Genomic DNA, 72,089 nt, shown 5'->3' on the forward strand with positions numbered 1-72,089 from the left:
TCTGTTACTGTGACGGGGTACATATGTGCACTGTATTATTATTATTATTATTATTATTATTATTATTATTATTATTATTATTATTATTGTTGTTACCTTTTTGTGTATTTATTTGCATTATGCATTATTATTTTGAATTGTGTATTGTGGCAAGGATAGGGTGAATTCTCCATCCATAAAAACCTTGAGAAGAATGTAGCTGGAGCCTTAATGAGGGAATTGCTTGAACTGATGGGTAGTTAAGGCTCCAGCCACAGTATATAAGGACCCACTCTGGTCTCTAAGGGGGTGGTTGGAGCAGGAGAGAGACTCTCAGCGACAGAGCGCCAAACAGATGATTGCTGCTAACTTTTGTGAAGTTGTTACAAAGGTACTAGTTTAATTAGACTTTTTGTATTTGGTTTTGTGACCCTTTTATTTTGGCCGTGTGCCCTTTTGTTTTGAGCGTGTGCCCTTCTGTTTTGTGTTTACAACAGTGTTTTATTTAGTTTGAAAAGTCTTTTGTTTTTATTTAATAAACATACTGCTGCAGCAGTGTTCAGCCCCTCATTTCAGAGTTTTGTGTACTGCTTCCTGGTCTTGTCACACACTACACGGCAGACAGTTACTAATGTTTCTTTCTGTTCCATATTACAGATTTTTACATTTAAAATGACCTGTGATTTTACTGTTGATGCAATCTACTTTTTTGAATTCACAGTTATTTTGTACTGACGTGAAGTAAAAATGACTATGTACAAAAATTTTAAAAGTGCTCATTTTCTGAGCACCTGCTCTCAGATCTCAGATGCAGGTGTTCAAAGTGCTGCTCGATTCTTTGTTTTTTAACACATGCTGTGGTTGGCAATCTGTTCTTTGGAATTTCTGTTTAGCTTCTCTGATGGGATGCTAAGTTATTTCTAGGTGCAGGAAGCGTCTATCACAAAAGTCCACCATTAAAAAAATAATAAATAAAGTGCTGCAAACTTAATCAGAGACAATAAGCAAAAAGGCACTTTTTTCCTCATTTGATAGAAACAAAAACACAACCAATAAAGTTACCAAACTGCAAATAAATAACAGTGTTGAGTCTGTTATCTCACACACATTACATATTTGCTTCTTTTCATCAGGGCACACTGTAACCACCAAATGACATGTTGTGTGTTGATGGCCTCTTAACATTTCTATTTTAAATCCTGTGGTTTGCTGAAGCAGTGTTTTAAGCTCCTTTCTAAGCTTGCTAAAATGAACTCTGTACACGTCTCGCACAGCCAGGCTATGAGCAGCACTGGCTCATGCGCTTGAAGAGTCCCAGCCCCTGGGTTCTGATGGGTTTCCATGCGATATGCTTAGCTGCACACAGAGCATGGACTGCCCTGTTGTTATGTCTGCTATGTTATCTCAAGCTTTCCAGCTGCCCCTTACACACTGTCTCACAAACTATGTCTCTGGCACAGCTAACATCAGAGGATTAGGATTGATTTGTAAATTGTGAAACTGTATTAAATGTATTACATATTAAATGCTAATGTTTAATAATCCCTTATAAATGCTTTTAAATAAATAAAACTTTATTTGTATTCCTGTTGGTATTTCTTGTAGTTTTCAAAGCTTTTGTTTCAATGATTTATAATAAGTGAAGGTGAATATCCACGGTTTACCCTTTCACTGCTGTTATGCAATTTCTTTACTTTGAATTAAGTTTGGGGAGGAATCAAATTTAGGCATAAGCTCATAAATAACTGTTTACTGGCTGCCACAGTGTTAGTGCTGGAGCTCAGCCTGCATGCTGACTGTTGATTTATTACACAGTGTTAGTGCTGGAGCTCAGCCTGTATGCTGACTGTTGATTTATTACACAGTGTTAGTGCTGGAGCTCAGCCTGCGTGCTGACTGTTGATTTATTACACAGTGTTAGTGCTGGAGCTCAGCCTGCATGCTGACTGTTGATTTATTACACAGTGTAAGTGCTGGAGCTCAGCCTGCGTGCTGACTGTTCATTTATTACACAGTGTTAGTGTTGGAGCTCAGCCTGCATGCTGACTGTTGATTTATTACACAGTGTTAGTGCTGGAGCTCAGCCTGCGTGCTGACTGTTCATTTATTACACAGTGATAGAGCTGGAGCTCAGCCTGCATGCTGACTGTTCATTTATTACACAGCGTTAGTGCTGGAGCTCAGCCTGCATGCTGACTGTTGACTTATTACACAGTGTTAGTGCTGGAGCTCAGCCTGCATGCTGACTGTTCATTTATTACACAGTGTTAGTGCTGGAGCTCAGCCTGCATTCTGACTGTTGATTTATTACACAGTGTTAGTGCTGGAGCTCAGCCTGCATGCTGACTGTTGATTTATTACACAGTGTTAGTGCTGGAGCTCAGCCTGCAAGCTGACTGTTGATTTATTACACAGTCTTAGTGCTGGAGCTCAGCATGCATGCTGACTGTTGATTTATTACACAGTGTTAGTGCTGGAGCTCAGCCTGCATGCTGACTGTTGATTTATTACACAGTGTTAGTGCTGGAGCTCAGCCTGCATGCTGACTGTTGATTTATTACACAGCGTTAGTGCTGGAGCTCAGCCTGCATGCTGACTGTTGATTTATTACACAGTGCTGCACTTGCATGAAAAGCCTCTATCCTGTTTTCCCGGCTACATAGAATGGTTGTGTCTTGGTCTCATTAAAGAAAAGGATCTTGGCTAAAATAATCAGCTGTGGATCTCAATGTCACCACCATTTAAATAATTAAAAATATGAATCTTACACATTTAAATATTTCTACAAACATTATAAGAACTAAAGACACTAACATGCACTGTTGCCCTTTATTCATTTTTTGAAAGTGGTGGTATTTAAATCCATTGCTGTCCCGATCAGTTGAATATTCTCCATAGTCTCTTAAAGTCGTTCTGCTTAATCAAAATCGATACTTACTGTAAACCAATATTCTTAATCCCTCTCTTATAGAGGCCAATGGACAATAAACCGGCCCATCCTTCAACGCTGTCCTTTGATCTGCAGTGCAGGTGTAACACATCTTGTAATACGACACAAACAACTCACACGTTACAAAGAAATATCCTGCGAGGAAAAGGAGAGAGCTACAAAAGGCACCACTTTGTGAAAGCAAAGTAAAAGTGTTGCTATCTTGTGTTCTCTGATAGCATGTACAAGCTTATTGTAAGGCTGCATGACATTTAGTTGTTTTTTAACAAGTTTCTGAATTCAACATTGCTGATTGTATAAAGTGTTAATGAACACCCTGCAGTGTTTACTAGAAACCCAATACTTTGCTTTTGCTGTGTCTGTTTTTCATTCTTCAATTTATTTGTGTTTTTTTCACACATCATGGAAATACATTTCTCTGGAGTGTTTTTTCAGGAGAAGATCCATTCTCTAAAAACATCACAGTGTATCCAGATCAGGCTCCAGCTTGTAACAAAGCTGGTGCTCTGAATGAGTGGTGAGTTGTGGGAACAGGAAATTAGCAATGTTACAAGAGGGAGCATGAACTTGATACACTGCAGGGTGATTCATAATTCACACAACAATGTCAGAGATGTATTCTGGTTTCCATCTTGCACACTGAACTTACAGCACAGAGCTGTAGAGTGCTGCTGACATTGCAGGGTTACTGTTAGCTTCATTAAGAAGAAAGTTTACAAACGAGAGGAGGCCATTCAGCCCATCTTGCTTGTTTGGTTGTTAGTAGCTTATTGATCCCAGAATCTCATCAAGCAGCTTCTTGAAGGATCCCAGGGTGTCCGCTTCAACAACATTACTGGGGAGTTGGTTCCAGACCCTCACAATTCTCTGTGTAAAAAAGTGCCTCCTATTTGCTGTTCTGAATGCCCCTTTATCTAATCTCCATTTATGACCCCTGGTCCTTGTTTCTTTTTTCAAGTCAAAAAAGTCCCCCGGGTTGACATTGTCTATACCTTTTAGGATTTTGAATGTTTGAATCAGATCGCCGCGTAGTCTTCTTTGTTCAAGACTGAATAGATTCAATTCTTTTAGCCTGTCTGCATACGACATGCCTTTTAAACCCGGGATAATTCTGGTTACTCTTCTTTGCACTCTTTCTAGAGCAGCAATATCCTTTTTGTAACGAGGTGACCAGAACTGAACACAATATTCTAGGTGAGGTCTTACTAATGCATTGTAGAGTTTTAACATTACTTCCCTTGATTTAAATTCAACACTTCTCACAATATATCCAAGCATCTTGTTAGCCTTTTTTATAGCTTCCCCACATTGTCTAGATGAAGACATTTCTGAGTCAACATAAACTCCTAGGTCTTTTTCATAGTTCCCTTCTTCAATTTCACTATCTCCCATATGATATTTATAATGAACATTTTTATTTCCTGCATGCAATACTTTACACTTTTCTCTATTAAATTTCATTTGCCATGTGTCTGCCCAATTTTGAATGCGGTCTAGATCATTTTGAATGACCTTTGCTGCTTCAACAGTGTCTGCCACTCCTCCTATTTTTGTGTCGTCTGCAAATTTAACGAGTTTGCTTACTATACCAGAGTCTAAATCATTAATGTAGATTAGGAATAGCAGAGGACCTAATACTGATCCCTGTGGTACACCACTGGTTACCTCACTCCATTTCGAGGTTTCTCCTCTAATCAGTACTTTCTGTTTTCTACATGTTAACCACTCCCTAATCCATGTGCATGCATTTCCTTGAATCCCTACTGCGTTCATTGATCAAACACGCTTTTTATTATTTACCACAGAGATGAAAGGGCTTTTCTTTTGGTTGTGTTTTTTAAAATTGTTTTGCATAATAAAATATTTTGATCTAAGTTGTCTGATTTATTATTATTTCTACTTGTCCAGTCTGCCTATACCACTGTTTTACACCTTGTGACAGGGTATCGTCATGGCCAAGCTAGGTAGAGAGACTCAGAGACACAGAAGCTGCAGTTTCAAGCGTTAATGCACACTTTTAATAAACAAACAAACAGTACAAAAACACATTTAACAAACAAAATGGCACAAGGGCCAAAACAAAAAGTCAACACAGCGACGCGGCAACACATAACTCCACCTCAATCACCAACTTTAATTCTATTATTAGCACCCTTTTTATACACCTGTGGCTGGAGCCTAATTAATCATCCCAAATTCCCACGTGTTTTGACAGGGAATAATTTAACCCCTTCCCTGCTGAACCAATATTCCACACACACATTTCACACCGGCAGGGCTTTCAGAATTGTTTTCCCTCACATACTACATAAAGGCACTAAGGTTCATGATCTGAATCTGTACTACTTTGATACACCTGCAAACTCTAAGGGCCCTACTTCAATTACAGCTGTACCATAACCTGAAATAAGGTACTTTTGCATGTTGTGAAAAACAGACTCTAAGAGTGTGGAATTTGTGCTGGAGCTCAGCCTGCATGCTGACTGTTGACTTATTACACAGTGTTAGTGCTGGAGCTCAGCCTGCATGCTGACTGTTCATTTATTACACAGTGTTAGTGCTGGAGCTCAGCCTTAATTCTGACTGTTGATTTATTACACAGTGTTAGTGCTGGAGCTCAGCCTGCATGCTGACTGTTGATTTATTACACAGTGTTAGTGCTGGAGCTCAGCCTGCATGCTGACTGTTGATTTATTACACAGTCTTAGTGCTGGAGCTCAGCATGCATGCTGACTGTTGATTTATTACACAGTGTTAGTGCTGGAGCTCAGCCTGCATGCTGACTGTTGATTTATTACACAGTGTTAGTGCTGGAGCTCAGCCTGCATGCTGACTGTTGATTTATTACACAGCGTTAGTGCTGGAGCTCAGCCTGCATGCTGACTGTTGATTTATTACACAGTGCTGCACTTGCATGAAAAGCCTCTATCCTGTTTTCCCGGCTACATAGAATGGTTGTGTCTTGGTCTCATTAAAGAAAAGGATCTTGGCTAAAATAATCAGCTGTGGATCTCAATGTCACCACCATTTAAATAATTAAAAATATGAATCTTACACATTTAAATATTTCTACAAACATTATAAGAACTAAAGACACTAACATGCACTGTTGCCCTTTATTCATTTTTTGAAAGTGGTGGTATTTAAATCCATTGCTGTCCCGATCAGTTGAATATTCTCCATAGTCTGTTAAAGTCGTTCTGCTTAATCAAAATCGATACTTACTGTAAACCAATATTCTTAATCCCTCTCTTATAGACTCCAATGGACAATAAACCGGCCCATCCTTCAACGCTGTCCTTTGATCTGCAGTGCAGGTGTAACACATCTTGTAATACGACACAAACAGCTCACAAGTTACAAAGAAATATCCTGCGAGGAAAAGGAGAGATCTACAAAAAGCACCACTTTGTGAAAGCAAAGTAAAAGTGTTGCTATCTTGTGTTCTCTGATAGCATGTACAAGCTTATTGTAAGACTGCATGACATTTAGTTGTTTTTTAACAAGTTTCTGAATTCAACATTGCTGATTGTATAAAGTGTTAATGAACACCCTGCAGTGTTTACTAGAAACACAATACTTTGCTTTTGCTGTGTCTGTTTTTCATACCTTCTTCAATTTATTTGTGTTTTTTTCACACATCATGGAAATACATTTCTCTGGAGTGTTTTTTCAGGAGAAGATCCATTCTCTAAAAACATCACAGTGTATCCAGATCAGGCTCCAGCTTGTAACAAAGCTGGTGCTCTGAATGAGTGGTGAGTTGTGGGAACAGGAAATTAGCATTGTGACAAGATGGAGCATGAACTTGATACACTACAGGGTGATTCATAATTCACACAACAATGTCAGAGATGTATTATGATTTCCATCTTGCACACTGAACTTACAGCACAGAGCTGCAGAGTGCTGCTGACATTGCAGGGTTACTGTTAGCTTCATTGATCAAACACGCTTTTTATTATTTACCACAGAGATGAAAGGGCTTTTCTTTTGGTTGTGTTTTTTAAAATTGTTTTACATAATAAAATATTTTGATCTAAGTTGTCTGATTTATTATTATTTCTACTTGTCCAGTCTGCCTATACCACTGTTTTACACCCTGTGACAGGGTATCGTCATGGCCAAGCTGTTACCGGCAGGTAGAGAGACTCAGAGACACAGAAGCTGCAGTTTCAAGCGTTAATGCACACTTTTAATAAACAAACAAACAGTACAAAAACACATTTAACAAACAAAATGGCACAAGGGCCAAAACAAAAAGTCAACACAGCGACGTGGCAACACATACCTCCTCCTCGATCATCAACTTTAATTCTATTATTAGCACCCTTTTTATACACCTGTGGCTGGAGCCTAATTAATCATCCCACATTCCCACGTGTTTTGACAGGGAATAATTTAACCCCCTCCCTGCTAAACCAATATTCCACACACACATTTCACACCGGCAGGGCTTTCAGAATTGTTTTCCCATACATATTACATAAAGGCACTAAGGTTCATGATCTGAATCTGTACTACTTTGATACACCTGCAAACTCTAAGGGCCCTACTTCAATTACAGCTGTACCATAACCTGAAATAAGGTACTTTTGCATGTTGTGAAAAACAGACTCTAAGAGTGTGGAATTTTTGCTTGTACAAGTATGTAAATGTAAAATGCCAGCGAGAGTCCTCTATAAACTACTGAAACTAAAACTACATCTACTGTCACTTAAATCTGTTGAATGTACAAAAATGGCCCAGTTAGCATAAAGGGTTCAACCATGGGAAATCTACAAAAATGACTGAGTTATAAACCAAAAAGGATTAGCCCTGTAAAGATGTGCAGTAATGTAAAAAAGATACAATTAGGCAAACATAACCTCACTTGTTATTCATGACGCTACTAGTTCCTACCTTAATAACAATGAGGGCCAAGTTTGCACCAGTTGTTTCTTGTTTAAATTTTAAATTACATATCTACAGGGCTGCCCTTTCTGATAACTTGACTGTTTTTAGTACTTGTGTTGCACCTCCACTCAGGACCAGATCAAAATGTGCTACTAGTGAGTTTCATTAAACAAATAAAATGGAGCCCACTACTTTCCTATATAATTGATTTTAATAATGAACTTATTAAATATTATCTACATTCCCTCTAGAAACAAACACAGTAGCTTCTGTATAGTGCATCAATATGTTAGTTTGATCATTATGTATTTATTTATTTGTTTATGAGCACTTTTCCTCCTAGGAGACTGTCGTGTGGGGAGAGTCCTGTCCTTCCATCCGTGTGCTCATCAAACCACCTTCTTAAAAATATTTTTAGGCCTGTGGTCCTTGTAGTATACATCTCTTGTTAGTTAGTAAAGAAAATACTGTACTTCAAAATCTCATCTTTTCTGTTTGTTATCTTTGTGTGACATAAAGAACCCTTTGTCTACGTTTGGCAGGGCCAAACCTTCATGAACGTATCCTTCTTCCTTCATTTATTTGAAAGGGGACTGTAAGCGGGGCAGAGCAGTTATAACCATTTTATTTACCACTGGAGTTCCCCCTTCTCCTTACAAAACCAGTTGGTGAAGTGGTTGAAGAGTTGTTTGCCCTGGTGTTTAAGGGTGTATTTTAGCCAGGGGTCACATATAGAATTGATCTTAATCATTCACTTACTAAATAATGTCTGCATTCCCTCTAGAAACATACACAGCAGCTTCTGTGGAGCACATTCATTAAAAATACATACTACTAAGTATCAAACTATGTCTAAACTTAGCAAGAGTCAGAAAGTTGAATTATTTTGCTCTACAGACCTTTGTGGCCATATAAGATTATAGTGCCGCAATAGTTGTGGTTTCAACCTTGTTTCGATGATAAACTCTGATTTTCAACCATGAATATCTCAGTAATGGTGAGGGGTATAGTGATATCCTTTGGAACATGAACACTTTGTGACATTGTCTCTAAATATTTAAACACTCTTTCAATAGGATTTGTATTTTAAAAGATAAAAGGGGTAAAACATTAACATTTCCAATGTACAATCTGAATAATGCCCTCTTTCAGCAGATCTGAAGGAAAAACTTATAATAGCTACAGCTATAGTACTCAGCAACGAGATAGCAGTCTCTACTGACTTAACTCCCGATGGTGATTCAAACTTGACTGGATTTGTAGCTTTACAGTTATTTGGATTTAAATGTTGTTTTTTGTGGCGTGCACATTTGAGCGTTTGGGAGGTGGCAGTTTTTCCATCAGGTCCGCTCAGAAAGACACACGCCCTTCATAACACAAGGCACTGTGTGAGAATACTGCCGCTCGACAGGGATATTTGTATCTGAGTTTACTGATCCTGTTTACACACCATTGCTGCCTAACCCTAACCCTAACCCTATAACACAAGACACAGTTTGAGAATGCTGCCCTCTCGATGAGGATATCAGTATCTTAGTTAACTGATCCTGTTTACACACCATTGCTGCCTAACCATAACCCTAACCCTAACCCTAACCCTAACCCTATAATACAAGGCACTGTGTGAGAATGCTGCCCTCTCGATGGGGATATCAGTATCTGAGTTAACTGATCCTGTTTACACACTGTTGCTGCCTAACCCTATCCCTATAACACAAGGCACTATGTGAGAATGCTGCCCTCTCGATGAGGATGTCAGTATCTGAGTTTACTGATCCTGTTTACACACCGTTGCTGCCTAACCCTAACCCTAACCCTAACCCTAACCCTATAACACAAGGCACTGTGTGCTGCCTAACCCTAACCCTATAACACAAGTCACTGTGTGCTAATATTCCGCTCCATGGTGGATATCATCTGTCTTTGGCTGACCTCCTGGAACTCATTCCGGGCAACAGGCCTCCCGGTGCAGACTTCCATCCCTATTCATTTCTAGGGCTGTGCTGATACTCGTACTCGGGATTGTTTTTAAGAAGTATTTATCAGCAGGTATTCAATAAACCCATTCATTAACGTGTTGATTTCACAACAAGAAAACCTGCCCTTCACTCACGTTTACAATTGGGTACCAATCAATGAGAATGAACTTCTGCATTGCTTGTTTTAAAAGCTGATTGGAAGATTATTTTCCTCTGATCCGGGATGCTGACATTTTTACTGCAGTACTGGCGAACCAACTGATGCCACTTCAAAACCGCCTTCAATTATCAGTGTATATTATGCGCTAGATATTGTGTATCTGAGTTTTCTGATCCTGTTATACAGTGATTGCACATGTGTAGGCTTTTTATTAAGACATGAAAAATATTCAGTGTGTGCATGAGCAATATTTTTAGTTGCAGTGTTTAGATGACACCAATGAGAGAGTGTGAAAGGCTCAAACTATTTGTTTATCTCTCTTGATCGTCTGTTACCACGTTGGTATTCGTCTGATTATGCCAGAAATATACTTGCGTAACGGAAACACACATTTCTATTGCGCATGAGTTTCCATTGCTGTATTATAATCTGATAGTGTGCACTGTTACATTTAGTTGTGTTACCAATTGAGGAACTGTACAGTGTTTGTTTCAGAGATTAAGTGAACAGCATTCTAATATGCCTTGAATGTTAAATTTGTCATGCTATGTAAGTATTTCTTTAACCTTTCTATGTCAGTAAATGTGACATGTTAATTTTCTTATTTGTAAAATGATTTTTCAGTTTTTGCACTTGGAGACGTGCTGCTGGTTTTGACAGGTATGTGTGTCTCTGACACTTTACATAATAAGATACAATGGTTTAATGCTTGATTACAATAGAAATGAATAACATTTAGAGTGAAATTCACAAATACATTTACTCTGGTGTCTTCAGCACCATTATTCTTGTTAGAATAAACACACACTATGAAGTTACTCAACCTGAAATAATCAACTCAGGAATTCTTAGATATTCTTATTTTGTTTATTTCTAGTTTTCTACCATGAATGGTTGTCTCTCTTTTTAGAAGAAGTGGTGCCCATGATATTTTATAGTAAATGGCTTTGTAAATTGCACCCTTGTGTTTTTCTTCCAAATAACATCACCGTTACTATTCCAAAATGCTTTACCTAGGGTCATTTTCAAATAACTACATGCCATAAACATGTGTTTATAAAATGAATGAAAAATGTATTAATATTTACGAAGGTAGCTTTTTCTTGTATTGTCAAAATGATAAATCTGTATTTTCAGTGGCCCTAGTTTAACCAGTTTTAAAAAGAGACAGATTAATTGAAACTTTGTCTTGGATTATTTAACAAATATATACCTCATATACCTCTGGGCACATTTTAAAAGCAGTTTCAGCAACTGCATCGGTCAACACTACAGCAGCACAACACATTCATCTGAAGAACTGGCAAACATTTCATGTCGATTTATTTCATGTGTTTTGAAGACCTCGACATCTATACCATTCTTTACACTTCTTTATCCTTCGTAACATAAATGTACATAACCATAACCACACATAACCATAACACAAAAGAATACAAAAATCTATCTAAACCTTTTTCCTGCTTACATTTTTGCTTAATTGTACAGATCACTTTTATAATACCTTTATTGAAACAGCTATGCTTGAAATCGTGAGTTGAGAATTAACAATACACATTTAGTTAACATGCTCGCTATTGTCACTTTATTACCGAAAACAGTTGATTTCTTTATCAATCTGTGCTGTTAATAAACTGTAATTTGTAATTTGTAAGTAATTCAGCTTTCAAAACTAAAGTACAGTTTTCAAAAAAATAATAATATTAAACCCAGAAAAGTGGCATTTTCAGAAATCAAATGGTCTTATTTAATTTCCTGAAAACTGCATGTTTCAAACAGATGTGTATGCACTGAACGTCCAAGTGTATATGAAACATCCGTTAACATGTGTAGTGGGTTTTTTTGTAAGAATTCGTCACAGGAAGCTTGGAACAGTGGTCTTATAATCTTTAATACGATGCGCAAAGGAAGCCAGCAAATGCATTCAAAACACAATTCTGACTTGACTATCAGCCGAATACAGAGAGATTTATATGTACATTGACGTCATATAGGATGAACAGAGACTTTCCTTAAAAGGAGTTGTTTTTCATAGTTTTTGTCATTGTATGTTCATTCCTGCACGTATTCTTGCGGTTTAGGCCTTGTTCTTTATTCTAGTTTCTGTTGTCTAACCTTTTGCTGCTGGAGCATGCCACGATTTTGCAGAAGTAGAAACACATCTTACAGACACATTTAAGCGGAACTGCGCCCTGAGTCCTAAGCCGAAGCAATATTCTATATATGGAATAAAATGAAAACTTATAAGCAAATACTTAATTAATAAAAACACATTTATTTATACACAAACATCATGGGCCTCCCATCTTCTTGTTCAATATCCAGTCGTTGAGGTGATCACCCTGTTAGCTCACACCTTACCCGCACATACAAACTTACTTCCACCTCTCTTTGTATCTAAACTAGGCACATGTCACTTCTGGCTATCTGCCCAGACATCTTATTGCGCCTCCTGAGTCTGTGTCAGGATGAAGATGTCTGTTTCACTTCTGTTAGGAAAACCACAAATGTTCCATCTGACATTTGCTCAGCTAGAAACCTGCAAATGCAAACTTATACTATCAACGCAAATGCTCCCTGCAGATTAAGCATTAAATGTTAGATATACAAATATTTAGAAAATATAAATTCCCTCCACTCATGTTATTAAGGTGTTGTTGATTATTATCAAGGTAATATAGTTTATTACCATTTCTAGTGATACTGCTTGTGGAAAGCTGTGTGGTTTCATGTTATGCCTCAGGATACATGTTTTACAAAACTGTATTTCTATATTTCTACTGCTTGATATTATTAGTATTATTACTTACCACCTATAGTATAATATAAATGAAGTTGATGTGCTACAGTTGTAATTAGTGGTTAAACACATACTTCAATAAGTGTCCATATGTCCATATCTTCCTACTTGCTAAACAGATTGTTCTCTTTCATGGTAATTTTTACATTTTTTTATTTTTTATTTCATTTTTATAGAGCCAGTTCGCACAGCAATAATTCAAATTGTGAAAGCATCTGTAGTGGAAGGGGTAAAGGTTGAATTCAAATGTGTAACATCAGCTGTGCATGGAGAACAACCAGAGAACAAGGAGAATTGGTTCCATTTATATAAAAACAGAGAGAAGATCAGCTCACTGCCAGAGCCCAGAGGAATGGGAGCTGTCACATTTATAAAACAAGACATCAGAAAGAATGATGCTGGAAACTATACCTGCATGTATGGAAATAATAATCCCAGAGATGTGAAAAACAATCAGACATGGTTCTTCAGTTTATCTCAGTGTACACGGTAAGTACAGCACCAAACAATGAAGAAACACATGAATTTTTGTAAAATACATTAACTGATTTTAATATAAAAAATAACAGAAACACATTTGTAAATACTTAGCTTTGTTCTTTACTAAATACTTTTAGACCCTAAATCATTCAACTGATGTTATTTTCCAAATGTGTAGCATATATAAATAGTAGACTACTCCTTCAGTCACTTGGTGATTTAAAATAAAAAATCCTGAAATTGTATTAAAAATATTTAAATTAAATTTCCTATACACTAGACTCCCACTAATCTGAATCTTGCTGTGCTAATTAAATGCTTACTGATATCAGCTGAAGAAAGTTAAATCTTATAATTATGTAGAATGTATAAAATAGCTGTCTCTGAATGTTTTATTCAAATGGTTATTACTGATTTATCATCAACTATAACAAAAAAAATATCAAACATGTTTGATAAGATGTTTCTGATATGGTACAGATTATGATCAGACCACTAATCTGAAGAGAATTTGGATTAGTAAACCTCTACTGTTTGTTATTGCATATATTTAGGTACATTTTGAAGGCATGTTTTTAACAAGTTAAAATGCATTTTTAGAGTCTCGCTATCAGCTCATACTTCAGCTGGACAAACACAACCAAATGGAAGCAATGGATGTATCATTTAAATGTTTGATACTATCTGAACTCAGAGATGCAACAGGAAAAGAGGGTTTTTTCCATCTATATAAAAATGGAAGCCTTGTCAATTCACAACCCGATCCCAAACACTTACCAGGTGTAACGTTTGCCATTAAAAAAGTTAAGATGAATGATACTGGAAACTACACCTGTGTGTATGGAAAAGAGAAGCTTGTGAACTCAGCAAACAGCAAACGCAGTCTCCCAGTCTACCTTCATGTGACAGGTAAGGACTGAGCTGAATACTTTGTGACACAGTGGGGTCAACTCAATTGATCTAAACTCTGGCATATACAGCCTCCATCTTTCAATCATCAGATGAGGGGACTGTGAAAAGCAACATCGGTAATGGGGTTTGTGTGACTTCTTTACAGTAATTTACAGTAATTCTGAGAAAGATTAAACACGAAATGTCCCAGGTGGGGCTATACTACAATTGTAAAGATTAAATTGAGAAAAGAAAATGGGCCATATGGTCTAGTAAGCAAAATAGCACAGCAATCTTAAAAAAAAAAAAAAAAACATAAATAAGCCTTTTCATATTACTCATTACTGTAATTTACAATTTTTTGTATGTATTTACTTGTTTCAATATTTACTGTACCGCACTGAAAAGACCATCATTAAATAGTCTATGATATATTCTAAAGGTGGTATGGGGGTAGAAGATGGAACTGAATCTCCTTTAATGTTTGTCTGCTTGATGACATGTATATGTTCTTCAAATGAAACCGTTTTGACAGGACTCACCATGAAGTACAGTCCCCACAAGATGAGGTTTATACAGACGTGCTCAAATTTGTTGGTACCCCTCCACAAAAAACAAAGAATGCACAATTTTCTCTGAAATAACTTGAAACTGACAAAAGTAATTGGCATCCACCATTGTTTATTCCATATTTAATAGAAATCAGACTTTGCTTTTGATTTTTTATTCAACATAATATTGTAAATAATAAAACAAATGAAAATGGCATGGACAAAAATGATGGGACCGCTAACCTAATATTTTGTTGCACAACCTTTATAGGCAATCACTGCAATCAAACGTTTTCTGTAGCTCTCAATGAGACTTCTGCACCTGTTAACAGGTAGTTTGGCCCACTCTTCCTGAGCAAACTGCTCCATCTCTCTCAGGTTTGATGGGTGCCTTCTCCAGACTGCAAGTTTCAGCTCTTTGCAGTGTGGAGTAGCGGTTAGGGCTCTGGACTCTTGACCGGAGGGTTGTGGGTTCAATCCCTGGTGGGTGACACTGCTGTTGTACCCTTGAGCAAGGTACTTTACCTAGATTGCTCCAGTAACAAAAAAAAAAAAAAAAAAAAAAAAAACTGATAAATGGGTAATTGTATGTAAAAATAATGTAATTATATGTAAAAATAATGCAATATCTTGTAACAATTGTAAGTCGCCCTGGATAAGGGCGTCTGCTAAGAAATAAATAATAATAATAATAATAATAGATGTTCGATAGGATTCAGATCAGGACTCATAGAAGGCCACTTCAGAATAGTCCAATGTTTTGTTCTTATCCATTCTTGGGTGCTTTTAGCTGTGTGTTTTGGGTCATTGTCCTGTTGGAGGATCCATGACCTGCGACTGAGACAGAGCTTTCTGACACTGGGCAATACGTTTCGCTCCAGAATGCCTTGATAGTCTTAAGATTTAATTGTGCCCTGCACAGATTCAAGGCACTCTGTGCCAGGCGCAGCAAAGCAGCCCCAAAACATAACCGAGCCTCCTCCATGTTTCACTGTAGGTATGGTGTTCTTTTCTTTGAAAGCTTCATTTTTTCGTCTGTGAACATAGAGCTGATGTGACTTGCCAAAAAGCTCCAGTTTTGACTCATCTGTCCAAAGGACATTCTCCCAGAAGGATTGTGGCTTGACAATATGCATTTTAGCAAATTCCAGTCTGGCTTTTTTATGTTTTTCTTTCAAAAGTGGAGTCCTCCTGGGTCTTCTTCCATGGAGCCCACTTTCGCTCAAAAAGCGACGGATGGTGCGATCAGAAACTGACGTACCTTCACCATGGAGTTCAGCTTGTATCTCTTTGGCAGTTATCCTTGGTTCTTTTTCTACCATTCGCACTATCCTTCTGTTCAATCTGGAGTCGATTTTCCTCTTGCGGCCGTGCCCAGGGAGGTTGGCTACAGTTCCATGGACCTTAAACTTCTTAATAATATTTGCAACTGTTGTCACAGGAACATCAAGCTGCTTGGAGATGGTCTTGTAGCCTTTACCTTTACCATGCTTGTCTATTATTTTCTTTCTGATATCCTCAGACAACTCTCTCCTTTGCTTTCTCTGGTCCATGTTCAGTGTGGTGCACACAATGATACCAAATAGCACAGTGACTACTTTTCTCCATTTAAATAGGCTGAATGACTGATTACAAGATTGGAGACATGTGTGATACTAATTAAAGAAACTAATTAGTTTGAAATATCACTATAATCCAATTATTTATTATCTTTTCTAAGGGGTACCAACAAATGTGTCCAGGCCATTTTAGAATATCTTTGTAGAATAAGCAATAATTCATCTCTTTTCACAGCTTCTTTGCTTTATTCTATGACATACCAAAGGCATGCAAGTATACATGATAAAATAGCTTTTAATTTCATCACTTTTCAGGAGGAATGAAGCATTATTTCAATGAGCTGTAAGGGTACCAACAAATTTGAGCACGTCTGTATATTATAGGGGCGGTATTGAAATCTCCCACTATTCACAGCATTAAAGAGAACACATCATCATCACATTAATGTTGGTCTGAATTATTAAAATTATTAAACAGCTGGCTACCTTTTTAGCCTAATGGTGATACTTTTTTACACGTTGTTGCTTATGTTCCCACAGGAGATATGACAACTCCAAACACATCTATCAAGATCCAACACACAAATGGGATAGGCAAGTGTGAATAACTATATTTTTTATAAGTTAAACTATCACTTATTTTAAATTAGTCCGAGTTTTAGAGAGAAAAGTAAATTTAATGTGTCAATATTCAAGGCAGTAAATAACTAACATATCAGATATTATAATTCAATCAGAATGGTCACAGCTCTGATTATTGCTGGACAATTTCATACCAGATTAAACCAACCCCAAAAACTAGACTTTATGGAAAACATGATTATTGTGTGTTTGGTGTACCTGCTCAAAAACCAACAATGTATGACTTCACTGTGGAGCATACTGTATGTACCCTATTCACATACTGCAAGATCAAGGCACTGTAAAAACAGGATTGGATTACATTTGTTTTCAACACATCTTGATCGTGCTTTTATGTTAATAGGTTATTAGTGAATTATATAATTTGTTTATTGAATTATATAACATTTTGACACATGTTAACATATAGATGAGAAGCTCAGGTGGGTCTAGTTTGGCTCACAGTAAAACTTCATAATCCCTGTCTTGTGTCCCCACACAGCCTGTATAACCAACCACTGATTCTGTTTTCTCCTCAATGCAGAGTCGTACGGGCTGGGGAATGACATCAGAATCTTCCTATCCCTGGGGATCCTTCTTGTGCTCTCAGTTATTGTGGGGGAACACTTCAGGAGCAGACAGAGGAAGCACCATGGGGATGGTAAGGAAGCTTCTCTTATGGATTAAATATGATTGCCTGATTGATCACGAATCATTCATATATACACACAGAAAGAAGTCATACTGGACGACTATAGTCCGACATCATCAAAAAGACATAAAAACAGGTCTCTAGTCGTTTTTTCTCCAGAAAAAGCAGAGAAAACCATTAAATGGTCGAGTGAGACCATTAGGAGCCGATAGAAGCCGAAAAAAAGGGGCGTATCTCATGAATACAGATAGCCCCGCCACATTGAAAACATGGACATAAACAAACAAGATAGCTGCTTCTGCATCCAGCACTCAAAGAATATCACAAACGTTTGCAGACTTTTTTTTAGATATTATAGTAATAAAATAATGACTTGGATCGCATTATTAAGGAGTTTGGTGATAAAACGAGTGATGAGGAGATGATTTATCGGTATGCACTACTATGTAGATGTATGTGAAAAATACAGCGAACAAGGGGTGGGGCGGGGCTGGAGATGCAGTACTGAGTGTCCTGTTGATATGCAGTGCCTTTTAAACCTGTTTTACTGTGAAAAAAATATTTTTAAACAGTGCGTCTAAAATAAACTGCGCGTGTAAAAATAAATTGGACCTGACACGCCTGAGACACGCTGAATAAATGGACCGCTAAGGGCTAATCTTGTGGAGAGTCACAAAGTTGGATTCTGTTGCTCTACAGCCCCTAGTGGCCATGTGGTTTCAACATCATTTCTTTTTTAAACTCCAATATTCAACCATTAGTATATTGACATTGGTAGAGGGTAGAGTGGCATCCTTTCAAACATGAACACTTTGTGACATTGTCTCTTTAAATCTTTAAAAACTCTTTCAATAGTATTCAAAAGATAAGAGAGGGGTTAAAACGTTAATATGTCCAATGTACAATCTGAATTATAATGTCATTTTTCAGCAGATCTGGAGGAAAAACTGTACTAGCTACAGCTATAGTACTCAGCACTGAGACAGCAGGGTCTGCTGACTTCATTCCCTATGGTGGTTAGAATTTGACTGGATTTGTGGCTTTACAGTTATCTTGATTTTCATGTTGGTTTTTGTGGCGTGCACATTTGAGTGTTCGGGAGGTGGCTTGTATCAGATACTCGTACTCGGAATTGCTTTTAAGAAGTATTTATCAGCCGGTATTCAATAAACCCATTCATTAACGTGTTGATTTCAAAACAAGAAAACCTGCCCTTCACTCACGTTTACAATTGGGTAATAATAATAATATCTTTATATAGCGCATTTCATAGTGGACCACCATCACAAAGCGCTTTACAGAGGTAGGCTGTGAAATGTGCATTGTATGCAGAGTCACTTAGACTTAAAAATAGTCAAATATAAAAAAGGTTTAAATTACATCAGTTCCTTGATTTAAGAGCAATCACCCTCACATTGTGTAAATCCAGGTCTACATGTTATACATTGATTGCCACATGTGTGGGCTTACAGTGTGTGCAATGGAATAGTTTCACGCCTTTTATTAAGACAGGAACAATATTTTTAGTTGCCGTGTTTAGATGATGGCAATGAGAGCGTGTGAAGGACTCAAACTATTTGTTTATCTCTCTTGATCGTCTGTTGCCACATTGGTATTCGTCTGATTATGCCAGAAATATACATGCATAACGAAAACACACATTTCTATTGCGCATGAGTTTCCATTGCTGTATTATAGTCTCATAGTGTGCACTGTTACATTCAGGGAACTACATTTGAGGAACTGTACATGTGAGGAACTGTACAGTGTTAGCTTCAGAGATTAAGTTAACAGCATTCTAATATGCCTTGGAATATAAACGTTGTCATGCTATGTAAGTATTATTTATTTGATAACTTTTTTATGTCAGTAAATTTAACTTGTTCATTTTCTTATTTATAAAATGGTTAATTTGTTTTTCAGTTTTTGCACTTGGAGACATGCTGCTGGTTTTGACAGGTATGTGTGTCTCTGACACAATAAGATATAATGATTGATTTATTTTTTTTTATTTCTTAGCAGACGCCCTTATCCAGGGCAACTTACAATTGTTAAAAGATATCACATTATTTTTACATACAATTACATTATTTCTTACACATTATTTTTACATAGAATTACCCATTTATACAGTTGGGTTTTACTGGAGCAATCTAGGTAAAGTACCTTGCTCAAGGGTACAGCTGCAGTGTCCTCCACCTGGGATTGAACCCATGACCCTCTGGTCAAGAGTCCAGAGCCCTAACCACTACTCCAAACTGCTGCCATAAGCCTATTTAATGCTTGAAACGAATAACATTTAGGGTGAAATTCACAAGGTCGTTTGAAGTGTTTTCAGCACCATTATTTCTGAAAGAACAAACACAGTGTATATGAAACATCTATTAACATGTTATTGAGGTGTTGATGATTATTATCGAGGCATTATAGTTTATTACCATTTCTAGTGATACTGCTCATGGAAAGCTGTGTGGTTTCATGTTATGCCTCAGGATACATGTTTTACAAAGCTGTATTTGTAGTGTTTGATATTATTGGTAGTATTACCACATACAGTATAATGTAAATGCAGTTGATATTCTACAGTTGTAATTAGTGGTTAAACACACACTTCAATAAGTGTCCATATGTTCCTATTTGCTTAACAGATTGTTCTCTTTCGTGGTATTTTTTAAATATTTTTTTTTTATTTCATTTTTATAGAGCCAGTTCACACAGCAATAATTCAAATTGGGAAAGCATCTGTAGTGGAAGGGGAGAAGGTTGAATTCAAATGTGTAATGGCAGTTTTTCCATCAGGTCCGCTCAGAAAGACACACACTCATATTACAAGGCACTGTGTGAGAATGTGCCACTCGATGGGGGATATCAGCTCTCTATAGCCGACCTCCTGGAACTCATTCCCGGCCGCAGGCCTCCCGGTGCAGACTTCCATCCCTATTCATTTCTAGGGCTGTGCTGATACTCGTACTCAGAATTGTTTTTAAGAAGTATTTATCAGCAGGTATTCAATAAACCCATTCATTAACGTGTTGACTTCAAAACAAGAAAACCTGCCCTTCACTCACGTTTACAATTGGGTAATAATAATAATATCTTTATATAGCGTATTTCATAGTGGACCACCATCACAAAGCGCTTTACAGAGGTAGGCTGTGAAATGTGCATTGTATGCAGAGTCACTTAGACTTAAAAATAGTCAAATATAAAAAAGGTTTAAATTACATCAGTTCCTTGATTTAAGAGCAATCACCCTCACATTGTGTAAATCCAGGTCTACATGTTATACATTGATTGCCACATGTGTGGTCTTACAGTGTGTGCAATGGAATAGTTTCACGCCTTTTATTAAGACAGGAACAATATTTTTAGTTGCCGTGTTTAGATGATGGCAATGAGAGAGTGTGAAGGACTCAAACTATTTGTTTATCTCTCTTGATCGTCTGTTGCCACATTGGTATTCGTCTGATTATGCCAGAAATATACATGCATAACGAAAACACACATTTCTATTCCGCATGAGTTTCCATTGCTGTATTATAGTCTCATAGTGTGCACTGTTACATTTAGGGAACTACATTTGAGGAACTGTACATGTGAGGAACTGTACAGTGTTAGCTTCAGAGATTAAGTTAACAGCATTCTAATATGCCTTGGAATATAAACGTTGTCATGCTATGTAAGTATTATTTATTTGATAACTTTTTTATGTCAGTAAATTTGACTTGTTCATTTTCTTATTTGTAAAATGGTTAATTTCTTTTTCAGTTTTTGCACTTGGAGACGTGCTGCTGGTTTCGACAGGTATGTGTGTCTCTGACACAATAAGATATAATGATTGATTTATTTTTTATTTCTTAGCAGATGCCCTTATCCAGGGCGACTTACAATTGTTACCAGATATCACATTATTTTTACATACAATTACCCATTTATACAGTTGGGTTTTACTGGAGCAATCTAGGTAAAGTACCTTGCTCAAGGGTACAGTTGCAGTGTCCCCCACCTGGGATTGAACCCATGTCCCTCCGGTCAAAGGTCCAGAGCCATAACCATTACTCCACACTGCTGCCATAAGCCTATTTAATGCTTGAAACAAATAACATTTAGGGTGAAATTCACAAGGTCGTTTACTCTGAAGTGTTTTCAGCACCATTATTTCTGAAAGAACAAACACAGTGTATATGAAACATCTATTAACATGTTATTGAGGTGTTGATGATTATTATCGAGGCATTATAGTTTATTACCATTTCTAGTGAGACTGCTTGTGGAAAGCTGTGTGCTTTCATGTTATGCCTGAGGATACATGTTTTACAAAGCTGTATTTCTACTGCTTGATATTATTAGTATTATTACAGTATTTTCCACCTGCAGTATAGCTAATATAAATGCAGCTGATATGCTAAAACTGTGATTGGTGGTTAATCACATACGCCAATAAGACCATTTTCATATGTTCTTATTTACTTAACAAATTGTTATTTTTTCATTTTTTAATAAATGATCACAGAGCCACTTCACACAGCAATGATTCAAATTGGGAAAACATCTGTAGTGGAAGGGGAGAAGTTTGAATTCAAATGTTTAAAATCAGCTGTGCATGAAGAACAACCAGAGAACAAGGAGAATTGGTTCCATTTATATAAAAACAAAGAGAAGATCAGCTCACTGCCAAAGCCCGGAGGAATGGGAGCTGTCACATTTATAAAACAAGACATCAGAAAGAATGACACTGGAATCTATACCTGCATGTATGGAAATGAGAATCCTGGAGACCTGACAAACATCAGCCATGGTTCTTCAGTTTATCTCAACGTACAAGGTAAGTACAGCACCAAACAACGAGGAAACACCAGAATTTTTGTAAAATACATTAACTGATTTTAATATAAAAAAATAACAGAAACACATTTGAAAATACTTAGCTTTGTTCTTTACTAACTACTTTTAGACCCTGAATCATTCAACTGATGTTATTTTCCAAATGTTTAGCGTATATAAATAATATACTACCCCTTCAGTCACTTGGTGATTTAAAATAAAAAATCCTGAAATTGTATTAAAAATATTTAAAATTAATTTCCCATACACTAGACTCCCACTAATCTGAATCATGCTATGGTAATTAAATGCTTACTGATATCAGCTGAAGAAAGTTAAATCTTATAATTATGTGAGAATGTATAAAATAGCTGTCTCTGAATGTTTTATTCAAATGGTTAATACTGATTTATCATCAACTATAACAAAAAATATCAAACATAGGACGTGATAAGATGTTTCTAATATGGTACAAATTATAATCAGACCACTAATCTGAACAGAATTTGGATTAGTAAACCTCTACTGTTTGTTATTGCATATATTTAGGTTCATTCTGAAGGCATGTTTTTAACAAGTTAAAATGTATTTTCAGAGTCTCGCTATCAGCTCACACTTCAGCTGGACAAACACAACCAAATGGAAGGAATGAATGTATCATTTAAATGTATGATACCAGCTGAACTCAGAGATGCAATAGGAAAAGAGGGTTTTTTCCATCTGTATAAAAATGGAAGCCTTGTCGATTCACAACCCGATCCCAAACACTTACCAGGTGTCACATTTTCCATTAAAAATGTTACAAGGAATGATACTGGAAACTACACCTGTATCTATGGAAAAGAGAAGCTTGTAAACTCGACAAACAGCAAACGCAGTCGCCCAGTCGACCTTCATGTGACAGGTAAGGACTGAGCTGAATACTTTGTGACACAGTGGGGTCAACTAAATTGATCTAAACTCTGGCACATACAGCCTCCATCTTCCAATCATCAGATGAGGGGACAGTGAAAAACAACATCTGTAATGGGGTTTGTGTGACTTCTTTACAGTAATTTACAGTAATTATGAGAAAGATTAAACACGAAATGTCCCAGGTGGGGCTATACTACAATTGTAAAGATTAAAAAAAAAAAAAAATGGGCCAAATGGTCTAGTAAGCAAAATAGCACAGCAATCTTAAAAAAAAAAAAAAAAACATAAATAAGCCTTTTCATATTACTCATTACTGTAATTTACAATTTTTTTATGTATTTACTTGTTTCAATATTTACTGTACTGCACTGAAAAGACCATCATTAAATAGTCTATGATATATTCTAAAGGTGGTATGGGGGTAGAAGATGGAACTGAATCTCCTTTAATGTTTGTCTGCTTGATGACATGTTAACTATTGTTCTTCAAATGAAACCGTTTTGACAGGACTCACCATGAAGTACAGTCCCCACAAGATGAGGTTTATATATTATAGGGGCGGTATTGAAATCTCCCACTATTCACAGCATTAAAGAGAACACATCATCATCACATTAATATTGATGTGAATTATTAAAATTATTTAACAGCTGGCTACCTTTTTAGCATAATGGTGATACTTTTCTACACGTTTTTGCTTATGTTTCCACAGTAGATATGACAACTCCAAACACATCTATCAAGACCCAACAGACAAATGAGACAGGCAAGTGGGGCCAGCACTTTCAGCTCCAAAACGAGGGCATGAGCTTCGTTTATCCTTAGAATGGAAGAAATAAGCTTGAGTGAAGAGCTCTCCTCAGTCTCAGTGGAGAGCCATCCTCGCTGAGGTGCCAGCGCTGTCTGACCTCCAAGGCTGGGGAATGAACTTCATTTACCCCCAGAGGAGAAACTGAGGGAAAGGGAGTGTGTGATTGTGCTTGTGACTGAACATACCAGTGTGTGATTGTGCTTGTAACTGAACATACCAGTGTCTGATTGTGATTATGACTGAACATACCAGTGTCTGATTGTGCTTATGACTGAACATATCAGTGTCTGATTGCGCTTGTCACTGAACATACCAGTTCGTCAGAACGCCCCCCCCCCCCCCCTCCTGTCTCAGTGGAGAGCAGTCCTCAGCTGAAGGGAGTCTGAAGTTGCAGGAGCTCTAAGTCTGGGTAGTGAGCTTCACTTGTCCACAGATAGAACACAGTTGCAGAGGTGGCGTGACTAAGAGGAGGAAACAAGGGGGGTGAACAGGGTTTAAATGGCTAGCTGCTTGACAGTGAGAGGAGGAAACAAGGGGGGTGAACAGGGTTTAAGCAAATAGGTGCTTGACAGTGGGAGGAGTCCGTGTTCCTGATCCTGCCCCTGAACCACAACAAGACTACAACAGAAGGGCAACACATAGCAATGAATAGAAATGCAGACATCTTCAAGACAGATGGTGGTGCATTTTTATTCATGTAAACACTCAAAATGACTCCCTCTGATGTTTCCCCCAGATTGATTCATTGAAACCCTTTTTAACATGACTACAGATAATCAGTGGAATGAGGTCTGCACAAGATCATTAAAATTATTAAACAGCTGGCCACCTTTTTAGCCTAATGGTGATACTTTTCTACATGTTGTTGTTCGTGTTTCCACAGGAGATATGACAACTCCAACCACATCTAACAAGACCCAACAGACAAATGATATAGGCAAGTGTGAATAACTATATTTTTTATAAGTAAACCTATCACTTATTTTAAAGTAGTCCGAGTTTTACAGAGAAAAGTAAATTATTAAGGTGTCAATATTGAAGGCAGTATATAACTAATTATCATATCAGAAACTATAATTGAATCAGAATGGTCACAGCTCTGATTATTGCCTGTACACGTGGACAATTTCATAGCCGGATTAAACCAACCCCAAAAACTAGACTTTATGGAAAACATGATTATTGTGTGTTTGGTGTACCTGCTCAAAAAACAACAATGTATGACTTCACTGTGGAGCATACTTTATGTACCCTATTCACATACTGCAAGATCAAGGCACTGTAAAAACAGGATTGGATTACATTTGTTTTGAACACATCTTGATCAGGCTTTTATGTCAATAGGTTATTAGTGAATTATAGAATCTGTTTACACATATTTAACTGGATCTTACAATGAATCCCATTTGTATGTGGATCCCCCCAGGATCTGTTCCAGTTCTGTACCTGGGTGCAGGGGTAGGATGTGGGGTCCTTGTGCTGCTGTTACTGCTGATAGGAGGAGTGCTGAAGTGTCTGCAATCCAAACGAGGTAGGGTACATGTGGCAATGTGCTCCGCCCCTGTGTGCATTTCTGTGTTGTATGTTGCGTGTGCTGTGTTAATGTTGGTGTATAGGCATTGGTACACAGGATATAAATGGGTCTGTGTTTCACGTGTGATTTAAAATGCAGATTTGTATTTAGGCACGAGGATGGCACATCACTTCACGTGCATTTAAAGTATATAATATGTGAGCACAAGGTTACACATAATTAATTCACGTGCTGGGATTAATTAAATAATGAATAATTAATAGTGAATAATTAATTAGTAATTGAATCCCAGCACAACAGTATTTATAGGTGCACGTTTCACTCACTCGGGGTTGTGTGTTCGGTGAGTGGAGAACGGGTGTGGAGAAGGAGAAAGTAAAACTAAGGAAAAAGTAAATGTTTATTTACTCACCGTGTTTGTGTGTCTGTCCGTCCACCGTTTGTTAATGTTAGTCCGTTTTGTTTGTCTATTTATTTTGGCGCAAGTGCCGTGTCCTGTCTTCTGTTTGTTTAAACCTTTTATTTTTAATAAACCGTGCAACAGCGCTTTCATCATTTCACCTCATCTGTCCTGTGTGTATTCATTTCCTGGATCTGACGTCACCACTCAGCCAGCCGTGTGACAGTACAGCATTCTCCACCACAATGGATACCAATGAAGTATGTTTAAATGATGGGAACTTCTTCACATGTCAATTTATTGTGACCCTCAATCATGTTGAATTCTGTATTAAAAGCATGATTCTTGGGTGAGTGTTTACTGCAGTGTTCCATTGTTCAGCCTTTGGTGCAAAAATATATCTTAATGTTTCTGATGCATAGTGTGTCATTAGCTGTTTACATCCCATTCAAAGTAGGAAACTAATCTATTTGATACAATGCCATTCCAGACCCTACTGTCCAGATTGAACCTGTATACACCACGGTGGTAAGTCCTATATGTTACATGTCTCTCAAACAATTTCCTTGTACATATCCAGGTTCTTTCTTATTTAAATGGATACAGTTCAATTATTTATCATTTTAATCAAGCAAAATATACTGCTGGAGACACGTGAAACTTGACCACTAAATTCTGCCAGCCGGTCTGACTGATACATGTTATTTCAGTATTTACCATCGCTGTGTGAACAATATAGGTTTATAAGATCATGCAAAGTTATAAAAACACACATAAAACATTGGATATACAGAATCTCTGATAATAATCCAGGTACTGTTATTATTACTGTTTTGTAAAGTTCATTTAGACCTTATGTAATGAGTTGAGCGATTTGAATTTGCTCCAGTAAAGGGTATTTTGACATCTTTGGGTTCCATTGACTAATGGCTACATTTCCCCTGTAAATAGGCTGTAGGTGAAAACTCTTAGTTGAGGAGTGTATGAATTGTGTTGGAACCTTACAGCAGGTATGGAGTAGAGGAACGTTGAGAGTGTCTAATGCCTCATTCACACAACTGAAATAATGCATGATAATCACATGCTGAAAACACGACTGTGAACAAAATGAATGATAATGACATGGTTTCAACACATTACACATTGTTTAGGTGTTGTTTTAAGTATTGTGAATAGGGTATAACAGGAAGATATTGTGCAGCTACGGGTATATATTTACAGATGAATAAAAAGCCCTTTTCTTTTATTAGGTTGTATCTCTTTGTTTGGACATTTTGTTTAGTACCGTTTAGCCATCCTGATCTCTCTCCAATCTGATAATTTATTGCAGTGTAAGCCTAAGCAGCCTTCAAAGCAACAGGACGACACATTCACCTACTCAGAAATAAACACTGCCCGTGTCACCAAGAAGAAACCCAGCTCTGCACCTGATGAAGATACTGTAACATATGCAGCAGTTAAAACTTCCACATACTGAAAACCACTGGTGAAAATTATTGTTGTTTTGAAAAATACCTGAATAGTCAATGCATTAAAATTATCTTTCCCTTTTATCTACGTACTCTCTGCTTTCATTCCTACCAGAACGATCATACAGAGTCCGGTCAGAGGGAGGCACTTTAGTTCTTGTCCCAGAAATGACAAACCATTGGAGATATAAATAATCTAGGAGACTGTGGTGGAATGTGTCAAACAATGGAAGACACATTGATAGCAATTCCATCAGTGCTGGGAGGCAAACATTTCTATGAAACCTTCTGCACGGGTTCTAGTGTTCAAATAGCTAGTAGCATACTGTGTGTTTCCCTGTAGGAGTGTGGGATTCTTAATCAAAGCTAACACACAATACATTTCTTAATCAAAGCTAACACACAATGCATTTATTAATCAAAACAAACACGCAATGCAGTTCTTAATCAAAGCTAACACACAATGCATTTCTTAATCAAAGCTAACACACAATGCATTTCTTATGGTCAATCATTCTGGGTGGTTCTGGGTTCTGTTGCTCCAATATTAAATTCTAATCATTTCTCTGTAAATCCTACCTGGCTTCGAGGATCCATTACTGAACAACCTGCCTCATGCCAGCCCTACTTACCGGTACTCTAAATGACAAAGAGAGCTAGATTATCATTTGTTTAAAGACAAAGTCACTTCTGAATTCTCAGTGAACTGATTTAGCTTGGATTGAGGTGTGGTGTTGTGACAGGGTAGCTTTGTGAAAGACGTCAGACCAGAAAGGAATACACAGAGACAGTGGTGAGAAATGAAACTGAGTCGCGGCAGCGCTCAGTGTTTAATAAACAAATAAAAAGGTTTTAAAAAGAACACAGGACACGGCACTTGAGGCCAAAATAAATAGACAAACAAAACGGACTAACACTAACAAACAGGGACGAACAAACACGGTGAGTACAAGCAAACTTATATTTACTTTTTCCTTAGTTTTACTTTTTATTTTCTCCTTCTCCACACTCGTTCTCCACTCACCGAACACACAACCCCGAGTGAGTAAAACGTGCATCTATATATACTGTTGTGCCGGGATTCCATTACTAATTACTTATTCACTTGAATCCCAGCACGTGAATGAATTATGTGCAACCTCATGCTCACATATTAAATACTTTAAAATGCACGTGAAGTGATGTGCAATCCTAGTGCTTAAATACAACTATACATTTTAAATAACTTGTGCTGCACACACCCATTTATATCTTGTGCATCCATATCTATACACCAACATTAACACACCACACGCAACATACAACACAGAAATGCACACAGGGGCAGAGCACATTGCCACAGGTGTGAATGCAAAAGGGTCTAAAATTGGGTTAATATGGAAATAAACCATATGTAAAAGGTCGTAATATGTTTACTATTTTTAAAGCAAAACTAGTTCAGTAAAATGAATTGAGTTCAATTCTTTTCACTTTTTTTCCAGACTGAATTGGGTTAATTTAGAATAGTCCCAACAGTGAAACTGGAGTAAAACATTTACGACAATACACAGTAGTAGTAATCTTACTATAGCTTATGTCAAAAGTCTGATTTATGATCCTTTTGACCTTTTTTTGACCTGATGTGTGTGAAAATATGAATATATAATGAGGGGGTGTGGATTTATGAATTTATGAATATATAATGAGGGGGCATGGATTTTATGGTTGTTACAAGACAGATATGCTTATTGAATATAGGCATATATATGCCTATAAACTATTGCACGTCTTTTATAAGATATGTACAAAAATCAGTGTTTAATATGTTATTTATGTAATCAGGGGATAGTGGGTACCCTAGTTTTATAAATGCTTATGGTAACTTATGCTTGGTGCAGACAACGTTAAAGTCTTAGTATTTTTTACATAAGACACTTAATGAAAAAGGAGAAAGTTTAAAAGAGGGTATTAAAAGCAAAAAGCAAAAAAAAAAGAAAACACCTTATTTGCCATTTAAAAGCATTTAAACATTACACACAGTAATCACAGTAAAACTTGGAGTGTTTTGTCATTTAAAAAGGTGTCACAGACATATATGCTTATGGTGTATATATATATATATATATATATATATATATATATATATATATATATATATTGTGAGATGGCAGGGAGGGGGTTAAAACCTCTCTGCAGAAAAAACATGTGCGGAATGCACATTTGTCTTGTTAATTGTTTTGTTTAATTGTTTAATTGTTTTTGTTAATTGTTTTATTATTAATTATTACCTGCACCTGGCTACTATTGGAAATTGGAGCCAGGTGCAGGGTTTAAAAAGAGAGCAGTCAGTCTGCTCTGGGCGGCTGCTGAAGAGGGCAGAGGCCCGACTGTGCTGGTGTGGGTACAGCTGTAAATTGAAAAGTGAAAAAGGTAGAGTGAGGCCTTTTTGTTGTTTTGTGTGTGTTGTTTTGTTTGTTTTTGTACAGGTAAACAGCTTAGCTGTCCTGTTTAATTTAGGTTCCTGTTTTGTTTTAGTTAGTGCTCAAAGAGAGCTAGGTGTCTGTTTTGTTTATTTTTGTTTTTGTGTTTCATTAAAAATAGCGCAACCGCGCTTCAAAAATCCATTTCTGTGTGTTGGGTCAGTGTTTTTTAAAGGGGCAACGAACGTGAGAGGTGCGATTCTTTCACATATGGTGGCAGCAAGTGTGGGCGCCCCTGGAGACCCAAAAATGGATTTTAAAGATTTGATTGAGAGGATTAATAAGAACACCGCTGCTCAGGAGGAGCAGACAAGGAAGATGGAGAGGCAGAGACAGGAGCTGGGGTTGGCCCCGTTGATAATACCAGAGCGGGAGCCAACCGAACTGGAGCTGCTATTACAAAGGTGGGAGCTGCCGTCCCGAGAGCCAGAGGGGGTGGAGCTGCCATCCCGAGAGCCAGAGGGGGTGGAGCTGCCGTCCCGAGAGCCAGAGGGGGTGGAGCTGCCGTCCCGAGAGCCAGAGGGGGTGGAGCTGCCGTCCCGAGAGCCAGAGGGGGTGGAGCTACCGTCCCGAGAGCCAGAGGGGGTGGAGCTGCTCTTACCAGAGCCCAGAGAGGAGGAGTCGCCTCTTCCAGAACCATCATCCATGCAAGGGAGTCCGGCGTTGCCGAGGGAGGTCCCCAGTCCCGTCATCGTGGACATCTGGCCGGAATGCCCAGACCTCCCTGCGCTGGACCTTGCTCCCAGGTCGCAGCACTGCCAGGCACAGTCGCTTGCCTGGTCCCTTACTCCACTCCCCCTGGAACCCCAGACGTCGCTGCGCAAGAGGCAGACGTCGCTACGCAAGGGGCAGAGGTCACTAGCGTTCCCCCTGCTGATTGCTCCGCTCCCCTTGCATCGTGCTGCGGTTCACCTGGAATTCCAGAGGTTGCTGCGCAGGTCCACAGGCGCACGCCTCTGCCTGTCAGTCCTGGCTCCCGGTCACCGGTCCGCGCTATGGTCGCCCTGGACAAGCCGTCTGGGTCCCTCCTCGCCGGTCCTGGGTCCCTCCCTGGAAATGCCGGAGGGACCAACCCACCCTCAAGCCCGCCCGTGGAAGAGGGCGAAAATTGACATTTGGGGACTTGAGGGTGGGTGGTCTTTTAAGGGTGGAGGGAGGTGGCCGTTGTATGGCCGGTGTCTTGAAAAGACATGGGGGGGGATGTGTGAGATGGCAGGGAGGGGGTTAAAACCTCTCTGCAGAAAAAACATGTGCGGAATGCACATTTGTCTTGTTAATTGTTTTGTTTAATTGTTTTTGTTAATTGTTTTATTATTAATTATTACCTGCACCTGGCTACTATTGGAAATTGGAGCCAGGTGCAGGGTTTAAAAAGAGAGCAGTCAGTCTGCTCTGGGCGGCTGCTGAAGAGGGCAGAGGCCCGACTGTGCTGGTGTGGGTACAGCTGTAAATTGAAAAATGAAAAAGGTAGAGTGAGGCCTTTTTGTTGTTTTGTGTGTGTTGTTTTGTTTGTTTTTGTACAGGTAAACAGCTTAGCTGTCCTGTTTAATTTAGGTTCCTGTTTTGTTTTAGTTAGTGCTCAAAGAGAGCTAGGTGTTTGTTTTGTTTATTTTTGTTTTTGTGTTTCATTAAAAATAGCGCAACCACGCTTCAAAAATCAATTTCTGTGTGTTGGGTCAGTGTTTTTTAAAGGGGCAACAAACCGTGGTGAGTGCGATTCTATTACAATATATATATATATATATATATATATATATATATATATATGCATGTACACTTAATGCAATTGTCCATGTTTACAAAAATCATTGTTTAATAAGACGCTTGAGGTTGTTCAAAGGTTTGAGGTTTGGTGTATATATATTTTTACCAGGCAACGTTAAAAGCAAAAGATATTTTCACATACAGAAACCAATAGTTGAAACAGGAGAAAGTTTAAAACAGCGTATCACAAAAGCAATAGAAAAATGCAGAAAACAATTTATTATATACATAAATCACAGTACAACTTGCGCGTTAGTCGTTTTAAAAGTGTATCGCCAAAACAAAATAAAATGGATATTAAATATTAATAAAACAAAAACAAAACAAAATCTACCAGAGTATAAGTTCTGAAAAAAGCTCTCTCTTACCGTCTTCAAAAAAAAAAAAAAAAAAACTCCCTGGACAAAATGCATAAACCCTGCCTGAATTCTCTCTCTCTCAGACATCTTCTCCCTTCAAACTTCAGCAGAGGAATGACTTCAAAACTCGTTCTGTGACTTGAATAGTGGGCGGTCCTTTGGCCCAGAACATGCGCACTAATACCTATAGATACACTAACACGCGCGACCACATGTGCACAGACAAAGAGACACAGCCACATACACAGAAACCCCAGCGGAGAATGCTTTAACATATCAGAATTTGGGGCCAGCATGTCGGGTCTCAGCAGGATCGGCAAGCCTAGTGCTATTTCAAACTGAATATAGTTTCAATCAAAAAGATTACAAAATAAATGTTTTTAAAAGATATATAAAATTGGAATATGTGTTGTATTGCAAATAAAAATAAAAGAGAAAAATATTGTGTTTTATCACCGCCTCCGATCAGGCTAAACCCCAGTAGCTTTGAATAGTTCTCAAACACAATCAAACTATTCTGATGATTTTGCAGATCATTAATACGTTTTACTGTTTAGATTTTTAAACTATATGAGCAATAGTGTAGCGTTATGTTTTCACCATCCTGTTGTAATGATCCTTTATAAGTTATATTATCCAAATTGTGTCTGTTATTTCACTATATATATATATATATATATATATATATATATATATATATTCGATTTTACACGCTATGAACAATATGGAGCCCTTAAGGTGTTGACGCACAGATAGCCTTAGTCAGAGGAAGTTAGCCCCGAAAATCATTTGCTAGGTGTAAAACCTTTTGGCTAGCAACTTTATGATCTAACACTTTAGTAGGCGTCTTGTCTGGGGACGGGACTGGAAAATTATATATATATATATATATATATATATATAGACATGCTCAAATTTGTTGGTACCCCTCCCCAAAAAACGAAGAATGCACAATTTTCTCTGAAATAACTTGAAACTGACAAAAGTAATTGGCATCCACCATTGTTTATTCCATATTTAATAGAAATCAGACTTTGCTTTTGATTTTTTATTCAACATAATATTGTAAATAATAAAACAAATGAAAATGGCATGGACAAAAATGATGGGACCGCTAACCTAACATTTTGTTGCACAACCTTTAGAGGCAATCACTGCAATCAAACGTTTTCTGTAGCTCTCAATGAGACTTCTGCACCTGTTAACAGGTAGTTTGGCCCACTCTTCCTGAGCAAACTGCTCCAGCTGTCTCAGGTTTGATGGGTGCCTTCAGACTGCAAGTTTCAGCTCTTTCCAATGTTTTGTTCTTATCCATTCTTGGGTGCTTTTAGCTGTGTGTTTTGGGTCATTATCCTGTTGGAGGACCCATGACCTGCGACTGAGACAGAGCTTTCTGACACTGGGCAGTACGTTTTGCTCCAGAATGCCTTGATAGTCTTGAGATTTCATTGTGCCCTGCACAGATTCAAGGCACCCTGTGCCAGGCGCAGCAAAGCAGCACCAAAACATAACCGAGCCACCTCCATGTTTCACTGTAGGTATGGTGTTCTTTTCTTTGAAAGCTTCATTTTTTCATCTGTGAACATAGAGCTGATGTGACTTGCCAAAAAGCTCCAGTTTTGACTCATCTGTCCAAATGACATTCTCCCAGAAGGATTGTGGCTTGTCAATATGCATTTTAGCAAATTCCAGTCTGGCTTTTTTATGTTTTTCTGTCAAAAGTGGAGTCCTCCTGGGTCTTCTTCCATGGAGCCCACTTTCGCTCAAAAAGCGACGGATGGTGCGATCAGAAACTGACGTACCTTCACCTTGGAGTTCAGCTTGTATCTCTTTGGCAGTTATCCTTGGTTCTTTTTCTACCATTCGCACTATCCTTCTGTTCAATCTGGGGTCGATTTTCCTCTTGCGGCCGTGCCCAGGGAGGTTGGCTACAGTTCCATGGACCTTAAACTTCTTAATAATATTTGCAACTGTTGTCACAGGAACATCAAGCTGCTTGGAGATGGTCTTGTAGCCTTTACCTTTACCATGCTTGTCTATTATTTTCTTTCTGATCTCCTCAGACAACTCTCTCCTTTGCTTTCTCTGGTCCATGTTCAGTGTGGTGCACACAATGATACCAAACAGCACAGTGACTACTTTTCTCCATTTAAATAGGCTGAATGACTGATTACAAGATTGGAGACATGTGTGATACTAATTAAAGAAACTAATTAGTTTGAAATATCACTATAATCCATTTATTTATTATCTTTTCTAAGGGGTACCAACAAATGTGTCCAGGCCATTTTAGAATATCTTTGTAGAATAAGCAATAATTCATCTCTTTTCACAGCTTCTTTGCTTTATTCTATGACATACCAAAGGCATGCAAGTATACATGATAAAATAGCTTTTAATTTCATCACTTTTCAGGAGGAATGAAGCATTATTTCAATGAGCTGTAAGGGTACCAACAAATTTGAGCACGTCTGTGTATATATATATATATATATATATATATATATATATATATATATATATATATATATATATATATATATATATATATATATATATAATAGCTGTGTGTACATTAAATAAAACAGAAGATGTAGATATGGGGGTAAAAAAACTAATAAAACCTTTAAATGAAATAAGTTATAAACAGATTGCATAAAACGTTCACAAAACGAGTGAGAATATTTTTTGCATGTAATACAGAGTAAAGAAAATAGATATAACTAAGCCGCCATTTAACTATGTTTTTATACTTGTCATGCCAATAAAGCTTATTGAATTGAATATAACTGAATCAAAACAAAATTTTAATTGGAATTTATGTCGTTAAGCCTATGGAAAACGGTGTTTTTAGCTTGTGAATGAAGACCCTAGCGGTTTTGTCTGTGACGGGTCTATAACTCAGAGATATAAATTCGATTATAAATACATACTTTAGCATTGGGAATTTTAGTTATGTATTATTATTTTATTTTATGTTATTATTATTATTATTATTATTATTATTATTATTATTATTATTATTATTATTATTATTATTATTATTTATTTAAAATTATATATTTTTCATATTTTATAGATATCGAGGAGCTTATAGAAGAACATTTAATTTCACATGAAGAGGTAGTGCTTGATCAATACAATGATCAGACTACTACTATTATTCCTCTTTCCCCCACATGGCTCCTCGAGACGCCGGGTTACAATGGTGAGTATCAAACTTTTTTTTTTTTTTTTACTGTTGCTAAACCAAAATATTGTGATCTTTCTTTCTCTAAGTATTCATACCTACTTTAAATTACAGAACAGGGTCCCGGAGAGTACATACACCAGGAGCTACCGACAGCCCTGGTTGTCCCTGAGGACTTTTTAAATAATCTCTCAGTGACTGCCGAAACGCCTAAAAGTGAGTAAATTTTGTGTTTTAAAGTGTGTACTATTACTAACTATATTTATGTCTGTTTATTAATAGCAAATACAGAAATGTAATTATTATATATATATATATATATATATATATATATATATATTGATATTAAGTTATGTATAATTATTACAGTTTATAGACATTATTTAAAGTTATTATTTTTATTATATATTTTTATTTTATTATTATTTCATTTTTAAAAACATATCTGTTTCATTCAGTTTTAGAATCTGACTACGTTGAAGATTCCTCGCAACTGGAAGAATACTTCATTACATCTTTCAGTGACCTACCGTCAGACTCAGAAGTGTCTAAAAGTATGAACAGTATTGTTTTATAGATTAATAAAATATGTTTGATCATTTATAAGTAATATTAATTATTTTAGGTTAATAAAACAATCATATTCAACCATTTATATTATTATTATTTTTAGAAAACCCTGAAAAAACCCAAAGGAAAGACGAGGCCAGTACATCAGAGGGCATAGATGTACAGGCGAGGACCCCCTTAGACCCCCACAATAAACAACCAAAATCTGAAAAAAAGACCTCTCAAAAGTAAGTAACTATTTAAAAATGAAGCATTTTTTAAAAAAAGTATGTTAAATATTTCATTAAACATCTGTTAATGTATTTTGGTCTGATGGTATATTTTGGTATATTTTCATTTAGAACGGCCCACTAGACCTACTCTTATTGTGGACAGCGATTCTTCAGAGGACAAAACATCAGTCATCAGGGATCCAAAGTCTAAAAGGCCCTGTAAAATTTCCAGAAGGTTACTGTCACAAAGACGGCCGGAGTGGGTGGCGTCAGACCAGATGCAGGAAATAAACAGACAGAGATGTGTGGTTTGGTGAAGCTGAGCGAATGCTTTCGCTCAGCATTTAATAAACAGAACAGAAAATAAAAGGTTTTAAACACAAAAACACGGGACACGGCACTCGAGCCAAAACAAAAAGACAAACAAAACGTACTACACTTAAACAGACAGACGAACAAACACGGTGAGTGAAAACACTTCTAATTTACGTTCTTACTTTGTTTTATTTTCTCCTTCTCTCTCTCCCGTTCTCCACTCACCGAACACCCAACCACGAGTGAAAGAAAATGTGTCTATATATACTGTTGTGCTGGGATTCAATTACTAATTAATTATTCACTTGAATCCCAGCACGTGAATTAATTCTGTGCAACCCCGTGCTCACATATTACATTTAACCAGCACGTGAATTGATTTGTGCCCTCCTCGTGCCTAAATACAAATCTACACTTATTAAATCACACGTGAAACACAGACCCGTTTATATCCCGTGTACCAATCTATACACCAACATTAACACACGCACGCAACATACAACACATAACACACAATTGCACACAGGGGCGGGGCACATTGTCACATATACCCCCCCTTGTGCGCAGCACACATGGCCTCAACGGCCACCTCCCCCCTTAAAAATCCAGTAGTCCAGGACAAAGTCTCGGGCTGGGAAGGGAGGCTTCAGTGGGCCCCTGGCTGGCCATGCTGTCAGCACCCCTGCCGGTAGTGGCACGGCTGACAGCCTGCTAGTCCACGCTTGCAGCGAACTTGCTGCGGGGGATGCTGGTCTCCTGACCTCTCCCCCTTCCTTCGTAGCCGGTAGCTCCCCTTGGTGGGCCTCCGACCACAGTACTGCTGGCAGCAAAACTGCTGCAGTGGGAGCAGGTCTCCGGACCTCCCCCACGATCTCCGGCAGCGAAACTGCTGCAGTGGGAGCAGGTCTCCGGACCTCCCCCACGATCTCCGGCAGCGAAACTGCTGCTGGGGTTGGTGGTCTCCCCCTTCTTCGTGGCCGACAGCTCCCCTTTCTGGGGCTCCGGCCACCGTACTCCCTGTGGTGGAGGTACGGAAAGCAGAGACAGCTCCTGCTGTTCTGCTTCTGGCAGTGGCGGAGGCAGAGGCAGCTCCTGCTCCTCTGCTCCTGGAAGTGGCAGAGGCAGCTCCTGCTCCTCTGCTCCTGGCGGTGGTGGTGGTGAAGGCAGAGGCAGCTCCTGCTGCTTTGCTCCTTCCGGTGGAGGTGGCGGAGGCAGAGGCAGCTCCTGCTGCTCTGTTCCTGCCGGTGGAGGTGGCGGAGGCAGAGGCAGCTCCGGCTGCTCTGCTCCTGCCGGTGGAGGTGGCGGAGGCAGAGGCAGCTCCGGCTGCTCTGCTCCTGCCGGTGTAGGTGGCGGAGGCAGAGGCAGCTCCGGCTGCTCTGCTCCTGCCGGTGAAGGTGGGAGCAGCGTGTAGTCTCCTGCCGATGGAGGTGGGAGCAGCGTGTAGTCTCCCCCTTTTCCAGGGGACTAGTGCTGCTCTGCCTCTCTTGCAGGGAACTGGTGCGGCTCCGCCTTTGACGGGGAAACCAGCAGGCATTCTCCCTCTGCTGGTGGAGGTGGAACCAGCAGGCATTCTCCCTCTGCTGGCAGCTTGGGTCCTAGGGCTGTGGAAGCCCCGACTTCCCTCTCTTCGGGCTGTGGACGCACCGACTCCTCCCTTTTGGGCTGTGGACGCACCGACTCCTCCCTTTTGGGCTGTGGATGCACCGACTCCTCCCTTTTGGGCTGTGGACGCACCGACTCCCCCCTCTTGGGCTGTGGACGTTCGGGCTCCCCCCACTCAGGCGTAGGACGTTCGGGCTCCTCCCACTCAGGCGTAGGACGTTCGGGCTCCTCCAGCTTGGGCTGTGGACGCTCAGGCTCCTCCCGCTTGGGCTGTGGACGCTCAGGCTCCTCCCGCTCGGGCTGTGGACGCTCAGGCTCCTCCCGCTCGGGCTGTGGACGCTCAGGCTCCTCCCGCTCGGGCTGTGGACGCTCTGGCTCCTCCCGCTCGGGCTGTGGACGCTCTGGCTCCTCCCGCTCGGGCTGTGGACGCTCTGGCTCCTCCCGCTCGGGCTGTGGACGCAAAACCAGCAGGCATTCTTCCTCTGCTGGTTTAGACGGGGACAGCAGGCATTCTTCCTCTGCTGGTGGACCTGCTACCTGGGCTGCTGTTCCACTTATAATTGCCTCCAGGTAGCTGAGGACCAACCCCACACCTTCCTCCCAGGTGCTTACGGTCTGTTCCCTCTCGTAAGCCTCCCATCGTTCCCTATCCATAAACCGCAGGAACCGGACGACTACTGGTATAGACTGGGCCTCCAGCCCAGCATTTTCCAGCATCCAGTCCCGCACTTTGATGGCGTCTTCTGACATTTTTTTTTTTTTTTTTTTTTTTTTTTTTAAATCCAAAAATGCGGTTCCTGCTCTGGCCTGAGTCCTGGAGGCGCTGTCACAAAGACGGCCGGAGTGGGTGGTGTCAGACCAGAGCCAGGAAGTAACACACAGAGACTTGGAGTTTTGGTTAAGCTGAGCGCGTGATCGCGCTCAGCATTTAATGAATAAACAGACAGAACAGAAAATAAAAGGTTTTAAACAGAAAAACACGGGACACGGCACTCGAGCCAAAACAAAAAGACAAACAAAACGTACTACACTTAAACAGACAGACGAACAAACACGGTGAGTGAAAACACTTCTAATTTACGTTCTTACTTTGTTTTATTTTCTCCTTCTCTCTCTCCCGTTCTCCACTCACCGAACACCCAACCACGAGTGAAAGAAAATGTGTCTATATATACTGTTGTGCTGGGATTCAATTACTAATTAATTATTCACTTGAATCCCAGCACGTGAATTAATTCTGTGCAACCCCGTGCTCACATATTACATTTAACCAGCACGTGAATTGATTTGTGCCCTCCTCGTGCCTAAATACAAATCTACACTTATTAAATCACACGTGAAACACAGACCCGTTTATATCCCGTGTACCAATCTATACACCAACATTAACACACGCACGCAACATACAACACATAACACACAATTGCACACAGGGGCGGGGCACATTGCCACAGTTACACACTTCGCTGCAATCAAGAGTCACCCCCACAGTCTCAGAAGTACCTCAAAGGCTAAAACCAACGCCTGCCTCATCTTCGAATACTAGGTATCACAGCGTAGAGCTCTTGAAACATGTAGAATTGACTATAGATCAGATCATTTACAGACACCCTGCTATAAGGGCTCTAGTGTCAGACCCTGAGGTGTTTCAGAATATTCAAACCTTAATAACCCTGTTGAAAACTATAGGTTTTTTAAAACAGTAACTTTGTAATTGTAGAGCAATAATGGCACCCTTTTGGAAAAATACTTGTAAGAGGAAACATGTTGAAATTAATGTTGATAATGATTCTAACAATGATGATGCTATGATTGGTGTTCAAAAAAATAAAAAGGTTTCAATTGATCCGAGTCAAACTGTGTCAAATTCTGTGGGTAATTCTGTAATCATCCCCCAAAGTACCTCAAATACAAATCCCTCAACAAGCTCCCCTACACATAGTAAGTCTCCAACCCTAAATGTAAGACCAAGCACTGTTCACCCCTAAAATTTAGGAGTTTTTGAGAATTTTGACTATCTAGACAAACTATTAAACTATTTAAATTATAACTCGTGTAATTTAACTTCAATCAGGGCTCTGATTGATGAAATTTCTACAGATAGTCCCCCTATAAATGACATAATCCCAAATATAAACAACGATAACTCCCAGTACCCAGGGGGTATTAATGATGCTAAATTGACTCAGATCAATTTTGACTCTGGTTAAGCTTTTGCAAGAAATGTCTAGAGAAAATCATGTTACTACAGAGAGTGTAGATGATATGGAAAGCCAAATAGGGAAAGGCTTAAACAGGGGGGGTTGTCAGGATGACTCTTTTAGCATAAAAGTCCCGGGGGGTGGTGTATTACATGATGATCAAGTGGCAGGTCCTTCTGGTTTACAGGACCCCCATAGGGTTAGCGATGGTGGTAGAATTGGTGGGGAAGGTGTACATCTTAGACATAGACCTATGTTTAACAATTTCGAATTGAAGCAACCTCTTAACTTTACACATCTGTATAATCTGGATTCCTACGCTGAAGTTTTTACTGTGCTGCATGAAACGTTAGAGAATATGCTGAGTGAGGTTTCTAGAACGTTAAGACCCGCAGACATTGTGCAACTTGAATTACGAGCAGGATCCTTAGATATACCAGTGTATGTAAAAATGACTGGAGACAATTTAAGTCTAGACAATTTTCTCAGTCAGATTGAAGCTAACCTTCAAAGTCATAGTGAAATTTTGGCTGATGACTCTTTGATGTTGATTGTCCAGGTTATAAGGTGTCCTGAAGGAGGGGGTCTAAGGAGAGGTTTGCAGGCCTTAATGAAAAGTGAGCTTATTAGAAAAAAGCCAAACATCTGATTATATGTTACAACAGAGACAATCAATTATGTTTTGCTTACAGCGTTCTGAGCTTGTTATTTCCAGAATTCAGGGGTGCCTATGATACGTGTATGGCTGAGGCTTTAAAACTTCAACAGTGTGTGGGGTTAAGTGAACATCAGATGGTATCGTTTGCAGACATAGATAAATTTGAACAGACCCTAGATGTTAAAATTGTGGTGTGGTACAGATGTCCTCAAAAGGACGTGTTCCTGAAACACCAAACAGATACATGACCAACAAGCAAAACTGTATTTCTGTTTCTTCATGAGAATCATTTCTATGTTATTGTTAACTTGAAAGGTTTTCTGGGTGTAGCCTATCTGTGTAATTACTGTTACACGTCCTACAGTAACCGATCTGGACATCGTTGTGAGGGACACTGTAATGTTTTTTTTCACCAGCCTGTAACAGCGATGCCTCTGTAATGTAACGGTTGCAATCGTTATTGTCGATCACAGCTCTGTTATGATGAACATAAGATTCTCTGAGATAAAGCCAACAGTGAAAAACAGGTTTCTATGTGTGACATTTTAAAACTTTGTACAAGATGCTATTCTCTCTATAAATGCAATCCTGATAAATCTCAGACTCATAAATGTGTTAGTCCCTACTGCAAGATATGTAAGACTGTGTTGTTACCTCACACTGAGCACAAATGCTTCATTCAAGTGCCTAAACCTTGTGAGCCCACAGATAAATATGTGTTTTATGATTTTGAATGTCGGCAGGAAGATGGCGTGCACATTCCAAATTATTTGTACTGCATCCACATGGGTGGTGAATCATGGTTTTGGGAGGGTGAGGATTGTGTGAAAAGGTTTTTTGAAAGGTATCGCAGACCCTGTTATGCAGGCTATACTTTCTTAGCGCACAACGCAAAGTCGTATGACAGCTATTTACTGATGAATTATTTAGTAACCAGCAGTGTTAACCCTCATATCATTGCTCAGGTAGCAAGTTAATGTGTTTTACAGACGAAGCTTTTAAGATGTGTTACATTGATTCCTTTAACTTTATGCCCATGAAGTTAAGTGCACTGCCTGCAGCTATGGGATTTGAAGCCAGAAAAGGATATTTTCCTCATTTTTTTAATACTGTTGAAAACCAGAATTATGTAGGGTCCTATCCTGAACCACGTTACTATGGTGTTCAGCAAATGATGTCTGAAGAACGTGATGACTTTTACAAATGGTATGAGTCGATTAAGAATGGTGTTTTTAATTTCAGAGAAGAAATGGCATTCTACTGCAAAAATTATGTTGAAATTTTGAAAGAGGCCTGTATCAAATTCTGTACAGAGGATTATGCTATAGGGCAGATAGACCCCTTCCAATGTACTACCATTGCTTCACTGTGCATGGCTATGTATAGAAGTAAATTCATGCCTAAAGACACAATAGCTATCATTCCTCCCGACAATTACAGTGACCAGCAAAAAAGCTTTTCAAATGCCTCGATACAATGGTTAATGTATGTATCTGAAACTGAAAATGTTTTCATTCAACATGCTTTAAACTATGGAGAGCTTAAAATAGGACCCTTTTTCTTGGACGGGTATGCTGTGATTAATGGTAAGCGTACAGCTTTTGAATTTGCTGGGTGCTTTTTTCATGGTTGTCCCCAATGCTATGATTCAGCCGATGTAAACCCCTTAAGCAAAGTATCCTGCGGTACAATGTATCATCACTTTGATGAAAAGATTGAAACATTGCAAAAGGTTTACGGGTTGGAAGTCAGAGTTATTTGGGAGCATGAATGGAACGCCCTGAAAAAACAGCCTAAAGTTCACGATTTTCTGGTTCGCTCTGATTTTCCAGAACGTATCAATCCTCGTTAGGCGCTGTTTGGGGGTCATACAAATGCCATTACATTACATTATGTGGCCCAAGAAAATGAAAGGATGGAATACTTTGATTTCACTAGCTTGTACCCCTTTGTCAACAAAACAAAAGTGTATCCTGTAGACCATCCTACCATAATTTACCATAATTTTCAAGACTTGAGGTAGTACTTTGGATTGTTCAAAGTAACAGTACTGCCCCTAGGGATCTTTTTTTCCCCGTACTGCCTGCCCAAATCTGTGGTAAATTAATGTTTACCCTCTGCCGTTCATGCGCAGAAACACTAAACCAGACCGTGGTATGTAACCATACCTCTGGAGAATGAGCCTTGACAGGAACATGGTGCAGTGTTGAGGTAGTCAAAGCTCTTGAGAAAGGTTACAAAGTGTCTAAAATACACGAAGTTTGGCATTTTCCTCAGAAATCTGACACCCTCTTTACAGGTTACATTAATAGTCATCTCAAGGGGAAACAGGAAAGTTCAGGTTACCCTGCTCATTGTACAGACGATGTGCGTAGAGCGTTATATTGCTGAATATTTTCAGAAAGAGGGGGTTCAATTAGCTCCTCAAAACATTCATGTCAACCCTGCTAAAAGACAATCTCCAAATTATGTTTAAACTCACTTTGGGGGAAGCTAGCCCAAAGAACTAACCAACTCTCTACAAGCTTGGTTAAAGATCCTGACCAGTTTTTTCCATTTTCTCTTTTCAAAAAGATATCAGATTTCGCATTTTTGTTTTGTAAGTGATACGGTGGCACAGGTTCAGTGGCGTTATGCTTCTGATACCTATACTCCCCCAGGTAATGTAAACGTATTCATAGCGGCGTTTGCAACCGCTTACGCACGGCTAGAGCTCTATAACATCATGGATCGTCTGCAGGATCGATGTCTGTATCATGATACGGACTCTGTGATCTTTGTCAGTAGGCACTAGGCTTGGCGTCCAGAACTAGGCGATTATCTTGGTGATTTAACTAGCGAGTTGAAGCTGGGGGAATACATTACAGAGTTTGTGTCAGGGGGCCCTAAAACGTATGGATACATCACAAACAGCGGAAAACATGTCTCAAAGTAAAGGGTATTACCCTAAACTATGAGAATTCCAAATTAATTAACCTCGCTTAATTAAAAGACCTTGTTCTAAACTTTGTGAATCATGATAGAAACACCGCTGATCATATCATGATTCGAGGCTCCCAGATTCACTGTAATAAAAAAAAAATTCAATTGGAAAACAAACCACTCCAGAAAACATTTCAAATAGTCTACAATAAGCGAGTCTTGCTGTCGGATTATACATCTCTTCCTTATGGCTACTGAAGATGGTTTTGATATTAGACTAACGGTACCTTTTGCAGCTATAATATCGGGGCCCTCCAATTCAGGCAAAAGTTATTTTGTGAAGCAGCTTTTAGAAAACTCTCAACAGATCTTTTCCCAAACCCCTGAGAATATCATATGGTGCTATAGCTGTTGGCAGCCATTATACAACGAATTGGCACTTAAACTTAAAAATGTAAAATTTATTGAAGGCATACCGGCTTCATTAACCGATGATAATTTAATGCCTCCTAACAATCAATTTAATCATTATAGATGACTTGATGGAGGCGGCTAGTGAAAATGATGAAATACAGAAAGCTTTTACAAAATACGTTCATCATAGGAATTCATGCGTGCTGTATTTGGTTCAAAATTTGTTTTTTCAAGGAAAAATGAGCCGTACCATAAACTTGAATGCCAATTACATTATTCTGTTTAAAAACCCTAGAGATAAACTTCAAATCAACACGCTAGCCCGACAGATGTACCCCGGGAACTCCAAGTTTTTCTTAGAAACGTTTGAAGATGCAACAAAAAAACCCTATGGTTATCTTTTAATAGACTTAAAAGCCCAAACCCCCGAAGCATACCGTCTAAGAACTGGTTTATTTACTCCTGATTGGCCAGTTGCTTATAACATGAGAAATACCAAGACAAAACACTTATAATCGGTATGTTATAGCGCTAAAACTTTTATTTATCTAGGCTCATCAACAACGCATCATGTTGGCTAGAATAAAACGTAACCTCCATCTCTTAAAGAGCATAGTTCGTAGCTCTGCTCATCAGAGAAGAGCAGTTTTACGAGACGCTTCAGACGATTTTATCAAATCTATTGTGGAAATTGCCTTAAACGCCTTAAAGGGTCACATCCCCTTAACTTCGAGTCAGTTAAACACTCTCAGAAAGAAGTGGCGTGTTATAAAGAGCCTATGTAATAAGAACCATTCAATTAAAAAGAAGAAAAATACTGTGAATCAGAGTGGTGGTTTTATAAGCGCTTTAATAAGGATTGCATTGCCTTTTTATCAGGACTCTTAGTGCCTCAAAGTTAATGTTTCTGATACCCCAACATCAACTCGATAGACTTCGACAGCCTGAGCCACAGCACCCCGAACCTATTAAAAAAGCAGTTGAAAACAGAGTTGACTCTGAAATGAAAAGCATTCTACTTAGAACTGACATCAGTGACCATGAGAAAGTTAAGCTATACACAAGCTCCTTACAGAGATATCTAGCCTTGATTAAACAGAGTGAAAAAGAGCTTAATACCCTGACTTTGATTACACCCCCCTCTGAGGAAATGGCTCAACCTGCTGCAGAATCTGAATCTAAGGTAGTGACTGATGTTATGAGTAGCGTCCCCTCCAGATCTAAGAAAAATGCTAATTTTATTTTAAATGCAATGTCTCAGAATGCTTTGGTTACCTCATGGAATGATCAAGGGGAATTCATTCTTAGGGGCAAGAACATTAGAGGGTCGCATAAGGTTGATTTAATCAGGGCTGCAACAGGGCATACCCATATCCCTGAACATAGGCTACCTGTAGGATGGGTTGAATTCATCAAAGGTTTGGCTGTGATAAATGTCCCCTATTCTACAGTACCTAATTCTCAAACACGACAACTCATAGAAGCCTATAAAAACGACCCTTAGAGACCCCTATGAATAAGAAGCAGAAAAAAGACAACAGTTATGGGAAACTTATTAAAATGTTACTGTTTTTATTGAGTTTCATACATATCTTTACATTTTGTTGTACATTCATGCAACTGTTGTGTAAACAGACACAGTTGTGTCTGATACATTTGTTGTGTATTCATGCATATGGTGTATAAACAATGTCTGATATATATGTCTGTATGAGTCTTTACAACAATAAAAATATTTATTCAAGATATACAAGTTTTTTTGAAGACTAACATTCATAACATTTTTTAAAATCCTGGTGAGTCTTGACACACTGCACGCATGAAAATATATTTATACAGTTCTGTTTTTTAGGGTTAGACATACAATGTATAAATTGGGCCACCATCAGATCATTTTTGTTTAAATCAGAACTGTAGAGAGCCATAACCTCAGGGTAAGTAAGTCCTTTGGCTCGATGATGTAAGAAGAAAACACAGTGATGGCCGCAGGTCGTGGTCATAAGACCTTGTAGAGGTTGATTATTGTACACTGTTTGTTTAGCGTTGTTGTCTAAAAAGTTTGAGATGGTCTTAGGAAAATAAATAAAATCTGGAGGGTTACCGTAAGAATCAAAAAACTCTCCCTGACCCTCTTCTTTTAGATAAATCCCCAGCCAGTGTTCTCCAGGATAATTTTGGGGGTCTGTGTTGACAATGAGTATCGCCAGAAGGTTTTTTATTTTTCCTTTGGGTAGTTGATCACTAGCTAAGACCCCAAAAAAATATTTTGCAGTCAAAGGGTTGCTGGATAGCAGCGCTGTAAGCTGGGTGGTATTCATTTTTAAAAAGGATCAAAGTTGCATCAAACTTTTCAGTAATCAAAGAGAACAGCTCTTTGGTGGGAAACCTCAATCACGTCTTCAAAAACAGCATAAACAATCATATTCACAGTCTCTGGCAGAGCATGGGCAAAACGCATTTCAAGATGCATATTACCATTTTTTACTAAGGAAAAATGATCTCCACATTCTTGGTCAGGGGTCAAATCAAAGGCATAGAGTGCATAGCCTCTAATAAAGTCTGACCGATCAATTATCAACGGTTTGTCTTTGAGATGTCTACACGTGGCTTGTATTAGACTGTAATATTCACGGACGGGGTTGTGTCTTGCTGTATAGTCGGGTTGTAAAGGTTTTGAGGGGACTTGTTCACCATCGACGTACATAGCTATAAAGTTCCCGGCAAAGTGTTTAAAGTTAAAAGGGTTTTTAGCGTAGGAACCACTAAAAGCATCATTATCTGTTAAACCAATAACCACAAACTTTGGTAACTGTCCCAGAAACAAATTCTCCTGATTACATACCCTACTCCCTCAAGGAACACTAAAAACTTTCCTAGCCACTCTATCAATAGGATATTTGGCATTAGAGGTCATCAATGCCTGAGCGTGAGCAATTCTAACCTCCGGGGCTACTTTTACTTTTTCAATATAGAGAGAAGCTTCTAAAATTTTAAGTTTGAATGCTTCTGCGGCATCAGACATTAAACAAAAAGTGTCACTGGCCTTCACCATTTTAATTTTCAGGTCAATACCATTTAGCATGAGTTTCTCTTGAAAAAATATATCCGCATGCAGTGGTCCTAAAAGTTCGACGGTATGGCTCATTCTGGTAAAAGTATGCCATTTAACTAGACCTTCATTAGCCCCTGCAGGATCAGTCTCATCCATGTGTCCTGGGGTATCTTTGTAAAACAAGCCGGCTGTGAATTGAGATTCTAGGGTGTCCTTCCTAAAGTTTAGCATTGCTTCTATAATGCTACGCTATAATGCTTTGACTAATTAGACGGTTTCCTAAAGTTACATCCACTTGTGAAAACATGGTAGCTACAGGGTAATTGATAATACCAGCTATACTGGCCCCAATTAAATCGGTGCCATCAGCCCTAGTAATTTTGCATGAAAGTCTTAAAAGAGTATTATTCAAATCAAGATAATCTTCCCCATTTCCCGCTATGTAAAATTCGAGCGGAGCCGTGTCAGACAAGGCAGACGGGGGGGAATTTCCACTTAAAGGTTTTTTTCGATACTTGTTTGGGTATAGGGATTGTAAACAGATCCAATTCTGATTTCACACATTCTTGAGACATATGATGTACCAGAGTCATGATTTAAAAGATGTTTCTGTTTTTCTTTGTTCTGTGAGTCTTTGGTTTCTTGTTCCTTCTCCGTTTACCGCTACTAAATGACGTGAATGTAGAGGGTTTGGCCTTTTTGTGATGATGATAGCGAGATCCCGGGGGGTTTGCTACGTTTTCTCTTGTAGCCTCTGGACATCACCATCAATCCCTCCCCTGACTGGCTCTTGTTGTGGCTAGAAGGGTTATGACTTGTTAGGACTTTTGACACTACGTCACTAACAATATTTTTAGCGTCTGATTTAAAATGAGGTTTAACTATTTCAAAACCCCTTCTAAGTAACGGTAAAGCTTTTCTGAAAAGACTTCGAAAAATACCCCCTATACCCGCTCCGTACATTACTGGAGTTCCAGAAAATCCAGGCAATCCATTACCAGCTTGATTTTTGTAATAATTAATATAAGCATTGACATATCCATGAGGTCTCATTTTTCTTTTTTAATTAGGTGTAAAAAAGAGGCTTTACAGGTCGGAAATGTAACTTCACTGCAACCTTCCCAAAACGGAATGGCACTAACTTGTTTTGATCCGTCTTAATTTGTATAGTTATCGTATCGAAGTTGGTCTTGCTGAGTGGTACATAATGAGGTCTGTCGTAAGTTACCGTGATTATATCATTGTTTTTGCCTTTAATAGGGACACACCTTAGAAGAGGCACGTAACTATCTCCAACAGCTTGATGTGTAATGTGATCTTTATAGACATACATGGTATAAAAACCAGCTCGGATATCGGTGGGGTAGATGGTTCTCAAATGAGCACTATACAGTTTAGCCTCAATAGGGCCCAATAGTCTAATAGTTTCACCCTTTATAGTCTCACGAAATCCCAACATTTGTCCGAGTTGTTCTTTGGCAAAAATCACAAATGGAGTAGTACTTTTTATATAAATTTGTCTTTCTATAAGTTTATAGACTAATTTCAAATCATTTTTATGTTGTTCATCGGGTGCCTTGTCACCTTTCTGATCTAGTCATTTTCCAAGCAGGACATCGTTCATGGTCGTTATTACATCCTGAAGGGTCTCATAATATCCTTTTGGTATAGTATAATCACTTTTTATCGCCTTTTCTATATCATAAGTAATAAAAGTGCTGTCATTAAGGTTTATATTATCCCATGTATGGGGATATTGAATCTCTGCTCAGCAAACTTTCCATTTTCCCGGTAGATTCATTGTTTTAACCAGTTTGGTTGTAAAACTGGAAAAAGCATTTTTAGGGAAAACATCCTGTGAAGCATTACTAGGTAGAGTCACATAAAAAGAGTCTTGAGACATCTTGAATAACGTTTTAAGTGTAATTAAATACACACCTGACTTATTAACACTTTAGATCCACCACCTTATGCCCTGCAACCCAACTGTTAAATTTTTCAGGCCAACCGGCCCATTTTATGAGATAAGACTTTTTAACATTTTCCTTTTTCTCAGCAACTATCTTCTCTATCCTAAACAACCTATCAGTCTTTACATTTATTTTCTGCAATTCTGGTTCATAAAAGGTGCCCATTATAGACTCTCCATCATAATCACATAGTTTATACACCGGTGGAAATCTTGGTATACATTCTGTTATAGTAAAAATCTCTGCCGTAAACGTCTGTTCATAGCCTTTTATAAAGGGAGCCCTTAACTTTGAAATTCTTACGTTGTCACCGACCGCAAACTTAAACTTTATATGTTTAGGGCTTTTCTTCTTGGAGTATAAAGTTTTAAACACTTTAAATGAATTGTCTTCATTAACTTCTGAAGGTTTCATTTGAATACTACGGTGAAAGGAGTTGTTATAAGCCTGTACCATTTCTTGTAGTTTATCCATATACCTGTGAGTGTTAAAAGCGGTGAAATATTTCCACATTTTTGTTTTCAGAGTCCTGTTGTATCTCTCAATAATAGAGGCTTTTAGTTCATTCCCCGTAGTAAAGTGTAGAATATTATGTTTTTTTTAGCATGTGCTGAAATGCTTTGTTTAGAAATTCTGTCCCTTTATCAGTTTGTAGTTTTTTAGGTTTCCTGCCCGTGCTGAGGATCCTCTTGAAAGCCTCTGTCACCGTCTTAGATGACTTATTTTTCAATGGTATTACCCATGCATATTTGGATAAGATATCTATACATGTTAGCATGTACTTGTAACCTCCATTTTCTTTTGACAAGCTAGACATATCCACTAAATCAGTTTGCCACTGTGTGTCGATATTAGATACAAATACGGTGTTTCTTTTAAAGTTTATTTTAGAGGGCTTATGCAACGTATATGAGTCTTGCTCTGATAAAAAGTCAGTTAAGACCCTCTCAGAGACTTTAGGCCCCTCAGACCCCAGAGCCCTTTGAAGAGTCTGTAAACCCCTTAAACCTCCAGGATTTGAAGGATCGTAGTATATTTTTTTCAGACACTGATGTGCCATCTTTAACCAAAATAACAAATATGTAGTTCAAAAAGTTTTTATTCAAAGTTTATCATAGCACCTCTGAGACATGTGTAAAGTTCAAAAGTTTTATTCACAGTTTATCAAGAAGATTAGGACATTTTAGAAGACATATAAAGTTTTTACACAAACATTCATGACTAGTCACTAAGTAATCCACGACATTATGCACAACTTTTGATATATCTTCATCTCTTAAAAACCTTGCCAGGTTATTAAAACAGACACCAGTCACATAAGCATACAAAACAATGATATGTGTACATTTGCAGTCTTCTATTTCATCAAACATTTAGGTAATATATTCATTAAAAATGCATTTAAGGGGTTACAGTGTTTCACAGGCGTATCTACCAATTCTAACCATTCTTGAGCATCAACATCTTTAAGGATTTAATCAGTTACACTTTTTAAATTGTTGAACATTTTTACATTTACGGGGACCAGGTTTTGAAAGAGTCTCTTGCAAGCCACTTTCTCAGCTATTAACTCAAACAGCAGCCCCTCCATGGTTTTCCTCAGTTTTGCTGGAGTCTGGACGTTCCCCATTTTCAAAGTCACAGGCTCCGTAATAAGCTAAAGGAGCTTGGGGGTTAGTAAAACTGCGATGGTAAAAAGCTTTGGTTATTTTGTTAACAATGTCTCGGGTCTTGTCATCCAGGTTTTCTTGTAGATGGCTCAGTTTACGTCTAATGCTGTGTTCTGGTCTTAGCTCTGTTAAAATATCTTCCACCAGTTTCTGAAGTTTTGTCAAAGATGGATGGAAATTGAAACAAGCTAGAGCTTTAGCAACCAGAAGCTTCAGCCACGGGATGTGTATTTTTTCTAGTATTTCTTCAAAATGTTGATCAAAATAATTTTGGTCCGCTTCATAAAGGCAACTATGTCTCTATGTCTGGCTCGGGTGATCAATTTCGCAACCGCGGCAATTTTTCACCATATCACGGTCAATGATCACTTCCAATAGAGAAGCCAGGAGACCCCTAGAGATCTTTAATACTTTTTCAAAAGAGATGCCTAAAGAGCCGTCGACGTCATCAGACTCTGCAGGGTTGAGAAGGGGGACATTTTCAAAGTCTTTATAAGCTGGGTCATTTCTTCAGTGGTCCAATCCATCTCAAGATCGCTATGTTCAAGAATGGCATTTTCAGAGAAGTATCTAAAGTTTGCAGAAGACATGGCGGCAGACTCCTTCAGTCAAAAGGGTATGTGGGGGTCCCCCTTTAGTATGCTCCCAAAGTTTAGGTGTCGGCCTATGAAGTGTGATGACGCCTCTGGCTCCACGGGGGATCCTTTGAGACGACCTATCAGAGATCCATGAATGTGTGGTCCATGAGGCGCCGCCCTTAGTTACCCTAAAACTTCCGCCCCTCTCTCTCATTGATGTCTGTTTTCAGCTCAGTCCACAGAGGAGTTTGTACAGTACACAGAGGATCCTTGGGACGGATGCTTGAAGGCCCCTTGCTTGGACTCTCTCTTGAACCTTTTTTTGCAGTCCGTGGTTTCTTTAGCCTCTGAGGAAGGGCTAATGCACATTTTTTTAAAGGCTTTTATAAGTTCAGACATTAGCCGATCCTCAAGATCCACTTTCTCAGAGTAGGAACTAACAACGGTTTGAGACTTCTTGTGTAACACTCTAATAAAAATGCACAAATATTGTTCTCCTTTTATGAGGTCTGAAAACATGCCCAGACTTGCCCCTGTTTAAAAAACAAAAAACAAAAACCCCTCATAGTCTCGATCTGTTCAACCTTTTGCTCAAACACCATACCACCTTGATTCTCTGAAACCCCGGTAAGCTTAATACTTATTTTTTATTTATTAAAGTTTTAAGAAAAACTGCTGTGGCCGAGTGGTTAAGGCGATGGACTTAAGATCCATTTGACTCAATTGTCTGCGTGGGTTCGAATCCTACCAACAGTAATTATTTTATTTCAAACTCTTTTACATTTATAAATATAGAATGTTTATAAGCACTTGTGAAATATATATATATATATATACCCCACCGCTCCTATATAAAATCCACGCCCCCTCATTATATATTCATAAATTCATAAATACACGCCCCCTCATTATATATTCATATTTTCACACACATCAGGTCAAAAAAAGGTCAAAAGGATCATAAATCAGACTTTTGACATAAGCTATAGTACTATTACTACTCACAGTGGTAAACCAAACAGTAAAGTTCAGTATAGTAAAACACATAGCAATGGTAATCTGACGTTAATTCATTGCATAGGAATCGGAAAAGAACTGGAAACTGCAAAATTAAAGTGCAACTATTATTAACCTTTTAAAACTGTTGAAAGAAGATCTTGAATCATTCCTGCTCTGTCATTTTATATTCAGTGTGTGTCAGGTTAGAAAATGTATGTGAAGTTTGGTGGGCTCAACCTTATCCACTATAAGCATTCATTATCAAGCAATTCTGTACAACTGCCAGTGTGCTCGAGAGAGGCCCAGGACTGAATGCCCAGCTTGTAAGTTGTTCCGAATAATTTTATTCCTTCCTTTCAAAAGAACTTGATAAAAGCTTTGAGAACCTAATCTGTTGTGTTATGAATGAAAGTCAGTAATTTACTGCTTTTCATGTGTTTCCTGTTCATACTGTAAAACAATCAGATGTATTTGAATAACCAGCAGCGGGTTACACAGACCCCAGTTAGCAGCAGTGCTAAGTTACCTTACCTAATGTACACAGGCAGTCCATGATTAGTGCTCATGTGGGTCTGTTGAATCAGCCACATCTCTGAGCTACAGCCAATTCATCATGACTCTGTATGTATTTAACTTCATTGTTATAAAGTGTACAATATGCATTTATGTGGTTGTGTTGTCTGTTATCTATGATCTCAACTCACTGTTTTTTTTTCATCAGGGCCACCACCACCGGACATGTTTTGTATTGATGGCCTTTTATCATTTCTGTTTTAAATACTGTGGTTTGCTTAAGCGAGGTTCTCTGTCATTCTTGTCACAGCGCTACACATGCTAAAATTAAACACTGCATATGCCTTGCACAATGAGGCTGTGAGTAGCATTGGCTTTCTCATTTTTCTGTCTAGTGTCTAAAAATAATTAATTTATGTTTATAACTTCATATGAGTCATTTCAATTTCACCTGAGCCACACATTACCTGCTTTGTGCTTTCAGAGTCAGGGGTGCTGAACTCAGCGACTGGTTTCATTGCTATATGCTGAGCTACATTCACATCATGTACCTAACTGTTGTTATGTTTGCTCATGTTATTCGCCTGTTCATCAAACTGTCACTAAGTCCTGAAGGTCATTGTCCCGCAGCTAAACTTAGTGACAAAGGATTGTTATAGACAAAAAAATGTAAAATTGTATTGTAGCCATGAGACATACATTTGTATTTGTTCCCTTCATAACAGAAGTAAATAAGTAAAGACATTGAAAGGAATGTGTGACTGAATGATTCTGATTCTGAAGTGTAGTTAAGTGTTCATGTTTCAATATCATTATAAATGTTCTAGTTCATAAGAACATAAGAACATACATAAGAAAGTTTACAAATGAGATGAGGCCATTCAGCCCATCTTGCTCGTTTGGTTGTTAGTAGCTTATTGATCCCAGAATCTCATCAAGCAGCTGGAGCAATAGAACTCAAAACCGCTCAGAATTAGAGTGATGATTGCAAACTCTTAAAACAGGTAATGTTAAAAAGACAATTCATAACCAATGTACTGTAATGACACATTTATCTGTGTATTGCCCAATACTGTTTGTTTTTCATTCATAAAAACACTTTTTTTAATAAATATTGTCTATTCAATGTGTCTGTTACTGTGACAGGGTACATTATTATTTTGAATTGTGTATTGTGGCAAGGATAGGGTGAATTCTCCATCCATAAAAACCTCGAGAAGAATGTAGCTGGAGCCTTAATGAGGTAATTGCTTGAACTGATGGGTAGTTAAGGCTCCAGCCACAGTATATAAGGACCCACTCTGGGTTCTAAGAGGGTGGTTGGAGAAGGAGAGAGACTCACAGTGACAGAGTGCCAAACAGATGATTGCTACTAGTTTTTGTGAAGTTGTTACAAAGGTACTCATTTGATTAGACTTTTTGTATTTGGTTTTGTGACCCTTTTGTTTTGTGTTTTTAAGAGTGTTTTATTTAGTTTGAAAAGTCTTGTGTTTGTATTTAATAACCATACTGCTGTGGCAGCGTTCAGCCCCTCACTTCAGAGTTCTGTGCACTGCTTCCTGGTCTTGTCACACACCACACGGCACATTCTGCCACAGTTACTAATGTTTTTTTTTTTTTTTCTGTTCCATATTACAGATTTTTACATTTAAAATGACCTATGATTTTACTGTTGATGCAATCTACTTTTTGATTTCACAGTTATTTTGTACTGACGTGAAGTCAAAATGACTATGTACAAAAATTTAAAAAGTACTCAGTTTCTGATCACCTGCTCTCAGATCCAGGTGTTCAAACTGCTGCTCGATTCTTTGTTTTTAATACATGCTGTGCTCGACAATCTGTTCTTTGGAATTTGAGAGTTCTATTTAGCTTCCATGATGGGATGCTAAGTTATTTCTAGGTGCAGGAAGCGTCTATCACACAAGTCCACCAATAAAAAAAATAATGAAGTGCTGCAAAATTAATCAGGGACAATAAGCAAAAAGGCACTTTTTTTCCTCATTTGATAGAAACAAAAAACACAACCAATAAAGTTACCAAACTGCAAATAAATAACAGTGTTGGGTCTATTATCTCACACACATTACATATTCGCTAATCCTCATCAGGGCACACTGTAACCACCAAACGACATGTTGTGTGTTGATGGCCTCTTAAGATTTCTATTTTAAATCCTGTGGTTTCCTGAAGCAGTGTTTTAAGCTCCTTCTAAGCTTGCTAAAATGAACTCTGTACACGTCTCGCACAGCCAGGCTATGAGCAGCACTGGCTCATGCGCTTGAAGAGTCCCAGCCCCCCATGTTCTGATGGGTTTCCATGCAATAGGCTTAGCTGCACGCATAGCATGGACTCCCCTGTTGTTATGTCTGCTATGTTATCTCAAGCTTTCCAGCTGCCCTTTACACACTGCTTCACAAACTATATACTGGAGGTCATTGTAGCACAGCAAAAATCAGAGGATTAGGATTGATTTGTAAATTGTGAAACTGTATTAAATGCTAATGGTTATAAGTCCTTGTAAACAGGCTGGCTGTAGGGGTGATGTCAGGCCAGAAAGGAACACACACAGACACAGTACTGGCAGGTGAAACTGAGACGCGGCGGCGCTCAGTTAGTTTAATTGTAAAAATAAAAGGTTTAAACAAAAACAGCACAAGGCACTTGAGACCAAAATAAACAGACAAACAAAACAGACTAACACTAAACAAACAGTGGCCAAAGAGACAAACAAACATGGTGAGTCCGAACAAACACACAAGTATCGTGCTGGTCCTACCAGCACGCAATAGCAATTATTATTATTATTATTATTATTATTATTATTATTATTATTATTATTATTATTATTATTATTATTGTTATTAACATAAAACATAACACACGCATTTCTTGTAGTTTTCAAAGCTTTTGCTTCAATGATTTATAATAAGTGAAGGTGAATATCCACGGTTTACTCTTTCACTCCTGTTATGCAATTTCTTTACTTTGAATTAAGTTTGGGGAGGAATCACATTTTACCCTCAAGCTCATAAATAACTGTTGACTGGCTGCCATAGTGTTAGTGCTGGAGCTCAGCCTGCATGCTGACTGTTGATTTATTACACAGTGTTAGTGCTGGAGCTCAGCCTGCATGCTGACTGTTCATTTATTACACAGTGTTAGTGCTGGAGCTCAGCCTGCATGCTGACTGTTCATTTATTACACAGTGTTAGTGCTGGAGCTCAGCCTGCATGCTGACTGTTCATTTATTACACAGTGTTAGTGCTGGAGCTCAGCCTGCATGCTGACTGTTCATTTATTACACAGTGTTAGTGCTGGAGCTCAGCCTGCATGCTGACTGTTCATTTATTACATAGTTCTATATTTGTATGAAAAGTCTCTATCCTGTTTTCATGGCTACATCACATCTTGTTCTCATCAAAGAAAAGGATCTTGGCGTGCAGCTAATTTGGAATTTTAATCAGCTGTGGATATAAATGCCACCACCATTTAAATCATTAAAAATATGAATCTTACTCATTTAAATATTTTTACACACATAATAAGAACTAACAACACTAACATGCACTGTTGCTCTTTATTCATTTTTTGAAAGTGCTGGTATTTAAATCCACTGCTCTTCCGATCAGTTGAATATTCTCCATGGTTTCTTAAAGTCCTTCTCCAGTTAATCAAAGTCGATACTTACTGTAAACCAACATTCTAATCCCTCTATCCAGTACAGTGCAGTTGGTTTAATTTATGTCTCTGTAATAGCCAAGAACCTGTACTGTTGTAGACTGCATGAGTCAGCACTTCCGCCCATAAACCACTGTGTATTCTATTGTTCTGAGAAACCTAACACTGGTGACCATCTCACTCAAACACTTTGCTCTTCTAGACACAGGCCCCAGCACGCCTTGACCCAATCTATTAGCCACTTTGAAATATATTATTTAACAGCAAGGAACATTCAACCACTGAAGTGTCCTCCAGTATTCTGTGTACAAACTGAAGCACCCTTTACATTTGTTCTGTGAACTCAATCATTTTGTGCTCACACTGTACGGCAGGGGTGGTCATTATTATGATTTATTTCTTAGCAGACGCCCTTATCCAGGGCGGCTTACAATTGTTACAAGAAATCACATTACTTTTACATACAATTACATTATTATTTTTACATACAAATACCTATTTATACAGCTGGGTTTTTACTGGAGCAATCTCGGTAAAGTACCTTGCTCAAGGGTACAGCAGCAGTGTCCCCCACCTGGGATTGAACCTACGACCCTACGGTCAAGAGTCCAGAGCCCTAACCACTACTCCACACTGCTGCCCTGGTTCAGGGGAGCCACAATCCTGCAAGCTTTCTGGATATCTTTAAACCATCAATGGATAAAGACCTTGAAGAAATGTTAGTGTTGACCAATTAAGAAAATATTTGGTTCAGTTAAGTAATTGAAAACTCAGGTAGAACGAAAACCAGAAGACCCTGCAGCTCTCCAGGACCAGGGTTGGCCACCTCGCTATAGAGCATAATGATGTTATGGAAGTCCATTACAGTTCTACAGTATAGGAATTACAAAAAGGATCCAACACCATGTCAAATCTTGGTAACACTTTACATTAAATGTCACTGATTTACTCTATATTGACATTGTAGTTACTTAGTATATACATGTGTACTTACACATAATTACAATAATTACAATGTTATTATGCATAGTTACAATCTACTGTGACAAACCGGGGGTTGTTTTGTCACTTACAGGTCTGACCACCCAGGCTTCCTTCAGGCCATAGCCTTAATGCAGACAGAAACCAAACATTTCAGTCCTACTTATATCCCCACCTGCTAATTAGGGGATTCTGATCGTGGCTGAATAAAACAATTAAGCAATTAAACAATTATATTGTGGCTGTGCAAAGCAGTCACAAAACAGGCATGATCCCAGTGTGCAGGGCCTCTGCCCTGTCACACTACCAAAAATCTTTTTGCACGGTATAACCCTAACCCTAACCCTATTTCTAACCCTAACCCTCACCCTAATTGTAAACCTAACCCAACCCTAATCTCCTAACCCCAACGCTAACCCTAAACCCTTTCTGACACAATTCTGTACATATATATATATATATATATAGTGTGCATATCCTGGTGCCCATGTGGCATTGCACATTGGCAGGGTTAGTGCATCTCTGTTAGAGCTCTGGTCTAGCACACATCACTGTGATTAGTCTGTTTATGGTGTGTGTGGCCTGCAGTGGGGAAGAGGTGTATGGGTGGGGGATTTCCCAGATAAAAAGTAAAAAAGAAAGAAAAGAAAAACGATAAAAGGGAGATAAGATTGATAAAGCAGTGTTATATTTGTTAATTGTGTATAATCTGTAATACATTGTATAAAATGTCTACTATTAAATACAAACACATATTATTTACACGTGCTTCAGTCCTACCACAACACCTGTGAATAAATGTTGTTCCAGTGACAACATGTTGAGTAATTGTGCTTGCATCAGTAAATAAGGCTACTCAAACACACCAGCTTCAAACTGCTTTCACTAAAAATGGGCACTACACAGCCATCGAGAAGAATGAGGAAGCAGAAATTCTCTGATGCTCAATGAGAATTGTTTATGAAAATCTAAACAGGGTGTGCTGGTCTGGCCAACAATAGCCATAACAATATACTGTTAGGTTGATGGAAAGAGTATATGAAAAAGATGGCATAAACTCAACAGGAACCGTGTGGGAGCAGAAAGTCAAATGTGAAAAAGTGCAGAGGCAGAGTCTCTCAGGTTAAGATCCTTTGCAGTTTGATTGACTCATGAGTCTTCTAACAAGACTCATATCAGGTCATTATAAATCCTAAAGATAGGAGGAGTGGCAAACACTGTTGCAGCAGCAAAGGTCATTCAAAATGACCTAGACAGCATTCAGAACTGGGCAGTCACATGGCAAATGACATTTAATAGAGAAAAGTGTAAAGTACTGCACGCAGGCATAAAAATGTGCATTATAAACATCATATGGGAGATACTGAAATTGAAGAAGGGAAGCTATGAGAAAGGCCAACAAGATGCTCGGATATATTGTGAGAAGTGTTGAATTTAAATCAAGGGAAGTAATGTTAAAACTTTACAATGCATTAGTAAGACCTCAGGATATTGCTGCTCTAGAAAGAGTGCAAAGAAGAGCAACCAGAATTATCCCGGGTTTAAAAGGCATGTCGTATGCAGACAGGCTAAAAGAATTGAATCTATTCAGTCTTGAACAAAGAAGACTACGCGGCGATCTGATTCAAACATCCGAAATCCTAAAAGGTATTGACAATGTCGACCCGGGGGACTTTTTCGACCTGAAAAAAGAACCAAGGACCAGGGGTCACAAATGGAGATTAGATAAAGGGGCATTCAGAACAGAAAATATGAGGCACTTTTTTACACAGAGAATTGTGAGGGTCTGGAACCAACTCCCCAGTAATGTTGTTGAAGCTGACACCCTGGGATCCTTCAAGAAGCTGCTTGATGAGATTCTGGGATCAATAACTACTAACAACCAAACAAGCAAGATGTGCTGAATGGCCTCCTCTCGTCTGTAAACTTTCTTATGTTCTTATGTTCTTATTTGTGCATTGCTCTTGATCTTTGGTTACTTTAATTGCCAACATTTGCATGTGTAAACATAGGACTACATAATGTGTTTTTTAATATGGTGCAGATTATGATCAAACTCATCTGAAAATAGTTTGGATTAGTAAAACTCTACTGTTTGTTATTGCATATTTTTAGATAAGCTCACACTTCAGCTAGACAAGCAGAGTGCAATGGAAGGAATGGACGTATCATTTAAATGTATGATGCCAGCTGAATTTAGAGATACAGCAGGAAAAGAGGATTTTTAACATCTATATAAAAATGGAAGCCTTGTCGATTCACAACACGATCCCAAAGGCTTTCCATGTGTCCAGTTTTCCATTAAAAAGGTTTTGAGGAGTGACACTGGAAACTACACCTGTGTGTATGGAAAAGAGAAGCTTGTGAACTCAGCAAACAGCAAATGCAGTCACCCAGTCTACCTTCATGTGACAGGTAAGTACTGAGCTGAATACTTTGTGCCAAATCGTGGTATATTTTATTGATCCAAACAGTGGTGGAACTTTGTGAAAACAGTGTGTGTGTGAGTCTCTTTATAGTATAGTTGTGTTCAGATTTAGCCTGTTTTACAATAAAGTAATTTATGTATTTATTAATCATTTCATGTGTTCCTCATTAACTTACTTCAATGTGTTTAACATCTTGCCCCAGAGACCAGTATTAAATACTGCGCTAAAGCTGCTATGGGGGATGCAAGTGAAAACAAATGTTTGTTGTTTTATTGTATGTCTTTCCGTATTAAAATAAATACATAGATGTGAACATGTCATTTAATGTCTAGTTTGATTCATGAATTACAAACTATTGTATAAAGGGGCATTCAGATAAAGAGCATTCAGAACATAACAGATAAAGGGGCATTCAGAACAGAAAATAGGAGGCACTTTTTTACACAGAGAATTGTGAGGGTCTGGAACCAACTCCTCAGTAATGTTGTTGAAGCTGACACCCTGGGATCCTTCAAGAAGCTGCTTGATGAGATTCTGGGATCAATAAGCTACTAACAACCAAACGAGCAAGATGGGCTTAATGGCCTCCTCTCATTTGTAAACTTTCTTATGTATGTCTCCGTAGTTCAGTTACTAATTAATTTGGTCAGAAATCTGGCGAAGACCAATTAATCACACGGGCTCTTAAGCTGAATACCGTATTCCTTAGGATTTAAGACAGCCTTGCATTTAAGATGCACCCTCAATTTGAGGAAAAAATAAAACATAAAAATAAAAGATGCATTTACAAAGATACAACCTCTGTCACGGGTGGGGTGACCTGAGATAACCTTGACGATAATACCTATGTAGCTGACAACTACACCACCTTGTTTTTAATAAGGCAAGGACCTTAGTAACCGAATGATAATTATACTCTCCTGTTCAGGTTCTTTGATCCCCAGGTTCCCACACACACAATGAAACCGTATCGGGTAAAACAAATTTTATTGTTCTAGACGGTACTAAAAACACGGTATAAAAAGAGATCGCTAGATTAAAATCAAAAAAAGACCACACTAGGGAATGCCAAAAACAGAACAGAAAAAAAGCAAAAATTCACAGCACACTAAGGCAATCCCCTCTTGTCGGTCACTGGCTCCGAGAAAAAAATAAAAAACATAAAAACAAGGTCCACATAAAACATCACAGTCACGAACGTAACACAAAAATGGGAAGAAACAGAAAGAAATAGTCCGGGGGTAAATCCCACGCTCCAGGGGTCTCCCCCTCCAACTCGCTTGGTCCGTAATCGGACTCCTCGTCGCTGGTAGGACAGCCGCTCTCTGCTGGACCTCTCCCGGCCGATCGACCACCACCCCGAAGAACCTGCGACCAGGAAGCGGGGTAAAGAAAAAGGGGCCGTCAGGAACTGTACCACAGGTAAGTAAATCACTACTTCCAACCAGAAACTCTGGTCACTTCCTTTCAGCCAGTCTTTCACTTCACGTTTCTCTCCTCTCTCCCACGTTCCTAACACGCCTCGGACCTCGTCTAAGGCTCTGTATACTGCCACCACGCCCGACCTGGAAGTTGGACTGGAAAACCTGGAGGTAAGGTAAGTAACACACCGTAGGCCTCGAATACACCCAGAAGGGTGGTACGGACCAACCGGCGTAGGCAAGTAGTTTCTTTTTTTTCTTTGCAATAAAAAAAAAATAGACTGGGAATTTGTCCGTCTGTGTAAACAATAACACAAGTAATCATTTCTTCTTATTTCTTTCAGCGCGGGAAGAATTCAAAATATAACCCCTCTCCCAGATCTGTGGGGAGAAAAGCCCAGGTGTCCAAAAGCTGGGACACCAACCAATAACCAGTATCTTGTTCCAGAAACAGTGCAATAACAAAAGTGAGTGAACAAAATAAAACAGAAAAAAGTAAAGTGCCCAAATTAAATCAACAATAAAGTAACAAAAGAAAAACATGAATGTGAATCCCTTTGTTTTTTTAGATAAGGTAGCTATGTTGGTTATCACATATAGTAACAGCCACAAAATACGGCCTTCCGCCCTATACTGTCCCGCACAAAAAAATAAGAATAAAAAAAAAATAGTTTTTCCAAACCCGTTGGATCCAATGTTTGAAACTCTGGCCAGTTCCCTCAGCAGCGTTCCAGCCAGAAGAAAAATAATCCAGCAAACTGTCGATTTCCCAAGATGATTCCTCCAAGGCTACGCGCTTCTGCCTGCACGCACTCCTGTTGCCCTGTCCAGTCTTCTGTTTCCTGCCTCCACGTCTCTTCCTTCCTGTCTCAACTCCCTGCCTTATATAGTTCCACCTGGAGCACCATTGGCCATGGCACTAACCAGGCGGGGCTTCCTGTTGCTAGGCAGAACAGCACCCTGTCCATGAATCAGCACAGCAAAAAAAACAGCAGGGGTTTAAGAGGAGCAGATTCCACACAATTTAAAATATATAATATAAACACACAGGAACCCATTCAAATTTGTCATTTGTGACACCTTCATTACACATATAAGAAAACTACGTATGTAGGCAGTTTGCAGCCATCTGCTGTCACACTGAGCATTACAGTTATGAGCTGCTTCTCATTTCCAGTCTAGTGTCACACTAAGCATTACAGTTATTTGCTGCTTCTCATTTCCAGTCTGCTGTCACACAGAGCATTACAGTTATGAGCTGCTTCTCATTTCTAGTCTGCTGTCACACAGATCATTACAGTTATGCACTGCTTCTCATGTCCAGTCTTGATTGCTCGCACCTGTTTTTCTCCCGTTTTCTGAAATGTGGTATTGCTTGGCTTGTCAAAAAAAATGGGGGTTGGATCAGTGTTTCCGATCCATCCAAGCTGGTGCTCTTTGTTAGAGCCTAATAATGAAACGCTGAAATTGTAAAAGTTTCTCTTCAAATTCCTCAGGAAGCTAATGACGCTTCTTTGAAAAATGGCTGCCTATATATCATGGATGATTCAAGATTGGGCACTAACGTTTTTGTTTCTCTTTACTCTGGCAGTTCCTGTCTGTGTACTTGAGCAGCTTCTTATACTCGAATTTAAGACGCAGGCCATTTTTGAGAAGACAGAATTGGTTTAATAATGTGCATCTTAAATTCTAAGTAATACAGTTGGTGCTGGTCTAAATAGTTAAAAAAAGAGAAACTTGCCATCTAAGTTACTAAATGTTGTTCCTTAAATTCCCACAGAATATATGACATCACCAACTCAACCAAACAGAACAGGCAAGTGTGTATTTGTTTTGTTTTCAATTCAGTTTTTAGTAATCACATATAAAATAGGTGATTTCAGTCATGTTTGGTTCTATATTCAATCACACTGTTCAATCAGATGTTTTGGATGTTTTGGATTGGTAGACGATGGAAAATGTGTTTTGTTCAATTCTTCAATTTAAAATGTGTTAAAGGGAATGACTCCAAATATCTGCTCAGCCCTACTATTTACATAATCAAAATTGACCTAATTGATGTTACTCTGAATTATTAAAATTAATTGAACTTATTAAAAAGCTGACCATTGCTTTTTGCTGACCATTGCTTTATTTGTTGTTTTTTATCCCACAGAATATATGACAATTCAAACCACATCTAGCAAGAAAAAATCAACAGGCAAGCATGAATACGTTTGTTTTTGAACATTCTTTAAAACTAATATATATATATATACACAATGTTAGCATTGTTACAAGAGGAAAAAGTGTACTAGCTACAGCTACAGTACTCAGCACTGAGACAGCAGGGTCTGCTGACTTCATTCCTTATGGTGATCCTGGAACTCATTCCGGGCCGCAGGCTTCCCGGTGCAGACTTCCATCCCTATTCATTTCTAGGGCTGGGCTGAGTCAATAAATAACATGACATCAATATTAAACTACTAACATGAATTCATTCACATAAACATTCATACATATGTTAATACATTTAAGAAAACTCCCTCACTCCCACCAGATACAGCCTTGTAAGAAATTATGTTGAAATAAAAATAGTCAAATATAAAAATATTTAAATTACAACATCATTCCTGCCACACAGCACCTTGAGTTAAGAGCCATCATCATCACATTGTGTAACTCCAGGCCTACATGTTATACATTGATTACCACATGTGTGGTCTTACAGTGTGTGCAATGGAATAGTTTCACTGCCTTTTATTAAGACAGGAACAATATTTTTAGTTGCAGTGTTTAGATGATTCCAATGAGAGAGTGTGAAGGGCTCAAACTATTTGTTTATCACTCTTGATCTTTTGTTGCCACATTGGCATTCGTTTGAGTATGCATAACGGAAACAAACATTTCTATTGCGCATGATTTTCCATTACTGTATTATAATCTCACAGTGTGCACTGTTACATTTAGTTGTGCTAGAGGTTGAGGAACTGTACAGTGTTTGTTTCAGAGATTAAGTGAACAGCATTCTAATATGCCTTGGGATGTGAAATTAGTCATGATATGTAAGTATTATTTCTTTGATAACTTTTTTATGTCAGTAAATTTGACTTGTTCATTTTCTTATTTGTAAAATGGTTAATTTGTTTTTCAGTTTTTGCACTTGGAGACGTGCTGCTGGTTTTGACAGGTATGTGTGTCTCTGACATGTTCACATAATAAGATATAACGGTTTAATGCATGATTACATTAGAAATTAATAATATTGAGGGTGAAATGCACAAAGCTGTTTACTCTGAAGTGCCTTAATCAACTGTATTTCTGAAAGAACAAGCACAGTGTATTAACATGTTATTGAGGTGTTGATGATTATTATCGAGGCATTATAGTTTATTACCATTTCTAGTGATACTGCTCGTGGAAAGCTGTGTGGTTTCATGTTATGCCTCAGGATACATGTTTTACAAAGCTGTATTTCTACTGCTTGATATTATTAGTATTATTACAGTATTTTCCACCTCCAGTATAGCTAATATAAATGCAGCTGATATGCTAAAACTGTGATTGGTGGTTAATCACATACTCCAATAAGATCATTTTCATATGTTCCTATTTACTTAACAAATTGTAATTTTTTCATTTTTTAATAAATGATTGCAGAGCCACTTTGTACAGCAATTATTCAAATTGGCAAACCGACTGTAGTGGAAGGAGAGACCATTGAATTCAAATGTGTAATAGCTGTGCATGGAGAACAACCAGAGAACAAGGAGATGAATTGGTTCCATTTATATAAAAACAGAGAGAAGATCAGCTCACTGCCGGATTCCGGAGCAATAGGAGCTGTCACATTTATAAAACAAGACATCAGAAAGAATGATGCTGGAAAGTATACCTGCATGTATGGAAAAGAGAATCCAGGAGATGTGAAAAACATCAACCATGGGTCTTCAGTTAACCTCAATGTACAAGGTAGGTACAAACAAGTACTTACAAACAAGTAAGTACAGACCTGAATGTAACTTTTTGTGAAGGCATTTAACTGATTTTAATATTAAAAATAAAAAAAAAAACATTTGAAAATGTTACAACTACTTTTAGATCCTAAATCATTCATCTAATGTTATTTTACAAATGTGTAACATATATATACAGTATATTTATATATATATATATAGTATATATATATATATATATATATATATATATATATATATATATATATATATATGACTCCTTCAGTCAATTGGTGATTTTTTTTAAATTAGTCTTGAAAATATATAAAAATATTTAAACTAAATTTCCCATGCACAAAAACATTGAGTTGACAAAGTTAATGCCTTTAAAACTATTGATACATAACACTTAAAGATACAAAATGGTTTTAAGATTTAAATGGTATCCATTCACGCAAGACAATAAAGTAGGCAAACATATTGAATAGCGTATCTCAATTTAGAAGCAAATTAGAATTTATTCAGAACACAATACATGTGTCCAGTCATATGAATTTAAATGTATTACAACCAATAAGATCCAATCATGCAACTTTAAATACATTGCAATGATCAGTAAGATCCAGTAGTGCAAGGTTAAATCTATCCCAAAGGCTGGTACAGATCCAAACAATGATATTGCCCACTCACAATGAACCTGAGACAGCAGGCTTATATTATTAAACAAACAAAACCAAAACCAACTACTGTGACATACTGAAGAAAAAACAATTATACTACTTTTAGATCCTAAATCATTCAGCTAATGTTATTTTACAAATGTGTAGCATATATACATACAGAATACTCCTTCAGTCAATTAGTGATTTTTTTTTTTTTTTTAATTAGTCTTGAAACTAAATTTCCCATACACTAGACTCCCACTAATCCGAACCATGCTATGAAAATTAAATGCTTGCTGATATCGCCTGGAGAAATTTCAAACTTATAATTATGTGAGAATGTATTTTATTCAAATGGTTCTGATTTATCATTAACTATAACTTAAAAAAAATATCAGACATAAAACTAGATTAGGTGTTTTTAATATGGAGCAGATCATGATTAAACCACTAATCTGAACACTTTGGATTAAGACTGAACTGTTTGTTATGACATCTTTTTAGGTTCATTCTGAAGGCATATTTTTAACAAGTTAAACTGTATTTTCAGAGTTAAGCTATCAGCTCACACTTCAGCTAGACAAACAAAACCAAATGGAAGGAATGGATGTATCATTTAAATGTATGATACCAGCTGAACTCAGAGAAGCAACAGGAAAAGAAGGATTTTTCCATCTATATAAAAATGGCAGCCGTGTCGATTCAAAAGCCGATCCCAAAGACATACCAGGTGTCACGTTTTCCGTTAAAAATGTTAAGAGGAGTGATACTGGAAACTACACCTGTGTGTATGGAAAAGAGAAGCTTGTGAACTCAGCAAACAGCAAACGCAGTCGCCCAGTCTACCTTCATGTGACAGGTAAGGACTGAGCTGAATACTTTGTGTAACAGTGGCATCTATTCAATTGATCCAAAGAGTCATGGAACACTGTGTGTCTCAGTCTCTTTAGAGTGAATTGTGTTGAGGTTTAGCCCATTTTACAATATATTTCTGCAGGTTATTACTTTAACAAAGTTGGGAGGTTATGTTGTAAAAATGAATCTTGATAAATCTTGTAACATTGTGTCAAACAGTTAAATTGAGTTCAAATTCTGGTATCTATTTATACAGTGCTTTTACTGGAACCAAAACACCCACCCACCACCAGCGCCTTTTAATTGTTTCTACATTACGTTTGCCAACACCAAGTGCATTTATCTGTATTTTAGTTAGCTCGTTATTCATATATTTGTATCTATATTTATGTCAACATTAATTAGTACATTTTCAATCAATTTATGTATTTTAGGAAAAAAAAGAAAAAAAATAGCCTAATACATATGAGGTAATATTAAAATAAAATGAATTTGTTCGTACACATTACATTACAGTATGTACAAATATAGTTATGTACAATAGGCTTAAACAGTACAGTAGTAACATTAAATGAATACCTAAGAGGCTTTGTTTTAATCTATCCTACATGTAATAAAAAAACAAACCATGCTGATGGATTGTAGGCTTCACATTGTTGTAGGACGCGTATATAGTAAAATATTATTTTATTTCATTATATTTTCTTTTATCTGTCTCTCATATTTTTATCCCTGCCACCACCAGTAAGTAAGCTCCTTCACCTGTTGTCAGTAGAATAAATATCATGAGCAACTTCAGACCTGTTGCCACCTGCAATTTGTATGCTAATTAGAATTTTTCCAACCGGTATTTTTGCTTTTAATTAGTTAGTAAATAGGGCTTGACACTTTGGAAATACCATGCTCAGTCATCTCAGTTTTCCTCCCGCAATTCTAGCCAAATTACCGCCGCTTAGTAAATGAGGCCCTAAGAGTTTGGAATTTTTGTTTGTACAAGTATGTTAATGTAGGACCAGCACTCAGGACCAGATCAAAATGTGCTTCTAGTAAGTTTCATTAAACAACAAAAACATTGAGTTGACAAAGTTAATGCCTTTAAAACTATTGATAAAAAACACTTAAAGATACAAAATGGTTTTAAGATTTAAATGGTCACGCAATCACGCAAGACAATAAAGTAGGCAAACATATTGAATAGCGTATCTCAATTTAGAAGCAAATTAGAATTTATTCAGAACACAATACATGTGTCCAGTCATATGAATTTAAATGTATTACAACCAATAAGATCCAATCGTGCAACTTTAAATACACTGCAATGATCAGTAAGATCCAGTAGTGCAAGGTTAAATCTATCCCAAAGGCTGGTACAGATCCAAACAATGATATTGCCCACTCACAATGAACCCGAGACAGCAGTCTTATATTATTAAACAAACAAAACCAAAACCAATTACTGTGACATACTGAAGAAAAAACAATTATACTACTTTTAGATCCTAAATCATTCAGCTAATGTTATTTTACAAATGTGTAGTATATATACATACAGAATACTCCATCAGTCAATTGGTGATTTTTTTTTTTTTTTAATTAGTCTTGAAACTAAATTTCCTATACACTAGACTTACACTAATCTGAACCATGCTCTGGTAATTAAATGCGTGCTGATATCGGCTGGAGAAAGTTCAATCTTATAATTATGTGAGAATGTATAAAATAGCTGTCTCTGAATGGTTTATTCAAATTGTTATTACTGATTTATCATCAACTGTAACTTACAAAAATATCAAACTTAAGACTAAATAAAGTGTTTTGAATATGGTACAGATTACAATCAATCAATGTGAACAGGGTTTGGATTTGCAAGAATCTACTGTTTTGTTATTTCATATTTTAGCTGCGTTCTGAAGGCATGTGGAGTAGTGGTTAGGGCTCTGGGCTCCTGACCGGAGGGTTGTGGGTTCAATCCCCAGTGGGGGACACTGCTGTTGTACCCTTGAGCAAGGTACTTTACCTAGATTGCTCCAGTAAAAACCCAACTGTATAAATGGGTAATTGTATGTAAAAATAATGTGATATCTGTATAAAGTGAAATAATGTATAATCTTGTAACAATTGTAAGTTGCCCTGGATAAGGGCGTCTGCTAAGAAATAAATAAAAAATAAAAAATGTTTTTAACAAGTTAAACTGTATTTTCAGAGTCAAGATATCAGCTCACACTTCAGCTAGACAAACACAACCCAATGGAAGGAATGGATGTATCATTTAAATGTATGATACCAGCTGAACTCAGAGAAGCAGCAGGAAAAGAGGGTTTGTTCCATCTATATAAAAATGGCAGCCATGTCGATTCACAACCCCATCCCAAAGGCGTACCAGGTGTCACGTTTTCCATTAAAAAAGTTAAGAGGAGTGATACAGGAAACTACACCTGTGTGTATGGAAAAGAGAAGCTTGTGAACTCAGCAAACAGCAAACGCAGTCGCCCAGTCTACCTTCATGTGACAGGTAAGGACTGAGCTGAATACTTTGTGTCACAGTGGGGCCGATTCAATTGATCCAAACACTGGTGGAACTTTGTGAAAGCAGTGTGTGTGTGTGTGTGTGTGTGTGTGTGTGCGTGCGTGCATGCGTGCGTGCATTTGTGTGTGTGTGAGTCTCTGTGTTCAGGTTTAGCACATTTTACAATATTAGAATGATCTCGGTATTTAGATTTGCCACAGTTTAGATCAATTGAATAGACCTGATTAATTTATGTATGTAAGTATGTGTTTATTAATTATTGAAAATGTTATATGTGTTTGTGGCGGAGTGTCCCGCCCCTATTTATTATTATCTGTATTTGATTGCGGCGTGGATAACAGCGCTGCGTATTTCTTATTGTTTATATATTTAAAACCCTGTGAGGATGCGTCGCTGATCAGCTACTGATTATTTAACTAGCTGACAGTCACGCATCCTTACCAAACACGTGCAGACTGTGGCCGAGGGGTAATAAGATAATTAACAGCTAGTTAACCCCTTGGCCAGAGTATAAGAACCTGCAGCTGTCCGTGCTGCGGGGTTGTTGAGTGTAGAGAGGAGAGTACAGGAGAGCGGAGAGAGAGCGCGAGGAGAATATAAAGAATAATTGCTATATAAATAAGATATACTTGTTTCTGTTTATTCGTTTGGCCCTCGTGCCCTTTGGTCCCTTTATTTTGTTTTGTTTATTAATAAACACGCTGAGTGCCATAGCATTCAGCTTCACCCGCCCATCCACTGTTTTGGTTCAGTTACTTCCTGGTCCGTGACGTCACCACACCTCACCACTGCAAGCCATCCTGCCACACATGGTGTCCTGCGTGGGACAAACAACGCCTCCAACAGTCGGACCAGGAAGGAAAAGGACGTTTTTTTTTTGCTTTTTTCAAAAAGTATTTTGTTTTGTGTTTTGGGGAAAAGAAAAAAAATAAATAAAAAATGCAACCGCAGCAACAGCAGGAGGATGGCTGGGAGGTGTACATTGTAAACCTCGTGGCGGAGTTGTGCCCTGGCTGTGGGGCATATGGGCACACGGTGGCCATATGCCCCACGCAATACGAAGAGGTGGAGCGCGAGCATCCAGCGCCCAGAAGGGGGAGCGCGAGCATCCAGAGCCCAGAAGGGGGGAGCGTGAGCATCCAGCACCCAGAAGGGGGGAGCGCGAGCATCCAGCGCCCAGAGGGGGGGAGCCCGTGCATCCAGCACCCAGAGGGGGGAGCCATTGCTGCAGTCTCCAACGCCAGAGGGAGAGGAGCCATTGCTGCCGTCTCCAACGCCAGAGGGTGAGGAGCCCTCGCCACAGTCTCCAGCACCAGGAGCAGAGCAGCAGGAGCTGCCTCTGTCTCCACCACTGCTTGGGGCAGAGCAGCAGGAGCTGCCTCTGCCTCCGCCACCTCCACCAGCAGATGGTGAATGCCTGCTGGTTCCGCCTCAGCCGCCATGGGAGGACTGCTTGCCCCTCCCAGCTCCACCAGCAGAGGGTGAATGCCTGCTGGTTCTGCCTCAACTGCCGTGGGAGGACTGCTTGCCCCTCCCACCTCCACCAGCAGAGGGCGAATTCCTGCTGGTTCCGCCTCAACCGCCGTGGGAGGATTGCTTGCCCCTCCCACCTCCACCAGCAGAGGGTGAATACCTGCTGGTTCCGCCTCAACCGCTGTGGGAGGACTGCTTGCCGCTCCCAGCTCCACCAGCAGGGGTGAATGCCTGCTGGTTCCGCCTCAGCCGCCGTGGGAGGACTGCTTGCCCCTCCCACCTCCACCAGCAGAGGGTGAATACCTGCTGGTTCCACATCCACCATCATGGGAAGGACTGCTCCTGTCCTGCCTCGCACCGCCCAAGGATGCCTGCTTCGCACTGCCCAAGGATGCCTGCTTCGCACCGCCCAAGGATGCCTGCTACGCACCGTCCAAGGATGCCTGCTCCGCATTGCCTGGGGCTGCCTGTTGCTCCGCATCGCCTGGAGCTGCCTGTTTCTCCGCATCGCCTGGGGCTGCCTGTTGCTCCGCATCGCATGGAGAGCCACCAGTTACAGGGTATGAGAGAGAAGTGGAGCTCCCGCTGCCGCCTCCATGGCCAGGGGCTCCCCTCCCAAGTTCGCCTCCCGAGGGTCCGCTGCTGCTGCCGTCGCCTCCCGAGGATCCGCTGCTGCTGCCGTCGCCTCCCGAGGGTCCTCTGCTGCTGCCGTCGCCTCCCAAGGATCCGCTGCTGCTGCCGTCGCCTCCCGAGTGTCCTGTTTTGCCTGGGGTCGCTACCAGTCCTGCCATGCGACAGGAAATACTGTGGCTGGAACCACATGAAGGGGAGCTGCCGGCCACGAAGAAGGGGGGGGGGGGGGGAGGTCAGGAGACCAGCTTCCCCAGCCGCACTTTCGCGGCAGGAAATACTGTAGCTGGAGCCCCATGAAGGGCAGCTACCAGCCATGAAGAAGGGGGGGCAGGTTTGGAGACCACCCCCAAAATTTTTCTGACCAGAGGAGCCGGCCTGTGCGCGGGCCATCGGAACGCTACGGCTGTTTGGGTGGGAGGAGGACATCCCACCGTGGCCGCCACCTTTGACCCGTTGGTGGCCCTGTTCCTAGGCCGGGACTGCTAGCCGGGATTTTGGGGACTAAGGGGATAACAGCGCCGCGTATTTCTTCTTGTTTATATGTTTAAAACCCTGTGAGGATGTGTGGCTGAT

The 72,089-nt window shown here is 38.8% G+C and overlaps 1 protein-coding gene, 2 long non-coding RNA genes and 1 other non-coding gene across 7 annotated transcripts; all 4 read left to right on the top strand.

Annotated features, from left to right (window-relative positions):
* The first annotated feature begins 10,414 nt into the window (after positions 1-10,414).
* On the top strand, positions 10,415-16,839 carry LOC131723159 (uncharacterized). Its single transcript, XR_009320151.1, has 4 exons — positions 10,415-10,513; positions 12,941-13,253; positions 13,845-14,153; positions 16,786-16,839. It is a non-coding gene; the product is annotated as an uncharacterized LOC131723159 (long non-coding RNA).
* A 469-nt stretch (positions 16,840-17,308) lies between these two features.
* Positions 17,309-27,555, top strand: LOC117432696 (T-cell-interacting, activating receptor on myeloid cells protein 1-like). 4 transcript variants are annotated; one of them, XM_059016786.1, is made up of 10 exons: positions 17,309-17,527; positions 19,442-19,477; positions 21,287-21,322; positions 22,032-22,343; positions 22,938-23,246; positions 23,970-24,023; positions 24,952-25,005; positions 25,495-25,599; positions 26,493-26,530; positions 27,333-27,555. In XM_059016786.1, the coding sequence occupies exons 2-10, from the start codon at positions 19,459-19,461 to the stop codon at positions 27,477-27,479; spliced, it is 1,074 nt and encodes a 357-aa protein (XP_058872769.1). In that variant the 5' UTR covers positions 17,309-17,527; positions 19,442-19,458; the 3' UTR covers positions 27,480-27,555. The 4 variants fall into 4 exon arrangements, with proteins under 4 accessions (XP_058872769.1, XP_058872765.1, XP_058872766.1 ...); XM_059016782.1 differs by lacking the exon at positions 17,309-17,527 and adding an exon at positions 18,687-19,352; XM_059016783.1 differs by lacking the exon at positions 17,309-17,527 and adding an exon at positions 18,687-19,352 and having other exon boundaries at positions 23,973-24,023.
* Positions 27,556-35,138: 7,583 nt separating this feature from the next.
* On the top strand, positions 35,139-35,785 carry LOC117965795 (uncharacterized). Its single transcript, XR_004661513.2, has 3 exons — positions 35,139-35,261; positions 35,358-35,459; positions 35,702-35,785. It is a non-coding gene; the product is annotated as an uncharacterized LOC117965795 (long non-coding RNA).
* Positions 35,786-52,078: 16,293 nt separating this feature from the next.
* trnal-uaa (transfer RNA leucine (anticodon UAA)) lies at positions 52,079-52,163 on the top strand. Its single transcript has one exon. It is a non-coding gene; the product is annotated as a tRNA-Leu (tRNA).
* Positions 52,164-72,089: the final 19,926 nt, after the last annotated feature.

The sequence above is a fragment of the Acipenser ruthenus genome, chromosome 53 (assembly GCF_902713425.1).
Source record: "Acipenser ruthenus chromosome 53, fAciRut3.2 maternal haplotype, whole genome shotgun sequence".
In the NCBI taxonomy this organism is placed as follows: domain Eukaryota; kingdom Metazoa; phylum Chordata; class Actinopteri; order Acipenseriformes; family Acipenseridae; genus Acipenser; species Acipenser ruthenus.

Excerpts from the sequence above, each read along its gene's own strand:
- LOC117432696 (XM_059016782.1), top strand. The coding sequence starts at position 19,322 with ATGCCTTGGAATATAAACGTTGTCATGCTAT. Across the intron at positions 21,323-22,031 it reads CGTGCTGCTGGTTTCGACAG|AGCCACTTCACACAGCAATG; the intron begins GTATGTGTGTCT and ends AAATGATCACAG. Across the intron at positions 22,344-22,937 it reads AGTTTATCTCAACGTACAAG|AGTCTCGCTATCAGCTCACA; the intron begins GTAAGTACAGCA and ends ATGTATTTTCAG.